Source organism: Salvia miltiorrhiza, chromosome 6, assembly GCF_028751815.1.
Source record: "Salvia miltiorrhiza cultivar Shanhuang (shh) chromosome 6, IMPLAD_Smil_shh, whole genome shotgun sequence".
In the NCBI taxonomy this organism is placed as follows: Eukaryota; Viridiplantae; Streptophyta; class Magnoliopsida; order Lamiales; family Lamiaceae; genus Salvia; species Salvia miltiorrhiza.
In genome coordinates, this window is record NC_080392.1 from 27,222,350 (window position 1) to 27,294,438 (window position 72,089).

The window sequence follows — 72,089 nt, forward strand, 5'->3', positions numbered from 1 at the left end:
GGTAAGTTGACCCAGTGTCATCTCTCAAGGAAGATCTTAAAGGGCAATTAATTATGTCACACGAAAACTGTAAACTAAGGATTATTAAACTAGAACTTATAAGGTAAACTTAACTTGAATTTAAACTTAACTAGAACGTAAACTTAAACTTGAAAATTTAACTAGGCATAAACTATTAAACCCTAGGCAAGATTTAAACGTATAAAAGTAAAGAAACTAGGAATTTAAATACTTGTAATTTAAAAGCTTCTAATCTAACTAGGCAGGAACGAAATTGCATAATTTAAAGGAAAGCATCATAAAAACGCATAAACTAAATTGCATAATTTAAAGTGCATAATTTAAATTGCAGAATTTAAAGAAACGGAAGTAAAAGCAAATAAATAAACATGATTAAAGAAATACCGTAAAACCGTCTCGAGAAGTAATCTGTCACGTAATTACAACTCTAAACGAAGAACTAATCTAAAACATGAATCGCAAGAACTATAATAAACTAACTAAGAACATAATTCGAAACTAAGACTAAGAAATCATGTAAACCTAACTTTGGCTGCCTAGCGGAAACTAAAGATTAGGGCAAGGGAAATGTGTCTTTTACAATGAAAAGTATGGCCCTATTTAAAGACTTCAATCTAATCTTGATCACCATCAACTTGCCATGCAAAACTGGACTCTAAAAGGAATAGAATCGTGTAAACATAGGTAAGTCCAACAAAATCGTGCTTTTCAAGTCATCTTTAACTCTGGCGAGAAATTGGCTACTCTGTACGTTCAGCTCTGGAAATGGAAGTGCAGAGCTGAAAGTCAGCTCTGAAAAAGTGCAGAGCTGAAAAGTCAGCTCTGCATAAGTTGACTTGTCGATCCTTAGCTCTGCTCTGTCAAATTTACTTTGGCGATCATGGCAGAGCTGGAAGTAAGTTCTGGTGGTCATGGCAGAGCTGGAAGTCAGCTCTGGAGGTCATGGCAGAGTTGGAAGTCAGCTCTGGTGGTCATGGCAGAGCTGGGCTGGACAGCGCTGACGGTCATGGCAGAGCTGGAAGTCAGCTCTGGCGGTCATAGTAGAGCTGGAAGTTAGCTCTGGAAATTTTGGCTCTGACTCTGCAAGTCAGCTCTGCTCTGGCGACAGAGCTATCCTCACAGCTCAGGTCTGGCGAGAGAGCTATCCTCGTAGCTCAGCTATGGCGACAGAGCTATCCTCGCAGCTCAGCCCTGGCGACAAAGCTATCCTCACAGCTCAGCCCTAGCGACAGAGCTATCCTCGAAGCTCAGCCCTGGCGACAGAGCTATCCTAAAAACGTCATTCTTAACCCAAAATCTCCAAAATTGCACTCTTCCATCTATAAAACCTAAATCTCTTGCAAAGCATAAAACAAACCATAAAACGCACCAATTTCTAGAAGATTTAACTTAAAATATGCATATGCAAACCCGTAAAATTAGAACAATTAAGCATAAATCAACCCCCCCACACTTAGCCTTTTGCTTGTCCTCAAGGAAAATCAATATAAATCCTAGGAAGAAAGTGTTTCAACGATGATTATTTCCATTCAAACATTCACAAGTCAATTCAAAATTTTACAATCAACACATATCTCTTGATCATGTAAGTAACTCAAAGTTTACGAAGCAACAAAACAGTAATGCAAGTAATTCGATCAGACCTAATTCTCTGCTAGAAGTGAATTCCCTAATGTGATCGCCTTTATAATCAATATCACCATTTTTCACACTTTGTGTGCTTAAGATTTCGACAGTTGAGCCATAATTAATGAAATAAAAACCATTTGGATGTAATCCAAAGTCTTGTCATGTGGTTTCCCATGCTCATAGTTAAACTAGAGGAGCAGAGACTCAGTGCTATCACAATTCAGGGCTGGCCAGATGTTTCAGAGCTGGCATTTTCAAAACTGGCAATTCATCCAGCATTTTCACAAATAAGGATACGATCGTAGGCAATCACAATGACAACACTCCTTCTAGCATCTACCGGACAAATCACGTTTTACTTACTTACAATCGTGTTGCAACAAAACTCATAAATCTTTGCACAAACAAGAAACATATATCAAAAGTAAAACAAGAATAACCACCATTCATTCACAAACCCGAAATTCACATCGAAAACTATCTTCTCTTCCACAAATTCATAAAAATTAGCAAGAATCAAAGAAAAAAACTAAGCATAGAAAGACTAATCTCGCCCAATTGAAAGCATAAGCACAACAAAACACCCCCCACACTTAAAGCATGCCATGTCCTCAGGGCACAAAAGAAAAAGAGTTTAGAAAACATCCCTGATTATCGGCATTGAAAAGCTGAAGCATCGTGAGAGGCGGCGAAAAATGAGGTTGGCGGCCTTTTGCAGAGTAGAAACAACAGCGCTGGACAAGGCTTGTCCAGCGCTGGCATTCTTCAGCGCTGACGGCAAGGTCATAGTAGAATTGCAGCGCTGGCATTCTTCAGCGCTGGCAGCAATGTCAAAGGGGAATTGCAGCGCTGGAAACAAAAAAATTAACACCAAGAGTCATAGCAACCGAACAAGCAACCAATGACTTGGAAATGAAACAAAAACGGAAAACAAAAAATAAGAAAAACAAAAACAAGAACTAAACCAATGGTGGGTTGCCTCCCACCAAGCGCTAGTTTTAAAGTCGCCAGCCCGACTTAGCAAGTGTTATCTGAAATCAGACTCAAGCTTGACCCATTCCATTATTCGGACCATTTCATCTACATCATCCACCACATCTACTGCTCCAAAAGATAGAATTGATGGAATAATGCTTGCCCCTTTTAGACATGTGGAGTTCACCACTTTTGCATCATAGATAAATGAAGGAATATTAAACTGAATTAATACTCGATTTGCCCGAAGATCGTTTCTTGGATTATTATTAATTTATCAGACAACGATTAATTCCTAACATGCTTCTATGAATTTAAGTGCTGCACGTTGGAGTTCAGAAATACCTGAAGAATTCAGAAGAATTCGTCAAGCTCGCAGCTGAACAGACCAGTCAGTTTCAAGCCTTCGTTTGAAGCCTCAAACGTCCTCAAATCATATTTTTCCTAGAAATACGGCTTCTTCGTCTTCGAGAGAGCTTTCTGTGGCCGCCTGTTTCGCTTGAATCGGAGGTCTGTGGAGGACGTTATGGCCGTTCTCCCGAAACTGCCATAACTTGATTTCCTGCGAAAATCTGACTCCAGCTCAGATCTTCTGAACTGTATCCCGCTCAGCTTTCACTGTTGGATGGACAACGATCTATGAAAGTCCCAAGAGAGAACTCAGCTTCACACGTTCTGGCGCCTTTCTACTATCTCAAAACCCTAATTTTTATGTGTGTGTTTCCGGAGAGCAGACAACTGTAATTAAATAAATAAAATACGAGGAGGCGCCAGTTTCTTAGTGATAGGCGTGTTCTCTCTTTGCTAGGGAAAGGAGACTTTGGGCCAGTCCAGGGACCAGATACAAGGAATAAAGATGGGCCTCAAATAAATTAATTCTCCATGGTCAGCCCAGACCATAATTAATTTATAAATATTAGTTCATTGCACTAGAGAACCAATACTGACTTACCCCTTTATTGCCGGTGATGAGTCGGGGCTTGTATTTAGACTTATTAAATCTCCGTATTTAAAATATCCGACATCCATTAATTAATTACAGCTCTGACAGCTTAAATTAATTAATTTCTTTGTAATCCTTAAGCAGTACCACTCAAACCTTATTATTGCGCCTGAACTTAATCAACCTGCAGGGTTTGACGCAATAAACCTTATTGAGCTCCTTAAGGGGATGTCATTATCCTATACTGGATATGGGTACTAATACAGATAACCAAATATCATATATTAACCGCTATCACCCAAGATACAGAGTACTCAAGTTACTATATAACTCTCACCCATAGTAAGTCAAAGTGATATACGAGCCAACATATATATTTGAAATCTTATTAGTATTAAGATTATATTAAGTCACCGTGATCTTTGATTCTTCACTTAAGTCAAATAGAAGAATACATCTCACTGTGGTCCTATCAATACGTTATGACGTACCAGTATAGACAAGTAGTCAAGACAAACTACTTCCATCTATACCGCAGCCTAAACCAATGACTCGTCCTGAAGTCATCTCGGCTGTGATCATTTTTATATCTCTTAAGGTTATTCCAATTATATGATCTTCTGTGATCTACAACACACCATATAATCTACTTATAAAGAGATAAAGGGATATACATGTGCAATCATGAACACAATCTGATAGGAGATTAGATAGTGGTAAAAGGAAACATTGTATACAAGCATAAAACGTTCTTGCTTTACAGTATACAAATCCAACAATCTGCCACTTATACTAAAGCAAACTTTTAGTATACAATGCGTCTATTTACCAATCACCTAACACTTCTACCACTTATACTTAAAGTTTCCTAAGTGGGTGGCATCAATCGCATTCCCATCTTTCAATGACCATTTGCGATAAGCCTTTTGTGAAAAGATTAGTAGGTTTCTCCAATATGTGAGAATTTATTCTATGAGCACAAAACCTCGATTTACGAATAATCGTATAACTTGGTACTTACTCTCCATGTGTTTGACCCCTTGTGGTTCTTGGATTCCTTAGAGTTTGCAACTGCACTTGAGGAATCACGAAGGTGATGCTCTCACGCAAACTAGGAATCACCCTTAGATCCTGGAGGTAGTGGTCAAACCAAAAGGTTTTACCTCCCAAGGAAAACACATAGCTCGAGGTAATTATTCTTTGTTCCGGTCAGCCTGGAAATCCGAAATCGTATAATCCAAAAAGGAACTAAATTGTCTAACTGGTAAACTATCCTTATTCTTTAGTCATGGACTTGAGAATATAATTTACCACAGTTCAGTGTCCTTAACTAGGACTATACTGATATCTTACAACCATGCTAACTGCATAGCAAATATAAGATCTCGTACATAGCAATCCATACATGAAGCTATCTACTGCGGAAACGTAGAATACTGCCTTCAATTCCTCAACCTTAATAGGCATCTTAAGACATATGTCTTTAGATAAAGGAACGCCATAGCTCAAAGGTTGCGATCCTTTCTTGGCGGTATGCATACTAAAACGAGTATTCTCAGTATCAATGTAAGACATTCGAGATAAGCTCAACATCCTTTTCTAGTGATCCCTTATAACCTTGATCACAAATATGTATACTGTACCTCCTCAGTCTTTCATCTGAGACTGTTCGGATAACCATTACTTTATGTCTAGACAATAGCTCCATATTATCGCCAATTAGGAGGATATTATCTACATAAAATGCAAGATAAACCACATCACCGATGACACGAGAGCGATTGACACGAGATGCTTCTCTCCCCCCCTCACGTAACCTTCAGGTTGTTGCACATGGATGTCCTTACCTTTTCCAAGGTAATATATATGACATCCATTTGCCAGACCTCGATGGTTGTAAGTGAGCTGCTATGGGTAAAATGATCCGAATGTTCTGAGCATGGCACTGGCGAAAATATCATCATAACCTATACCCTTACACTGGGCATAACCTTTCGCCACCAGTCTAGCTTCGAAAGCTACGACCTTGCTCATTCGGGCCTGTCATTATCTTGTATACTCACTTACAACCTAAGGCTTTACTGCCTCCTGGTAGCAAGATTTTCTAGTATACCCCCATATTCTTAATGGATTGCTCCATTGAGGCGTGCCAGAAATCTACATTCTCGTCTCCCACTAATTCCAAGTAGATATCTGGGTTGATTCTCTTATATTCACTATCCCAAGAACATAAATCGATCGGGTTGTCCCACAACCCTCCCACTACAATGGATCTGTGGTGGCACATGTGTGTCAACAGTGCGTGTAGTGTCTTGTGGTACAAAACTCTTGCACACTTGGCTTGGGTGATGGAATCGCCTGTCTAATGTCTTCAATTTCTTGAAGCACACTATCTGACTTGGATTAGTGATTACTCCCATAGTCCACTTCTAAGAATCGTGTGTCATTGCTAATAACCACCTTCTGATTCTTTAGGACTAATTATAAAGATACATAACTCATCATTGAACATATTTTTCCAAGAGTGACCTATTTCTTCTCTCCACCACACCATCTTATATAGGGATTACACGGTGTAGTAAACTGGGTTGGAATCCCAAACACTGACGATGAATCAGAAAAGATCATTCCTAACACATTATTGGCCCTTTATCCCCTTTGCCATGAATGACCTGGTCTCCATCTTTTCCTCTATACAGGATTCGCAGGTTCCAAATAGTACAACCTGGATTGAATCCAATGTACTTATTTAGACACGAGCCTTTGGATCCTGTTAAGATAGATGTGACCTAATCTAGGGTATCAATATATGTGTAAGATCCTCATGAGAGATTAGCCTTAACTTTTCTCTTTCTTTAATTTGTTCGATGATGTAAATGCAATATAAAGGTATTTTGTAGACAAGTTATAGTATGAAGAGAGATGTTCAAAAATACCAGAATAGACAACTTTGTCATTTCTTATGATAGAAACACCACTATCAAAAAGACATAAGATCCATCTATTCAAAATTTTGGAACATGATAAGGAACTCTCAAAAACTAAACTATGTCTTTAGGACTTAAAGACAAGTCTTCAATTGCAACAACTGCGACTCTAGTCACGTTGCCTACAAAGACAATCATCTCATCACTTCTCAGCTTCCTTGTCAGCTTATAAAAAGCCATGCAAGGTGTAACAATCATTGTCAGTTTCTCTCGTTATCCACTACTCACAACTGAGTAGAAAATGAGCTGATATGTCTCAGTTACTATAGCAAGTGAAGTACCTTAACCCTTTGCCTTGAGTATTAAAAAAAAAATTCTCCAATACTCAATCTTATCACACCACTACTCCCACTATTTCCCTTGTCTTTCTTGCCCCTTAGACCCTTCTTCTTCTCGTCATTCGACGAAGAAGATGACTCTACTTTGGCAATAACAAGTGCTTGCACATCTCTTTCCCATAACTTCCTTAGCCGTAACTAGAGCATTCAACAACTCAAAAGGAGTATTATCTTTCTTGCTCATAACAGCGTTGAGGCGAAAAGTTCTTTATTAAAAGACTTGGGAAGAGAGTTCAGGATAATATCGACTTTTGCCTCACCGTCGATACTCCCACTGAGCAAGTCAAGTCCGTCAAAATTTGCATGACATGCTCGTGCACTGAGCTGTGCTCACTCATAAAAATAACAAGATTACTCTCATCAAACTTAAATGAGCAGCTCAGTCCGACTCTCCGAACACTTTCTTGAGATTCAGCATGATGCTAATAGCATTGTCCATGCCCTGATGTTGGAGCTACAAGGTTTGTGACATTATACTCATAATATAGCATATAGCCACACACTACTAGAAAAACGCTCATAGATAACGGATTTTATCCGTTATCTATGAGCAAAAAAACTGTTGTGTATAGTGGTGTTATCTATGATACGTATCATAGACAACCGTTTAAAAACCGTTATGTATGTGAGAATAGATAACGGTACGAGACGCTCATACATAACGGTATGAAACCGTTATCTATAATGATTATACATAACGGTTTATACCGTTATGTATGAGGATTTTTCCGTTATGTTTTGTATTTTTTTTGTTTTTTTTCCTATCATAGTTAACAGTTTTTTTTCTATACATAACGGTATGAAACCGTTATCTATAATGATTATACATAACGGTTTATACCGTTATGTATGAGGATTTTTCCGTTATGTTTTGTATTTTTTTTATTTTTTTTCCTATCATAGTTAACAGTTTTTTTTCTATACATAACGGTATGAAACCGTTATCTATAATGCTTATACATAACGGTTTATTACCGTTATATATGAGAATTTGTCCGTTATTTTGTATTTTTTTTTTGTTTTTTTCCATCATAGTTAACAATTTTTTTAACTTCTTATAACGGTTTTTGCACCTTTTACAACAGTTTTTTTGCACTTTATATAATTGTAGTATATTTTTAAATCTTGCAATTTTTATAAAACGACAAAATGATAAAATCAACAATAACAATATTATATATCATCCAAAATATTCATACATTATCATCCAAATATAATGAAAACTTCACATATATTCTATTTAGCTAGATGTTTAATTAAAAAATATTACAAATGCGCGCAACTTGCTAGACATTTGAAACGACGTTCTCTGCTTCAGCCTTCTCGTTTGTAGTAGTCCTCATAGCTCATCGACTCCCATCTACTTGATCCGCCAAGATGATAAACTCAATCACAATAATGAACTGGAGAATTAAAAAAATCCGACAACATGTGAGTTACATAAGTAATATTCAAGATCTCAATGTTCTATCTATATTGTTAAAATGAGAAGAAGATTACCCTGCACCAACACGAGCGAGTTCACCTGCAAAACATAGCCAACCCGAGCTTCTTAAATAAAAGAAATATGAAAGAGATATTTCAACTCTGCTCTCTCTCACAACGTTACATATATATTGTATAGTTGAATATAGTCCGAGGGAATGAAGAAGGGAATAACTGAAACATCAATTACTTAGCATAATTCTATTCATAACTTTCTCAAGTAAGAAACATGAATCTCAACTTTGAAAAATCATTATCTCAACTTTGAAAAATCATTAAAAATCAACCTCTTCAAAGAAAAATGCAAGCTTTACCTTTTAAGAAAGCTATTAAAGTCTATCTTTATTAGAAAGTTACAAAAATACAATATCTTCTCAAGTGTATAAGAAATTATCTCACAAAGTGCAGAATCTGCCACAGAACCTTGCTGCTTCGCGCAGTACTTTTAAGAAAATTGTTTGACATATCTAACGGTGTCCAATTTAGCTGAAATTTTGCAGAAACCTCCTACTCATGCTGAAGTTATTACAGTAAAACTTTCAAGTTATTTGGACAATAGGAACACTCTCGAAAATCCCTCACAAAACATTGGTTCGTCCAGCCAAACTTGACAACAATACAGTTTCTGTTGAAACTCAACATATAACTCATATTTTGGCCAAATAAAAGCTATAAGATCTCAAATACATCATCTTACTACACATTAGCATGCTTTAGCTTGAAATTTAAATCATATTTAACTCATCAACACCAAGAAAGCAAGTTATAACACAACCAATCACCACAAGTTCTCCACTCAATACTAAAAGTCGTTCTTCCCTTATTCATAAATCAAAATTGGCTCAACACATAGTAACATGCTCAATATCCCCCAATTTCTATCATATAATCACATTCCACGCTCCCAAGAGTTCAATTACATAAGCATCAAACATTTAGCTATCTTACCTCAAGAATGCCCAAATTCACTTATTCAAAACTATTAGGAAATCATGATTTCCTGTCCAGTCCAGCCATCCGGTTTAGCACCTATACCATCCAGTGAAATGAAAATTACACCCCAAGAAAACAAAATACAAAAAGTGTAGGCTTTCCACATAGATGAAGCAAGCAGCTGGACTTTAAACATATTGAGTAGCAAGTAACAGGCACAGCTCCACTTAGTATAAACCTCAATTCTAAACATATTGAGTAGCAAGTAACAGGCTGTCAGATAACAACTTGAGAAATTCAGAATTCGAAACCATATGCAGCGAAATCCTTGCCACTCAATCAAACATACATCCACAAACAGTACAGATACATATTGTCCTTATGTAGCAGATTCTAATAACAAAAAATAAAAAAGGAAGGAAAAGGAAATTAGAGCATACTTCATCTTCATGTCCTTGACGCCTGCGCTTCTTTTGCTTGTGCAGCTGTCTTGATCGTTCTGCTTCTCCAAGCAACTGTAAATCTGCATCTGCATTAGGTAAAAATTTCAACAATGATAGCAAGAGAAAATAAGAATACGGTGATACATACCCATCAGATAATGCTATCTGACAATTTACATGGCCCTTGATTGGAAAAAGAAAAGTATACACCAAGCATAAATAATCATACCTAGGAGGAGATGCTGCATGCTTCTGAGAAGCCTTACGCTCCGCCGATGCAAAAAGACAAGTTCAAGTATTAAGGATTCAAGTCCAGTCAAGTAAACAAAGAATAAACAGAAACATATTTGTAAAGCAGGTAATAGATTCACTGCTACAAGAAACAATTTTCTAAAGGATTTCAAGTGGAAAGTTTGACAAGTTAAATCAGCAGCAAAGGACAAAAGGTGTACTACCACCAATGAAAAATAGCATAACTGATATTTGCAGTCTACCGAGAACTTACCCCAGGCCATTCAAGAACTTGAATGAAGCATCTGTGATCAATTATGCCAAACCATGAAATAATCAAATACTATCAAAAAATATGCTCACCATTGCGCAAGTCTTTTTTAGTTGGCTTGTCTCCTAGCTCCTGCCTTCTTCTTAGTATTTGCTGACGCATTCGTGTATCAAAGCTGGACTCATCTTCATCACTATGATCAGGAGAGTCGGAAGTTCCGGCACCTAATTCTTCTTTAGGCTCTTTCTTTGAGAGAGCTTCCCTCACAATTAACTGTGACTCCCTTGATTTCTGCTCTTCAGCTGAGTTCTGCAAAAGATAAGTTGCACCAGGTTTGCATGGATTAAATAATAATTGAACAATGCATGTGCACTTGAATCTCCATTTCAAAAATATGAAACATCCAACTTACGTATACACATTTGTGTGAACTTAAAGGCATGAAATAAAATTTTCGAACCAGAAGATTGAGAAGCTCTCTGTTGAACCTCAACAGAACCAGAGGTCTGTGCAATTGGCAGTGGAGCAGCAGGAGTGTCAGCAGGATTGGCTTTTCCTTTGGATGCCTTTGATTTATCTCTTGGGCCTTGGCCACTAGCAACACTCAAATTCCGCCACTTATCCAAACGAAAACATTGCTATTTAGTCCCAAAACCAACCAAATAAACTATCATGACAGTAACAGGCTTCGATAATTTTCTCTATCAATATAAATACAAAATCATAATAAAATTGCAATATCCATAGTCAACTAGATAGAGATAGCTAGCAAATACCTTGAGATCAATATTGGAGTGAGCAAAGAGGAGGTGGTTGAACTCGGGGTCTCTCTGGATGTTTTTCCACTTCTTTCAAAATCCTTTCATCTTCCTCATATCCATTAGAAACAGATAAATTCTTCCCTAAATATCACAAGTCATATTAGAACAAGCACGACAAGACATATAGGCAATGAAAAAGCCAACTAAGGAGATATTAGAATGGAAGTCAAAAAAACCAAAACAATTATAGAAGAAACACAGTGCAAGTAGAAAATGTAAGGACAAATAAGAAAATAGCAACAATGATTGCTATATGATGGTGTCAGTACTATTTCCTGACTCTATTTTACAATCATGCTCTGTATCTACATAGTACTAATGTTAAAATAGCAAGCACAACAAGCTTCCAAGATCAAATATATTTGTTGTTCAATAGCTAAACTACAACGAGCATTCTGACCAGAAATCTAGGAAACAATTTGGACAAGCATTAGCTAAACTACACCTGCATGAAAATTCTATCCCTATTCATTTGAATTCAAAAATAGATTATCTATCAGCAGGTAAACGTTCTACAATTCGCTAAACAAATGAAAATCAGACAAAAAGTATTCCAGAAATTCGAAAACAAACAAAAATGTTAAGTATTCAGAAATTTCACCTCTCTATCATCAGTGAATTTGAGAACTATAATTAGAAAACTATGCTCAAAATAGAAAAATCAATAAGTTCATATGTACTTGCATATATCAAAGCTCAGCTCTCGGTAGAAAAGCTCTGGAAACTCCTCTCGGATAGTCCGAATGGCGTAACCCGTATTCACATAATAATCCTGCTTCATAAAAATTAAAGAGTGTGTCGCCGGTGACCCTTAGCCTCCGTCTGACTCGGGATCAAGGAAGTCCAGGCACGGCGGCGAGGAGCTGCTATTGATGCCAGAGGCCGGAGAGGGTGGAGTCTAGATCTGGGGCCCTAGGGTTTCAGACGGAGAAATTAGGGATCTAGGGTTTAGAGGAGAGAGCGGCACCGCCTCTTGAGATACAGGCGGTGGTGGCGGCTGGAACCTTTTCAGATTGAGGCGGTGGTTAAGTGAGATTTTGAAGGAGAGTGGCGGCGGCCTCACTGCCGTTCGCCGGAGATTGAGAAATTGGGCGGTGGTGTGAGTTTGTGAATGCCCGAATTGAGTCAAAAGATTGAGAGATAAGGTGGGCGAGGCCGGCGCTCCTCGCCGGAACTTCGGCGGCCGCGGCGGCGGAGCCCTAGCTGGTCCGCTCAGCTTGAAAGATAAGGGGGAGAGAATGTTCTTTGTGTAAATTTTTAGGAGAGCTCGATCTTGGAGGGATTTGAGAGAAAGTTTCAAATGATATAATATAATATAAGTTTTAAAAAAATTTTAAAAAAAAATTAAAAAAATTTAAAAAAATTATACATAACAGTTTTTAGATACGCTCAAACATAACGGTTCCAAAACCGTTGTAAATGATTCTTATACATAACGGTTCTTTAACGTTATGAATAAACCGTTATAAAAGATGCTCATAGATAACAGTGGCTTAACGGTTTTGTAATACCGTTATGTATGCAACTAATAGATAACGCAAAAACATAACGGTTTTTCAAAAACTGTTATCTATGCATATAGACAACACTACATAGATAACGGATTTTTCTAAAACCGTTATCTATTCCTAAAAGTGCGCTCATACATAACGGTTTTTGAAAAAAAACCGTTATCTATGCACTGTTATGTATGTAAACTTTTGTAGTAGTGACATTATTCGTCTTATGCCACCTTTTATGTAATTCCTTTTTCTCATCAGTTGACTATTGTTCGGACCATAAGAACGTGGAGTAGTAAGCAACACAAAAATTGTGTTAATTTGTGATAAAGATAAAATTAAATCCAAAACTGCATTTCCATTTTATATATGTGGACCGGTTAAAAGACTTTGTGCAAGAATAAATAAACAGTAGGAGACATAGACATATCTGAAAGTAAACAATTAAACATGTAAGAACATGAAGCACATAATTCGTAACAATAATATTGTAACCTTTTGATAAAAACAATATTAATGAAACCTCCAATTGCCCAAGGAATCTCACGAGTAAGCCACGATCGTGTGGACGTTTACACATGAACACCTCAACCAGACTATTTACCTAGTCATTTAATTTCCATCCATGTCAACTTAACCTTTTGACAAAGGAAATTAATAGTTGGACCTTAACTAGACCATATCATATTCAAGAAGGGACTCCGATGGGGAGTTGTACATTGTACTTGAAATGATATCTAAGCAGCGACCACAATTTAACCTCGATAGTTAAATTCTCGAAATTAGCATACTCACGAGGACCATACCGCTTTCAATTTAACCTCTTGGTTATCTTATTTAAAATCCATCCTCTAAAGTACTTATGAAAATCATGCGAGTAAGCCACGATCGTGTGGACGTTTACCGCATAACTCCCACTACTTAAATGGATTTAAATATTTTTAATAGAAACTTCAACTTAACAAACTTGTGAAATCGAACATGAAGTAAGCCACGATCGTGTGGACGTTTAGTCACATCCTCAATCACTTTGTCTTGAGACCGCATGTGGAGGTCTATATAATTTTAAGAATAAAAATTATTAAACAATAACCACAATCTAACCTTGAAATTAAATTCTCGAATTTGGCATACACACTAGGACCATGCCGCATTCAATTTAATTTCTTAGTTATCTTATTTAATTCCATCTTCTAAAGTACTTGTGAAAAATTATACGAGTAAGCCACGATCGTGTGGACGTTTACCGCATAACTCCCACTACTTAAATGAATTTAAATATTTTTAATAGAAATCTCAACTCAACAAACTTGTGAAATCGAACATGAAGTAAGCCACGATCGTGTGGACGTTTACTCACATCCTCAATCACTTTGTCATGACACCGTTTGTGGTAATTTAAATAATTTTTAATCGTCTATAAAATTATCAATAGCTTAGTCTTTTTCTTTCAAAAGATTTGATCATGCTCAACACATAATCCTAAACATGCTCTTCTAGAACGCAACATGTAAAACATGCTCGCAGAATTCTAAAACATGCTTAAGAAAACGATAAACCTAGCATGCTTGTCTAAGCGCGGTTAATAAACACATATTAACAAGAAAAGACAAAAACAACATGCAAAGAGCATAAAGGATTAACACCACGACATGCAAAGAACAGAATAAAAAAGATAAAGTTCTTCGTGACCCATTCGTAGAATCCCAAATCTAATCTATTACATTTAAAATAGAAAAGAAAAGCTCAAAAACGTAAAACTTGGCTCGAACATCTTCATCAGGCCCGTCTTTGAATATAGGGTTTGGGCCCCCTAGGGTTTGAGAATCGGCCACCTAGGGTTTGAAACCCTAGGTGCCGCCGCCATCCCCTCGACAGCAGCTGGATCAGCGCCGCCGCAGCAGCTCCCGGCGTGCGCAGCAACAGCCTCCCGGCGCGCAGCCCCGGTGCGCAGCAGCAGCCTCCCGGCGTGCAGCCCAGCGCGCAGCAGTAGCAGCCTCTCGGCGTGCAGCCCGGCGCGCAGCAGCAGCAGCCTCCCGGCGTGTAGCCCGGCGCGCAGCAGCAGCAGCCCGGCGTGCAGCCCACCATCCCGGTAGTGTGTGCGCGCGCCGTGGCGCACGGGGCTCGTGCAGTGCGCAGCCCTTCGTGCCCTCTGCGCCCGCCTCCTCCCGGCTTTTTCCAACCTCCGTTCATTTGATGTTGATTCGTCGTCGTCTTCATCTCGATTTTCCATTTTTACAGATTACAACGGAAAAACAAATAAAATTTGAAATCCTAATCTAACCACATATTTTCTCGTGGTGAAAAACGATTACAACGTCAAAACAACGTACCCCACGAATCAACAGACCACGAAGAACAACAGCAGATAAAAACAACGCATATTATTAATCGTACATAAATTAATAATAGAGCCAAGAACTTAATCCTGGGCTCTGATACCAATTGAAGGAATATTAAACTGAATTAATACTCGATTTGTCCGAAGATCGTTTCTTAGATTATTATTAATTTATCATACAACGATCAATTCCTAACATGCTCCGATGAATTTAAGTGCTGCACGTTGGAGTTCAGAAATACCTGAAGAATTCAGAAGAATTCGTCAAGCTCGCAACTGAACAGACCAGTCAGCTTCAAGCCTTCGTTTGAAGCCTCAAACGTCCTCAAATCATATTTTACCCAGAAATATGACTTCTTCGTCTTCGAGAGTGCTTTTTGTGGCCGCCTGTTTCGCTTGAATCGCAGGTCTGTGGAGGATGTTATGGTCGTTCTCCCGAAACTGCCAGAACTTGATTTCCTGCGAAAATCTGACTCCAGCTCAGATCTTCTGAACTGTATCCCGCTCAGCTTTCACCGTTGGATGGACAACGATCTATGAAAATCCCAATAGAGAACTCAGCTTCACACGTTCTGGCGCCTCTCTGCTTTCTCAAAACCCTAATTTTTATGTGTGTGTTTCCTGAGAGCAGACAACTGTAATTAAATAAATAAAATACGAGGAGGCGCCAGTTTCTTAGTGATAGGCGTGTTCTCTCTTTGCTAGGGCAAGGAGACTTTGGGCCAGTCCAGGGACCAGATACAAGGAATAAAGATGGGCCTCAAATAAATTAATTCTCCATGGTCAGCCCAGACCATAATTAATTTATAAATATTAGTTCATTCCACTAGAGAACCAATACTGACTTACCCCTTTATTGCCGGTGATGAGTCAGGACTTGTATTTAGACTTATTAAATCTCCGTATTTAAAATATCCGACATCCATTAATTAATTACAGCTCTGACAGCTTAAATTAATTAATTTCTTTGTAATCCTTAAGCAGTACCACTCAAACCTTATTATTGCGCCCGAACTTAATCAACCTGCAGGGTTTGACGCAATAAACCTTATTGAGCTCCTTAAGGGGATGTCATTATCCTATACCGAATACGGGTACTAATACAGATAACCAAATATCATATATTGACCGCTATCACCCAAGATACAGAGTACTCAAGTTACTATATAACTCTCACCCATAGTAAGTCAAAGTGATATACGAGTCAACATATATATTTGAAATCTTATTAGTATTAAGATTATATTAAGTCACCGAGATCTTTGATTCTTCACTTAAGTCAGATAGAAGAATACATCTCACTGTGGTCATATCAATATGTTATTACGTACCAGTATAGACAAGTAGTCAACACAAACTACTTCCATCTATACCGCAGCCTAAACCGATGACTCGTCCTGAAGTCATCTCGGCTGTGATCATTTTTATATCTCTTAAGGTTATTCCAATTATATGATCTTCTGTGATCTACAACACACCATATAATCTACTTATAAAGAGATAAGGGACATACATGTGCAATCATGAACACAATCAGATAGGAGATTAGATAGTGGTAAAAGGAAACATTGTATACAAGCATAAAACGTTCTTGCTTTACAGTATACAAATCCAACAATAAATCCCTGTGTAAAATTATTGGAAAAGAACTTGTTAGAGGCAACGATATAATAGAATTGAACAACCTTAGAAATAGAGGGTGTAGAGATTTTGTTTTGCTTGGCGTCGCTTAGTTTCTTGGCAAAGGCCAAGTCAGGCTCTTCCAACATCTCGGTGGAATCTTCCTCTAAATTTGCCAAACATTCGAACTCTATCACATCCTCATCCAACAAATCGGTTAGTTCATCGCCATCCAACAAAGACACATGAACCTCCTCTTTCTCTATCTCCTTTTATTTCAACTACGCTGCCTTTTTTCCTAGCAGGGGCTCGTCACAGCTGAGCTCAGCAGAGCTGGGCTCGGCAGCGCTGGACCTTTCAGAACTGGATTTTTCAAGACTGGATTCTGCAGAGCTGGTTCCTGCAGAGCTGGCTGGTTCCTGCAGAGCTGGATTATGCAGGGCTGGAAACTGCATAGCTGGATTCTGCAAGACTGCACTTGGCATGGCTGGATTCTGCATATCTGGGCTCTGCAGGACTGGATTTGACATAGTTGGATTCTATAGAGCTGAACTTGGCAGCGCTGGACTGGGTAGAGGTGGACCTTGCAGGGTTGGACTGGGCAGCGCTGGACTGGGTAGTGCTGGACTTGGCAGGGCTGGCTCGTGGTTGGCAGTGTTGGGAGCTTGACTCATCAGAGCTGGGCTCATCATAGCTGGACTCATTAGAGCTGGGCTCGTCAGAGCTAAACTTTGCAGAAGTCCCTCCTCGGTCATGATCTCAGCAATTGGCTTTTCAGCAGTGAACTCATTATCATTGTTGTCATAATCCTCCATGTCTAGATTTTCTCCCTTGCACTTGAGTATCATATCTCTCACCCAACTAACGACTTGAAGGGCGCGAGTCTCAAAGCATTTTACTGTTGCGTCCACAAACTCAATATCCTGTTGTGCCGATTGAATGACTGACAAGATCGCGTGTATGAAGGCTTGAATGGTGCTCTCAGGATCAGAATCACGCAAATGTATTTGGGAGTTATGCCCAACCTTAAAAAGTTTGGGCACTTTCGCCAACGTTCGTATGACTTCATGGTATTGGATCTGCGTAACTCCATACTTGGGAATTGCTTCCTCCAAAAGGCTCATGTACTCACAAATATCATAATAATCTACCATAGAATTCCAATCTTAAGCTCGAAGCATGATGGCGGATGGCTGGTTCTTTGTAGTGCTGGACTTGCAGCGCTGGCGTGCTTGCAGGGCTGGCAGCGCTCTTCTTCTTCCTTGTCACCGGGCTGCTCTGTAAACATAGCACTTAACACACGAATTAAATGAACCGGAGGGAGATAGTAACCAAAAATAAGAAAAAGAAACATAAAGCAAGTAAAAGCGGAAAGAAAAGTGACACAACTAAAAAGCCTAAAACCTTTCCCGGCAACGGCGCCAAAATTTTGACTCAACTAGAAACACCTCTAAGTTGACTTGCAATAGAACAAGGACATCCTAGTGATAATAAGTTGACCCAGTGTCATCTCTCAAGGAAGATCTTAAAGGATAATTAATTATGTCACACGAAAACTGTAAACTAAGGATTATTAAACTAGAACTTATAAGGTAAACTTAACTTGAATTTAAACTTAACTAGAACGTAAACTTAAACTTGTAAATTTAACTAGGCATGAAACTATTAAACCCTAGGCAAGATTTAAACGCATAAAAGTAAAGCAACTAGGAATTTAAATACTTGTAATTTAAAAGCTTATAATCTAATCTAACTAGGCAGGAATGAAATTGCATAATTTAAAGGAAAACATCATAAAAACACATAAACTAAATTGTATAATTTAAAGTGCATAATTTAAATTGCAGAATTTAAAGAAACGCAAGTAAAAGCAAATAAATAAACTTGATTAAAGAAATACCGTAAAACCGTCTCGAGAAGTAATCTGTCACATAATTACAACTCTAAACGAAGAACTAATCTAAAACATGAATCGAAAGAACTATAATAAACTAACTAAGAACATAATTCGAAACTAAGACTAAGAAAGCATGTAAACCTAACTTTGGCTGCCTAGCGGAAACTAAAGATTAGGGCAAGGGGAATGTGTCTTTTACAATGAAAAGTATGGCCCTATTTATAGACTTCAATCTAATCTTGATCACCATCAACTTGCCTAGCAAAACTGGACTCTAAAAGGAATAGAATCGTGTAAACATAGGTAAGTCCAACAAAATCGTGCTTTGCAAGTTATCTTCAACTCTGGCGAGAAATTGGCTACTCTGCACGTTCAGCTCTGGAAAGGAAAGTGCAGAGTTGAAAGTCAGCTCTGTATTAGCGAGCTCTGAAAAAGTGCAGAGCTGCAAAGTCAGCTCTGCATAAGTTGACTCTGTCGATCCTTAGCTCTGCTCTGTCAAATTTACTTTGGCGATCATGGCAGAGCTGGAAGTCAGCTCTGGAGGTCATGGCAGAGCTGGAAGTCAGCTCTGGTGGTCATGGCAAAGCTGGGCTGGACAGTGCTGACGGTCATGGCAGAGCTGGAAGTCAGCTGTGGCGGTCATGACAGAGCTGGAACTCAGCTCTGGCGGTCATAGCAAAGCTGGAAGTCAGCTCTGGAAATTTCGGCTCTGACTCTGCAAGTCAGCTCTACTCTGGCGACAGAGCTATCCTCACAGGTCAGCTCTGGCGACAGAGCTATCCTCGCAGCTCAACTATGGCGACAGAGCTATCCTCAGAGCTCAGCTCTGGCGACAGAGCTATCCTCACAGCTCAACCCTGGCGACAGAGCTATCCTCGAAGCTCAGCCCTGGCGACAGAGCTATCCTAAAAACGCCATTCTTAACCCAAAATCTCCAAAATTGTACTCTTCCATCTATAAAACCTAAATCTCCTGCAAAGCATAAAACAAACCATAAAACGCACCAATTTCCAGAAGATTTAACTTAAAATATGCATATGCAAACCCCTAAAATTAGAACAATTAAGCATAAATCAGTAGGTGCAAATGATTTATGAGTTTTTTTGTTGCAACGCGTTTGTAAGCAAGAGATACGTGATTTGTCCGGTAGATGCTAGAAGGAGTGTTGTCATTGTGATTGCCTACGATCATATCCTTATCTGTGATTTGCGGGACGAATTGCCAGCTTTGAAAAGGCCAGCTCTGAAACATCTGGCCAGCTCTGAAAATGACAGCTCTGAGTCTTTGCTCCTCTAGTTTAACTATGAGCATGGGAAACCACGTGAAAAGACTTTGGATTACATCCAAATGGTTTTTTATTTCATGAATTATGGCTCAACTGTCGAAAAACTTAAGCACACAAAGTGTGAGATACTGATTATAAAGGCGATCACATTAGGGAATTCGTTTCTAGCGGAGAATTGGGTCTGACCGAATCTTTAGTCTTACAGTCGTGTTGCATCTTTAACTCTAAGTATTTGCATTGTCTGGAGACATATGTTTTTTGAAAAATCTAGAATTGGCTTGTTGAATGTTTGGATGGAAATAATCATCGTGAAACGCTCTCTTCCTAGGATTCATACTGATTTTGCTTGAGGACAAGCAAAAGGCTAAGTGTGGGGGGTTGATTTATGCTTAATTGTTCATATTTTGGGGGTTTGCATGTGCGTATCTTAAGTTAAATATTCTGGAAATTGGTGCATTTATGGGTTTATTTTATGCTTTGCAGGAGATTCTGATTTTATAGATGGAAGAGTGTATTTTGGAGATTTTGGGTCAAAATTGCGTACTTATAAGGCGCAAAATGGTGTTCAGAGCTAAAAGTCCGCGCCAGAGCAGAGCCGAGCATAGCAGAGCTGCGCGGGTAGGTCTGCATCAGAGCAGAGCCGACTTACATAGTCAGAGCTGAACTTCACTATCAGAGCTGAATTTTCCAGAGCAGAACAAACTTGACAGAGCAGAGTTAGAGATCGACAGAGCTAAAGTCCAGATCTGAACATTCCAGAGCTGATCTTATCCAGAGCGTACAATTTTCAGAGCTGACTTTATGCGTCAGAGTCAACATGTTCTCCAGAGCAGAGCTGACTTCCAGCTCTGTCATGATCGTCAGAGTTAGCATATTTCCAGAGCTGAATTATAGAGCTGAACTATCCAGAGCTGACTTCCAGCTCTGTCATACCTTTCTAGAGTTCGCTTACGTCGCCAGAGCTACGATTTCTCGCCAGAAATGAGATTACCTGCAGAGCACGATCCAGCTGGACTTACCTTTGAGTTCACGATTCTATTTCCTTAAGAGTTCAATTTTGCAAGGCGAGTTTGATGCTAATTAGGGTTGAAAGCAATCTATAAAAGGGGCTTGAATGTGAATCAAGAAAGGGAATCCTGCTGCCTCTGACATTTATGTAGATAATTCCTTTTGCCCTAATCTTTAGTTTCCGCTAGGTAGCCAAAGTTTAGGTTTTTATTGCTTTCATAGTTCTTAGTTTCGAATTCTGTTCTTAGTTAGTTTATTATAGTTCTTTTAATTCACGTTTTAGTTAGTTCTTCGTTCGAGTTGTAATAACGTGATACGTTTGCTTCTCGCGAAGATTTCGGTATTTCTTAATCAAGTTTATTTATTTGCTTTTACTTGCTTTGTTTAAATTATTCATTTCTTTAAATTATGCAATTTCAATTTTGCAATTTTAATTATGCAATTTCAATTATGCGTTTTCATGCTTTCCTTTAAATTATGCAATTTAGTTTTATGCTCATTAGATTAGAAGCTTTTAATTTACAAGTATTTAAATTCTGAGTAGCGTTTAATTTTTAGTTGCTTTACTTTAAGTTCGTTTAAGTTCTTGCCTAGGTTTTTATAGTTTCTTTATGCTTACGTTTTTAGCTTTGTTCTTTGCATGCCTAGTTAATTCTCTAGTTTAAATTCAAGTTAAGTTTAAATTCACGTTAAGTTTACTTTACAAGTTTTAGCTTTTAAATCCAAGTTTACTGCTTTCTCGTGACATAATTAAAAGCCCTTTAAGATCTTCCTTGAGAGACGACATTGGGTTAACTTACCACTGATAGAGTGTCCTTATTCTATTGCAAGTCAATCTAGAGGTGTTTCAAGTTGAGAGACGACATTGGGTTAACTTATCACTTTGATTTACCCTGGGTGAGAGTTATATAATAACTTGAGTGCTCTGTATCTTGGGTGATAGCGGTCAATATATGATATTTGGTTATCTGTATTAGTACCCGTATCCGGTATAGGATAATGACATCCCTTAAGGAGGTCAATAAGGTTTATTGCGTTAGGTTGATTAAGTTCAGGCGCAATAATAAGGTTTGAGTGGTACTGCTTAAGGATTACAAAGAGATTAATTAATTTAAGCTGTCAGAGCTCTAATTAATTAATGGATGTCGGATATTTTAAATACAGAGATTTAATAAGTCTAAATACAAGCCCTGACTCATCATCGGTAATAAAGGGGTAAGTCAGTATTGATTATCTAGTGGAATGAATTAATACTTATGAATTAATTGTGATCTGGCCTGATCATAAGAACTAATTCATTAGAGGCCCATCTTTATTCCTTGTATCTGATCCCTGGACTGGCCCAAAGTCTCCTGAGCCCAGTAGGAGTAAAATTCGCCCACTACAGTTATTAGTGCCCTAAGACTGTGTTTTATCTATAAATACAACTATCTGCTCTCAGGATAAGACAAACAAATAATCAGAGTTTTAGAGAGCAGTAGAGGGCGCCGTTTGTAAGTGGCCGAATTCTCCTTGGGAATTCTCATAGCTCGTTGTCCATCTAACGTTGGGAGTTGAGCAGGATATAGTTCAGAAGGTCAGAACTGGAGTCTTTCAATTCAGCCATCGACAGCCTCTGCATACAATTCACAAGCAAGTGATTCTAATTCCAATGTGCACTTAAATTCATAGGAGCATGTTAGGAATTAATCGTTGTATGGTGAATTAAGATATCCGAGAAACGATCCTTTTGGGGCTATAATCCTTCAGCTTATATTACCCGTAGAGATATTTGACATATGGGGCATGGATTTCATAGGGCCCTTTCCCTCATCAAAAGAAAATCAGTACATCATGTTGGTGGTGGATTATGTGTCCAAATGGGTGGAAGCAAAAGAATCAACAATCATTGATTCGAAAGTGGTGGCTTCTTTCTTGAAGTCCAATATCTTCACTAGGTTTAGCGTGCCCAAGGCAATCATCAGTGATCAAGGGACGCACTTTTGCAATGCAACCATCGACAAACTATTCAAGAAGTATGAGGTTACTCATAAAGTAACCACTACATACATGTTTACCTCATTTTTGGTTGATAATTGCGGTGTTGGGACGCACTATTGAGCATGCTCTGTGCATATTTGTATTATTTTATACTTGCTCAATGGCTTTGTGTGCGTTCTTATTGTTTTGTAGGGCGTCATGGAGTTTTTGGTGTTTCGCGAAGTTTTTGTTGATGTGTCTTGGATCTCCCGCTTCACAGGTTTTGGACGCATTTTAGAAGATAGCAGCAATCACAGCCGCCTCTACGACCACCGCTGCCTCACGGCGGCCGCCGCCCCGGCGCCGCTCGCCGTCTTCTTTTGGTTGAAATCCGCAAAGAGGGTAGGCGATGACACTGAGAAGCAGCGGCTGCCGCCACCCGCGTATTTCCAGCAATTAGGTTTTTTCGGGTTTTAAACCCTTTTTCTAGGGTTTCACTACCATTCTCGACCCAGCCAGCCTCCACCTGCACTTTTGCTGTATTTTCTTAGAGTTTTGATAGGGAGAAACACATTACGAACTATAGGATTACGCTATATCGTCGTTTACTTGAATCGGTTGTAAGTACTCTTTATTGATTAACTAGTTTTACAAGCTTTGTTGGTTGTTTATTTGCATAGATGAATGAGCATATTTAGATAATGATTATTGATATTGATTGATTGAATTATTTATCTCATCGCCTAGTTAACATAGTTAACTCGTTGTTTTATTCGTTTATTGAGTTCTCCGTTAATTCGTGTTGTGGATTTCATTTACACGTTTTTTAGGATTAATGGTGATGAGTTCATTTTCGGTAGGTTATTTGAATAGATTAAGAAAGTTCATCTGTTACGTATGAAGCGAGAATTTAGAGAGTAATCAATGAGAAAAGGAATGCTGTTGTATTCAAAATCACGTCCCTTTACAAGGTAGGATAATGCACCCTATTTATAGAGGGATACAAAAGGGTATAGAGGTAAATTTTGGGGGTCGCGGCCCTGACTTAGACTAAGTTAGAAGAATTCCTAAGTATACTAGGAGGCAGCCTCGCCCTTGCGCTCTTCATTCCCGATAGCGCTGACCTAGTCACTGTTGTCTTTCAGCCTTGCCACTTTGGTCTCAGCTCAGCCCTTATCGCAGCGTTGTACCCATACTACCGCGGGATTATTATAGTCACGTTCCCACGAGTCCCTCTTTATGGTTTTCTCGCAGAGTCCTTAGGTCAACCTTTCCTCATTACTCGAAGGTCAGCGCTAGAATCTTCAAGGCTGGGATAAAGCGCATTTTACTCCTCATCAACTACTCTCCCCCTAGTCAGGTTAAACTGGGTCTTCTTTGAGTTTAACCGACGTCATCTTTTATCCGGGTAATTTATGAACCAGAGCTGCCCTTGCTGTGGCGTAGATCCATTAGTGCTGCCCGTTTGAATTCATTAAATGCGTGTCAGTTCCCGGGTCCCACTTTTGTCCCATCACTACCTTTTCGCCCAAAAGCGCGCCTCTTCAGTTTCGCCTGTCATTTTGAGTGCGCCACGTGTCGGCTTCTGATTGGGCCCCTCGTTCTCCGGTGTTCATGCCACCTCAAGTATAAAAGTCATCACCTGCCTTATTTCGTCTCCTTTCACTTCTTTTCCTTCCCTCCTCTCGTGTTTTCCGATGATTTTATGCTCCCTGTCCCGCTCCGGCGACCTGCATTCACCTTTCTCCGGCATCTGTTCTACTACTTCCGACTCCCGCGCACTGACTTAGGTATTGCCCTCAACCCTATTGATTAAGGCCTAATTGTTCGTATGTTGGGGGTTTGCATGTGCTTATTTTGAGTTAAATATTATGGAAATTGGTGCATTTATGGGTTTGTTTTATGCTTTGCAGGAGATTCTGATTTTATAGATGGAAGAGTGTTATTTTGGAGATTTTGGGTCAAAATTGCGTACTTAGGTGCAAAATGGTGTTCAGAGCTAAAAGTCCGCGCCAGAGCAGAGCTAAGTCCGTGCTAGAGCAGAGTTGAAAAGCCGCGCCAGAGCAGAGTTGCGCGGATAGGTCTGTGCCAGAGCAGAGCTGACTTCCGTAGTCAGAGCTGACCATCTCTAGAGCTGAACTTCACTATCAGAGCTGAATTCTCCAGAGCAGAACAAACTTGTCAGAGCAGAGCTAAACTCGACATAGTAGAGCTCAATCACCAGAGCTGACTTTACGCGCCAGAGTAAACTTTACTCGCCAGAGCTGAACTATCCAGAGCTGACTTCCAGCTCTGTCATGACCGCCAGAGTTAACACTATTCCAGAGCTGACTTCCAGCTCTGTCATACCTTTCCAGAGCCGCTTTCGATTCCAGAGCTGGCGATTTCTCGTCAGAGCTACCGCGTTACTTGTAGAGCACGCTGCCAGCTAGACTTGCCTTTGAGTTCACGATGCTTATCTTAAAAAGTCCAGTTTTGCAAGGCCGATTTAGATAGTAATTAGGGTTGGAATGAAGTCTATAAATAGGGTCTTAATTTTCATGTAACAATAATTCTTTTCCCTAATCTTTCGTTCCACCTTGGAGAATCATCCTTCCGCAAGGCAACCAAGACTTAGGCTTTTCCAGTTTTCATTATTTTTATAGTTTTCGAGTTCTTTGTTTTATTTCGATTTCAAGTTTAGTTTGTTTAGTTTTCCTTTCGAATTTGTGATCAAGTGACAGTGGTTGCACTTTCGAGACGTTTTAAGGTATTCTGTATTTATTTTAATTTACTTGCTTCATTGTGTTTATGCTTTGCTTTCATGTTTATGCTTTACTTTCAATTATGCAATTTCAATTCTGCACTTTCAATTATGCATTTTCATTATGTTTATGCTTTCCTTTAAATTATGCAATTTAGTTTATGTCAAGTAGATTAGAAGCTTAATTTACAAGTATTTCAATTCTTAAGTTGCTTTTACTTTAATTGTTTAATCTTGCCTAGGGTTTAATAGTTTATTTTGCCTAGTTAATTCTACGTTCAGTTTTAATTAAGTTTTTAATTACAAGTTCAATTCACGTTAAAGTTTACTTTACAAGTTTTTAAATCAACCATTACCGCTTTCTCGTGACATAATTAAAAGCCCTTTAAGATCTTCCTTGAGAGACGACATTAGGTTAACTTACCACTGCTAGGATGTCCTTGTTCTATTGCAAGTCAATCTAGAGGTGTTTCTAGTTGAGTCAATTTTGGCGCCGTTGCCAGGAAAGGTTTTAGGCGTTTAGTTGTGTCACTTTCTTTTCAATTTTTAATTACTTTATTTACTTACGTTTTGTTTTTACTTTCCTTTCCACCCGGTGCATTTAATCAGCTTGTTTAGTGTTGTGCATGCAGAGACGCCGTAGTCTTAAAGGAAAACTTGTGTCTCCATTGCACAGTACGAGCGAAGGGATTTTTAGGAAGAACACCTGCAAAGGAGTTTTTGCAGAAGACAGAGCAGACGGTTCTAAGTCTAGCTCTGACGGAGAAGCACGTGACAGAGCTGACGGTTTCTACTCTGGCTCTGGATCTGACTCTGTCTTTCCAGAGCAGAGCGTAGAGGCGGAAGAAGAAAAGCATATAGAGCTGCCAGCGAGCTCTATCTCTGACCATACAGAGCAGCCTGCAGAAGAGGAAGAAGCCGAGTCCAGTGCTGACGAGTCCAGCGCTGACGACAAGAAAGAAGAAGAGCCAGCCCAGCACAACAAGGAAGAGATGGCACTTAACAACATGGAGTACATGGGAGATATCACCAGGCCTGTTATAGGGGACACTAACACCTCGGCTATTATGCTCCCTACCGCCGTCAGAAACTACAATTTGGTGCCGAATGATTCGAGCTTGTTACCTCTGTTCCACGGGATGCCGAGTGAAGACGCACTGTAATTCATTCTTAATTTTTGCACGCAAGTTCAAATCATTCCACTGCTGAATCTCACGGAGGATCAACTAAAGCTCAAGTGTTTCCCGTATGCTCTTAAGGATAGGGCGAGGACGTGGATGCTAACTCTGCCGCCCAACTCCATCACCACTTGGGGAGAAGCTTGTGAGAAGTTTATGCTAAAGTATTATCCGAGCCACAAGACACAGGAGCTCAGAACGCAAATCATGGACTTCACCCAAGGATCGGACGAGCCTTTACATGAAGCTTGGGAAAGATTTCAAGAACTCCTCCGCCAGTGCCCGCAACATCAATTTACCAATGTGATGTTGATGCAATTTTTCTACGATGGGTTAGTACAAACGGCCCAATTCATGGTGGACAGCACTGCAGGAGGGAACATAGCTCGGAAGACTGCAACAAAGTTAAAGGAGATATTCAAGACCTTAGCCGAGAGCTCCCAGCAGAAATCAGTCTGTGGAAAGAGAGTTGAGGCCAGCGCTGTGATGCACCAGTATGAGCTGCAGAAGCAAGTAGTCGATATTATGAGATATGTGCAGTAGATGAAGATGGGAAGAATGGAGCCTTATGTCGAGAGTTGTGGGATATGCGGCGAGTTCGGACATGGAGTAAATGAATGCAACCGGATAGGTGAGTTCACACCCAAGGGACAGGCCGAGGCGTACGCTGCACAGGGGTACCAGGGAAGACTGCCTTACGAGCAACGCCATCTATACAATCAAGGGCAGCAGAGCTCGGGTTGGAAGAACTCAGCTCCTGGCCAAAGGGCAGGATTAAATCAAAATAGCCAATTCCGCCAACCCACGCAGCAGATGGGCTATCAAAGTAAACAACTGTTTTACCCACTACAACCGCAATATCCTCCTCAGCAGTACCGACAGCAATACTCGCAGCAGTACTCCATGCCGCAAGGGAACTTTCAGCCGCAACACTTCCAGAATGCGCAGCAGATGCCACCGCCGAAACTGTCGCTGGAGGAGACTTTGCAGTCTTTCATGGAGGTCAGCAAGCAAAACATGGAGGTGACCAAGCAGGATATGGAATCTCAGTCCGCAACCATAAAAAGACTTGAGACCATCGTGGGGCAACTGTCGGGCACTCTAAACTTGTTGCAGCAGCAGCAGCAGCCCAGAAAACTTCATGGCCAGCCCTTGCAGACTCACTAAGCTCAAGCTATCACTGTTCTCCGCAGTGGTAAGATGGTGGATAATAAAGTGAATGTACCAGAGCAGACTACGGTACCTAAGTAGACATGGATGCCAGAGCTGATAAAGGCACCAGAGAAGACGGTACCAAAGCAGATGTGGATGCCAGAGACTATGGTACCAGAGCAGACTAGAGTACCAAAGTAGACATGGATACCAGAGCAGAAGAGGGTGCCAGAGCAGATGAAGGTACCAGAGCAGACCAGAGTACCAGAGCAGACCAGGGTACTAGAGCAGATGAAGGTACAAGAGCAGACCAGGGTACTAGAGCAGACAAGAACGCCAGAGTTGATCAGACCGCCAACTCTGACAATGCCATCAGCGCTGCTAAGATCGCCAGCTCTGCCAAGATCACCAGCTCTGTCAAGATCGCCAGCTCTGACGAGTTTAGCCCTGCCAAATTCAGCTCTGCAGAATCCAGCTCTGTAGAATCCAGCTATGCAAAATTTAGCTATGCAGAATCCAGCCCTGCCAAATCCAGCTCTGCACAATCCAGTTCCGCAAAATCTAGTGATGTCGAGCTCAGATCTGCCGAGCCCCTGCGAAGAAGAGAAGACAGAGCAGAGGCAACAGCAGAAATAAGGAGACAAGGAGAAGGAGAAGGAGGCGAAACTTCACAAGTCTACTACACCTTATCGACCACCGATCCCTTTTCCGAGCAGATTGAGGATTGAAAAGCTGGATAAATAGTTTGCCGACTTCTACAACATGCTTGCTAAGGTCAATGTGAACTTGCCTCTTCTTGACGTGATCAGAAATGTCCCTACTTATGTGAAGTTCTTCAAGGATTTGGCATCCAACAAAAGAAAGTTCGGCGACAATGAGAAGGTTCTGGTCTCGAAAATTGCAAACTCTATCATACAGCAGCCTTTGCCACCAAAGCAGCGCGATCCAGGTAGTTTTGTTATTTATATTGCTTTGGGAAATGGTAAGGAAGCTACGGGTATGCTAGATCTTGGTGCGGGAATTAACTTGATGCCTTACTTTATTTTTCAACAATTAGAGTTAGGTAATTTGAAATCTACCCGAATGTGTTTGCAACTTGCCGATAGGTCTGTTAGATATCCACGTGGGATAGTAGAGGATGTGTTGGTGAGTGTTGGGGGATTGATTGTTCCCGTTGATTTTGTAGTGTTGGAGATTGGGGAGGTTCACGAGAATGGCAGAGATCACATTCTGTTGTTAGGAAGACCCTTTATGGCAACCACTAACACATTGATTGATGTTAAGGAATAAAATATTAAGATGACTATGTTAGGGGAGTCTGTGTCTTTCTCTGTACATGGTAGTCGTGCAATGCCTTCTGCAAATTTTATTAACGAATGCTCATTTATAGATCCTATTGATGGCTTGGTCGAGACGGTATTTATGCAGAAGCAGGAGTGTGTGGAAATTTTTGCAGGATCAGCCTATATAGCGGAGTTAGCTCGAGAAGCCGACGTGATGAAATGGGGTACGCTGCCTCTAGATGAACCTGTGGGGTCCAAGAGATCCAAGTTAGAGCTGAAGGAACCCCCTGAAAATCTCAAGCACGTGTTCTTAGAAGAGAAAAGGAGAAGCCGATGTTCAGATCGGCAGAGCTGTCTCGGGAGCAAGAAGGTGTGTTGCTAAAGGATGTGTTTGACCCTGGTGCAGTCGAGCTATACATTGAGAATGCTAAGGAGAATTTCAGAGTAGACGGTCATAGCATGAAATCCTACTATGGGCACTTGAGTACTCCGATGGTGGTGGAGTCTCAAGCTCTGCACGATCCTGACTGATGATCAGAGCTGAAGTCGGGCTGGCGACCTTAAAACTAGCGCTTGGTGGGAGGCAACCCACTGTTGGTTTGGTTTAGTTTATGTTTTTCTTGTTCTTTGCTTTCCGTTTTTTGTGTTTTCCTTGTCTTTGGTAGCTTGTTCGGTTGCTTTGATTCTGGGTGTTAATGTTTTTATTTTCAGCGCTACAATTCTACTCTGACTTTGCTGCCAGCGCTGCAATTCTACTCTGACTTTGCCGCCAGTGCTGAAGAATGCTAGCGCTGAAAAGTCCAGAACCAGACCTGAAATTCCACTTTGAAAATTACCAGTGCTGACATTTCCACTCTGCCGCAAACCCTATTTTTCACCGCCTCTCACAAGCTTATGCTTTTCATCACCTATGATCAGGGACGTCTTCTAACTCTCTTTATTTTGTGCCTTGAGGACATGGCATGCTTTAAGTGTGTGGGGGGGGTTGACTTGTTTTTCTTATGCTTTCGATTGGGCGATTGGTCCCTTTATTCTTAGCTTGATCTTGGATACTTGCGTTTTTTTGTGAATTTGTGGAAGAGAAGATGGTTTTCGATGTGATTTTCGGGTTAGTGCATTGAATGGTGGTTATTCTTGTTCTACTTTCGATATATGTTTCTTGTTTGTGCAAAGAATTATGAGTTTTGTGGCAACACGATTGTAAGTAAGTAAAACGTGATTTGTCCGGTAGATGCTAGAAGGAGTGTTGTCATTGTGATTACCTACAATCGTATCCTTATCTGTGAAATGTTGAAAAGGCTAGCTCTGAAACATCTGACCAGGTCTGAAAACGACATCTCTGAGTCTCTGCTCCTCTAGTTTAACTATGAGCATGGGAAACCACGTGAAAAGACTTTAGATTACATCCAAATGGTTTTTATTTCATGAATTATGGCTCAACTTTTGAAATCTAAATGATTAAGCACACAAAGTGTGAAAAACGGAGATATTGATTATAAAGGCGATCACATTAGGGAATTCATTTCTAGCGGAGAATTGGGTCTGATCGAATTACTTGCATTACTGTTTTGTTGCTTCGTAAACTTTAAGTTAGTTGCATGATCGAGAAATGTGTGTTGATTGAAAAATTTTGAATTGACTTTATTGAATGTTTGGATGGAAATAAGCATCTTTGAAACACTCTCTTCCTAGGATTCATACTGATTTTGCTTGAGGACAAGCAAAAGCTTAAGTGTGGTGGGGTTGATTAAGGCCTAATTATTCGTATTTTGGGGGTTTGCATGTGCTTATTCTGAGTTAAATATTCTGGAAATTGGTGCGTTTATGGGTTTGTTTTATGCTTTGCAGGAGATTCTGATTTTATAGATGGAAGAGTGTTATTTTGGAGATTTTGGGTCAAAATTACGTACTTAGGCGCAAAATGGTGTTCAGAGCTAAAAGTCCGCGCCAAAGCAGAGCTGAAAAGCTGCGCTAGAGCATAGCTGCGCGGATAGGTCTGTACCAGAGCAGAGTTGACTTCCGTAGTCAGAGCTGACCATCTCCAGAGCTGAACTTCACTATCAGAGCTAAATTCTCCAGAGCAAAACAAACTTGTCAGAGCAGAGCTAAACTCGACAGAGCAGAGCTCAATCACCAGACCTGACTTTACTCGCCAGAGTAAACTTTACTCGCTAGAGCTGAACTATCCAGAGCTGACTTCCAGCTCTGTCATGATCGCCAGAGTTAACACTATTCCAGAGCTGACTTCCAGCTCTGTCATACCTTTCCAGAGCCGCTTTCGATTCCAGAGCTGGCAATTTATCGTCAGAGCTACCGCGTTACTTGTAGAGCACGCTGCCTGCTAGACTTGCCTAGGGTTTAATAGTTTATTTTGCCTAGTTAATTGTAAGTTCAGTTTTAATTAAGTTTTTAATTACAAGTTCAATTCACGTTAAAGTTTGCTTCACAAGTTTTTAAATCAACCTTTACCGCTTTCTCGTGACATAATTAAAAGCCCTTTAAGATCTTCCTTGAGAGACGACATTGGGTTAACTTACCACTGCTAGGATGTTCTTGTTCTATTGCAAGTCAATCTAGAGGTGTTTCTAGTTGAGTCACCTATCCCGTCTTCTTCTCCGGAGGGTTCGCTAGAACTGTCGCGTTAGTGATATCTCATTTCTGTGTGTCTTCTGTAAATATAATTTTTAAGAAAATATGTCTTCTTCGCACACCGTACCCCTCTCAATAATCGGTGTCAAGGAGGTAAACCGTATAGAGAAAAAACTTAAAAGCCCTATTCCTGGCCTGACTTTCATTGTTCCAATAAATCCCACATGACCCCTGCCAATCTTAGGGAGAATTCTATAGCCCTGTGGGAGCATCAAGTGGTCGCAGGGCTGCGTCTCCCTCCTCTGCCCTTCCTGATGGAGGTCTGTAATTATTTTTGCGTCCCCTTCTACCAGTTAGCCCCGTCAGCGCTGCGATGGGCTTTCTTATTTCACATAGTGGTTAGGTACCATGGCTGCGCTGACACAATGCAACTCTTCTACCAAACCCAGACCCTAAAAAAGACCAACACCCATTATAGCTTTTCCACCCATAAAAAGTTCAAAACCACTTTTCTCAACAAACTACCCACCGATAAATTTTTTATCAATAAGTATTATTTTGTCAGCATTGACAAATGAACCCGACTTTTCTTTGTCAGGGTGCGTGATTTATGCTTAATTGTGCTAAATTTTGGGGTTTATATGAGCTTTATTTTAAGAGAATCTTCTGGAAATTGGTGCGTTTTATGGCTTGTTTGATGCTTCGCAGGAGATTTAGGTTTTTAGATGGAATAATACAATTTTGGAGATTTCGGGGCTAAAGAGGGTGTTTTTAGCATAACTCTGTAGCCAAAGCTGAGCAGCATAGCTCTGTCGCCAAAGCCCGCGCTCCAGACCAGACCAGAGAAGTCAACCAGACCAGAGAAGTCAGCCGAAGCCCCGCGTCAGAGAAACCAATCTCCAGAGCAGCGAAGTCAATCTCCAGAGCAGCGAAGTGAATCGCCAGAGGAACCGAAAGGTGCCAGAGCAGAGGAAGCCCCGAATTGCAGAGAAATCAAATCCAGAGAAATCAACATATCAGAGCAGAGGAATCACTAGTCAGAGAAATCCCCAGTCATCGCAGCGAAGTCATCGCAGCGAAGTCACAGCAGAGAAATCACCATTTCTCTGGCGCGACCCGTTCCCCTAGCGATAGCCATTTCTCTGGCGAGGTCCGTTTATCTGACGACAGACGTTCCTCTGGCGAGAGCCGCGATTTCTGCCAGAGTGGAGATTACTTGCTGAGTACGCCAGCTAGAAGTTGTCTTATCTTGCACGATTTTATTGCCTTTCGAGTTCTACTTTGCATGGCAACTTCCATAGTGATCAAGAAGGATATGAAATCTACAAATAGGGCTTAGTTTTCGTCTTTCAGGGATATAATTCCGTGCCCTAATTTTTGTTTTTCCTGGAGATCATCTTTCCCTTGGCAACCGCAAACTTTAGACTTAGACTTATTAGTTTACTTTGATTACGTTCATCCTTTTGCTTTAGTTTTTAGTGCAGACGATTTCTCTTTTCATTCCAGAGTGGTTATTTTATTTTCTTTGCAATTTAATTTATTCTCTTGTTCTATGTTTACTTTTATTTCTTTGCTTGTTCTTAATTTAAGCATGAGTAGCTAAACTTTTAATTCGGCGAGAATAATAAAACTCTAATTTAATGATCTGTGAGACCTAATTGGTTTAAAATTGATTCCTATTGATTCCGATTAATTCCTAGGTTTAATGATAATTCTGATTTTATTTAAGCCTGATCAACTTAGGTTTAATTGGATTATAGTCAATTAGCACCTCCAATCCGTAATTGTTGGAATAGGGCTGATTAGTGACAAAACTACCATGATCGTAGTAGGAATTAATTGGTATGTTAATTATTACTAGCGTATCTAGGATAATTGATATAAATGGGATTCCTTCACCTTAATGCTATTAGAATATTAAATCTAAGACTGGCGTATCCAGTTAGGTTATATTTTAATAAGGGAAATAGATAAGACTAGCGTATCTAGCTGTCTATCGACATAGTAAGTAGGAATTGGGGTATGTCAGTGCGTATCACGGTATCCTATAACTCGTTGGTTAATAGGGATTAATTGATTATTGCGTCAAGGATCAGAGATTAAATTAGTGTGGATTTATTTGAGCCGAATTACCTTTCTATTGATTTATTTCAAGAGTTATTTCTATTTGATTTGTTGCATTCTTAGTTTTAATTAATTCTTCTCAAAATTAAGGTGTGGTGGCATCACCGTTTTTTATAGATTGAGGGATTTGAATGATTTTTAACTGCTCTTTGTGGGATCGACCCTGCTTACCATTATACTAATTTATTTTGGTAATTTCGCAAGAATTATTTGGTGGTTGACGACGTCCACCAAATTGGCGCCGTTGCCGGGGAGCGGTGTTAATCTAATTCTTTTCCCTTTGTCTATTTTTCTTTTTTTTATTTTCTTTGTTTATGAGCAGATCGTCCAAGCCGAACCTCCTCTACGATAGTGAAATTGATAAAATTGCGAAGAAGTTAAGGAAAGAGGCTAAGGCAAGGAAGCTACTGGATCAGCTGGATTCGCGGTCTGACCTTCCCGTTCGACCAGAACAGTTCGTCTAGGAGACGCCCAGTACTGTCGCTGCTGACGAGGTTCTGTTTGCCCAAACAGACCACGATTTAGAGACAGACGTAGACTGTGAGGAGAAAACCGATTCGATTTATGTCGCAAGCACTGAGAACGACATGGCTGACAACCCTAGACTGTGTGATATCTCCATCCATGAAGCTGATGATCCCCCAACTCCGATCCGGATGCCGGCGGCTGCTACTGCTATAGAAATTAAGCTTGGATTGCTTAACGTTCTTCCTAAGTACTACGGGAAGAAAGGAGAAGATCCATATAATTTCTTAAGCATAATTCATGAAATAAAACCATTTGGATGTAATCCAAAGTCTTTCTATGCTTAGTTTCCAAGTGGGCGAGATCAGTCTTTCTATGCTTAGTTTTGGTCTTTATCTCGTGCGAATTTTTATGAATCGGTGGAAGAAGAGATGGTTTTCGATGTGACTTTCGGGTATGTGAATGAATGGTAGCAATTGGAGGTTTTACCTTCGATATATGTTTCTTGATTGTGCAAAGAATTATGAGTTTTGTTGCAACACTTTTGTAAGTAAGTCAAACGTGATTTGTCCGATAGATGCTAGAAGGAGTGTTGTCATTGTGATTGCCTACGATCGTATCTTATCTGTGTGAAAAATGTTGGACGAATTGCCAACTCTAAAAATGCCAGCTCTGAAACATATGGCCGGCTCTGAAAACGTGACAGCTCTGAGTCTCTGCTCCTCTAGTCTAACTATGAGCATGGGAAACCACGTGAAAAGACTTTGGATTACATCCAAATGGTTTTATTTCATGAATTATGGCTTAACTGTCGACTGTAAAAAATCTTAAGCACAAAAAGTGTAAAAAAATGGTGATATTGATTATAAAGGCGATCACATTAGGGAATTCACTTCTAGCGGAGAATTGGGTCTGATCGAATTACTTGCATTACTCTTTTGTTGCTTCTTAAACTTTGAGTTACTTGTATGATCGAGAAGATGTGTGTTGATTGTAAAATCATGAATTGACTTGTGAATGTTTGGATTGGAAATTAGCATTGTTGAAATCAATCTCTTCCTAGGATTCATATGGATTTTGCTTGAGGACAAGCAAAAGGCTAAGTGTGGGGGGTTGATTTATGCTTAATTGTGCTAAATTTTGGGGTTTATATGAGCTTTATTTTAAGAGAATCTTCTGGAAATTGGTGCGTTTTATGGCTTGTTTGATGCTTCGCAGGAGATTTAGGTTTTTAGATGGAAGAATACAATTTTGGAGATTTCGGGGCTAAAGAGGGTGTTTTTAGCATAACTCTGTAGCCAGAGCAGAGCAGCATAGCTCTGTCGCCAAAGCCCGCGCTCCAGACCAGACTAGAGAAGTCAGCCGAAGCCCCGCGTCAAAGAAACCAATCTCTAGAGCAGCGAAATGGATAGCCAGAGCAGCGAAGTGAATCGCCAGAGGAACCGAAAGGTGCCAGAGCAGAGGAAGCCCCGAACTGCAGAGAAATCAAATCCAGAGAAATCAACATATCAGAGCAGAGGAATCACTAGTCAGAGAAATCACCAGTCATCGCAGCGAAGTCATCGTAGCGAAGTCAGAGCAGAGAAATAAGGCAGAGCAGAGAAATCACCAGTTCTCTGGCGATAGCCATTTCTCTGGCGCGACCCGTTCCCTGAAGGAATATTAAACTGAATTAATGCTCCGTTTGCCCGATGATCGTTTCTTGGATTATTATTAATTTATCATACAACGATTAATCCTAACATGCTCCTATGAATTTAACAACTGCACGTTGGAGTTAGAGAATACCTGAAGAATTCCTAAGAATTCGTCAATCTGTCGCTGAACAGGTCAGCCAACTTCAATGCTCCGTTTGACCCCCCAAACGACCTCCAATCGTATTTTGTGCAGAAATACGACTTCTTCGTCTTCAAAAGAGCTTTCCGTGGCCGCCTGTGTCACCTCAATCGGACTTCTGTAGAGGAAGTTATTGCTGTTTTACGGAGACTGCCAGAACTTGGTTTCCTGCGAAAATCTGACTCCAGTTCTGATCTTCTCGACTGTATCCCGCTCAATTCCCAACGTTGGATGGACAACGAGCTATGGAAATTCCCAAGACAGAATGGCCACACACGTTTCCTGCGCCTCCCTCTGCTCTCAAAACCCTAATTTTTATCAGTGTGTTTTCCTGAGAGCTGACAGCTGTATTTAATAATACAGAAAAGGAGGAGGGGGCGCCAGTTTCTAGTGAGGGCCGAAAATCTGCCCTACTTGGGCTAGGAGACATTGGGCCAGCCCAGAGACTAGATACAAGGAATAAAGATGGGCCTCAAATAAATTAATTTATCTATGGTCAGCCCAGACCATAATTAATTTATAAATATCAGTTCATTCCACTAGAGAACCGATACTGACTTACCCCTTTATTGCCGGTGATGAGTCGGGGCTTGTATTTAGACTTATTAAATCTCCGTATTTAAAATATCCGACATCCATTAATTAATTAGAGCTCTGACAGCTTAAATTAATTAATCTCTTAATAATTCCTTAAGCAGTACCACTCAAACTTTATTATTACGCCTGAACTTAATCAACCTGCAAGGTTTAGAGTAATAAACCTTATTGAGCTCCTTAAGGGGATGTCATTATCCTATACCGGATACGGGTACTAATACAGATAATCAAATATCATATATTAACCGCTATCACCCAAGATACAGAGTACTCGAGTTAGTATATAACCTTCACCCATAGTAAGTCAAAGTGATATACGAGTTAACATATATATCTGAATACTTATTAGTATTAAGATTTATAAGTCACCGAGATCTTGATTCTTCACTTAAGTCAGATAGAAGAGTACATCTCAAACTGTGGTCCTATCAATACGTAATGACGTACCAGTATAGACAAGTAGCCAAGACAAACTACTTCCATCTATACTGCAGCCTAAACCAATAACTTGTCCTAGAGTTATTTCGGCTGTGATCATATTATATCTCTTAAGGTTATTCTAATTATATGGTCTTCTGTGATCTACAACACACCATATAATCTACTTATATAGAGATAAAGAACATACATATACAATCATGAACACAATCAGATAGGAGATTAGATAGTGAACTTAGGAAACATTGTATACAAGCATAAAACGTTCTTGCTTTCAGCATACAAATCCAACAATCTCCCACTTATACTAAAGCAAACTTTTAGTATACAATGCGTCTATATACCAATCACCTAACACTTCTCCCACTTATACTTAAAGTTTCCTAAGTGGGTGGCATCAATCTGGCATCAATCGCATTCCCATCTTTCAATGACCATTTGCGATAAGCCTTTTGTGAAAAGATCAGTAGGTTTCTCTAATATGTGAGAATTTATTCTTTGAGCACATAACCTCGATTTACGAATAATCGTATAACTTGGTACTTACTCTCCAAGTGTTTGACCCCTTGTGGTTCTTGGATTCCTTAGAGTTCGCAACTGCACTTGAGGTATCACGAAAGTGATGCTCTCACGCAAACTAGGAATTACCCTTAGATCCTGGAGGTAGTGGTCAAACCAAAAGGTTTTACCTCCCAAGAAAAACACATAGCTCGAGGTAATTATTCTTTGTTCCGGTCAGCCTGAAAATCCGAAATCATATGATCCAAAAAGGAACTAAACTGTCTAACTGGTAAACTATTCTTATTCTCTAGTCAGGGACTTGAAAATATAATTTACCACAGTTCAGTGTCCTTAGCTAGGACTATACTGATATTTTACAACTATGCTAACTCCATAGCAAATATAAGATCTCGTACATAGTAATCCATACATGAAGATATCTACTGCGGAAACGTAGAATACTGCCTTCATTTCCTCAACATTAATAGGCATCTTAAGACATAGTCTTTAGATAAAGGAACGCCATATCTTAAAAGGTAGCAATCCTTTCTTGGCGGTATTCATACTACAACGAGTATTCTCAGTATCAATGTAAGACACTCGAGATAAGCCCAACATCCTTTTCTAGTGATCCCTTATTACTTTGATCACAAAGATGTATACTGTACCTCCTTAGTCTTTCATATGAGACTGTTCGGATAACCATTACTTTATGTCTTGACAATAACTCCATATTGTCGCCAATTAGGAGGATATTGTCTACATAAAATGCAAGATTAACCACATCACTGATGACACGAGAGCGATTGACACGAGATGTTTCTCTCCCTCCCTCACGTAACCTTCAGGTTGTTGCACATGGATGTCCTTACCTTTTTCAAGGTAATATATATGACATCCATTTGCCAGACCTCGATGGTTTAAGTGAGCTGCTATGGGAAAAATGGTCTGAATGTTCTTAGCATGGCACTGGCGAAAATATCATCATAACCTATACCCTTACACTGGGCATAACTTTTCGCCACCAGTCTAGCTTTGAAAGCTACGACCTTGCTCATTCGGGCCTGTCATTATCTTGTATACTCACTTACAACCTAAGACTTTACTGCCTCCTGGTAGCAAGATTTTCTAGTATACACCCATATTCTTAATGGATTGCTCCATTGAGGCGTGCCAGGAATCTACATTCTCGTCTTCCACTAATTCCAAGTAGATATCTGGGTCGATTCTCTTATATTCACTACCAGGGACTGAATCCAAAGATCTTCCCAAGAACATAAATCGATTGGGTTGTCCCACAACCCTCCCACTACAATGGATCTGTGGTGGCACATGTGTGTCAACAGTGCGTGCAGTGTCTTGTGGTACAAAAACTCTTGCATACTTAGCTTGGGTCATGGAATCGCCTGTCTAATGTCTTCAATTTCTTGAAACACACTATCTGACTTGGATTAGTAATTATTCCCATAGTCCACTTCTAAGAATCGTGTGTCATTGCTAATAACCACCTTCTGATTCTTTAGGACTAATTGCAAAGATGCATAACTCATCATCGGACATATTTCTTTTTCAAGAGTGACCTATTTCTTCTCTCCACCACACCATTTTATATAAGGATTACATGGTGTAGTAAACTGGGTTGGAATCCCAAACACTGACAATGAATCAGAAAAGATCATTCCTAACACATTATTGGCCCTTTATCCCCTTTGTCATGAATGACATGATCTCCATCTTTTCCTCTATACAGGATTCGCAGGTTCGAAATAGTACAACCTGGATTGAATCCAATGTACTTATTTAGACACGAGCCTTTGGATCCTGTTAAGATAGATGTGACCTAATCTAGGGTATCAATGTATGTGTAAGATCCTCATGAGAGATTAGCCTTAACTTTTCTCTTTCTTTTGTTCGATGATGTAAATGCAATATAAAGGTATTTTGAAGACAAGTTGTAGTGTGAAGAGAGATGTTCAAAAATACCAGAATAGACAACTTTGTCATTTCTAATGATAGAAACACCACTATCAAAAATGACATAAGATCCATCTACTCAAAATTTTGGAACATGATAAGGAACTCTCAAAAACTAAACTATGTCTTTAGAACTTAAAGACAAGGCTTCAATTGCAACAACTGCGACTCTAGTCACATTGCCTATGAAGACAATCATCTCATCACTTCTCAGCTTCCTTGTCAGCTTAAAAGGCCATGCAAGGTGTAACAATCATTATCAGTTTCTCTCGTTATCCACTACTCACAACTGAGTAGAAAATGAGCTGATATGTCTCAGTTACTATAGCAAGTGAAGTACCTTAACCCTTTGCCTTGAGTATTGAAAGAAAAAATCTTCAATACTCAATCTTATCACACCACTACTCCCACTATTTCCCTTGTCTTTCTTGCCCCTTGGACCCTTCTTCTTTCCGTCATTCGACGAAGAAGATGGCTCTCCTTTGGCAATAACAAGTGCTTGCACATCTCTTTCCCACAACTTCCTTAGCCGTAACTAGAGCATTCAACAACTCAAAAAGAGTATAATCTTTCTTTCTCATAACAGCATTGAGGCGGAAGTTCTTAATTAAAAGACTTGGGAAGAGAGTTCAGGATAATATCGACTTCTGCCTCACCGTCGATACTTCCACAGAGCAAGTCAAATCCGTCAAAATTTGCATGACATGCTCGTGCACTGAGCTGTGCTCACTCATAAAAATAACGAGATTACTCTCATCAAATTTAAATGAGCAGCTCAGTCCAACTCTCCGAACACTTTCTTGAGATTCAGCATGATGCTAATAGCATCGTCCATGCCCTGATGTTGAAGCTACAAGGTTTGTGTCATTATACTCATAATATAGCATATAGCCACATTATTCGTCTTATGCCACCTTTTATGTAATTCATTTTTCTCATCAGTTGACTCATTGTTCGGACCATAAGAACGTGGAGTAGTAAGCAACACAAAGAAAACTTGTGTTAGTTTGTGATAAAGATAAAACTGCGTTTCCATTTTATATATGTGGACCGGTAAAAAGACTTTGTGCAAGAATAAATAAACAATAAGAGACATAGACATATCTGAAAGTAACGAACATAAAGCACATAATTCGTAACAATAATATTGTAACCTTTTGATAAAACAATATTAGTGAAACCTCCAACGGCTCAAAGAATTCCATATGTAAGCCACGTGGGGTGGACAGTTACACACAAATTCCTCAACCAGACTATTCACCTAGTCATTTAATTTCCATGTCAACTTAACCTTTTGACAAAAGAAATTAATAGTTGGCACCTTGACTAGACCATATCATCATCAAGAAGGGACTCCGTGGGGGAGTTGTACATTGTACTTGATATGATATCTAAGCAATGACCACATTTTAACCTTGAAAATTAAATTCTCGAAATTGACATACTCACTCGGACCATGCCGCTTTCAATTTAATTTTCTTGGTTATCTTATTTAATTCCATTCTCCAAAGTACTTGTGAAAATTACACAAGTAAGCCACGTGGGGTGGACCGTTACTGCATAACTCCCACTACTTTAATGGTTTAAATATTTTTTATAGAAACCTCTTCTGACAAACTTATGAGAAACAAATACGAAGTAAGCCACGTGGGGTGGACCGTTACTCATATTGCTAAACACTTTGTCTAGAGACCGCATGTGGAGGTCTACATAATTTTAAGAATAAAATTAATTAGAAATAACCACAATTTAACTTTGAAATTAAATTCTCGAATTTTGACATACTCACTCGGACCATGCCGCATTCAATTTAATTTCTTAGTTATCTTATTTAAATCCATCATCTAAAGTACTCGTGAAAAATTATACGAGTAAGCCACGTGGGGTGGACCGTTACTGCATAACTCCCACTACTTTAATGGATTTAAATATTTTTATAGAAACCTCATCTGACAAACTTATGAAAGAACAAACACGAAGTAAGCCACGTGGGGTGGACCGTTACTCATATTGCTAAACACTTTGTCTAGAGACCGCTTGTGGAAATCTAAATAATTTTTAATCATCCATAAAATTATTAAGCTTAGTCTTTTTTCTTTCAAAAGGTTTGATCATGCTCAACACATAATCCTAAACATGCTCATCTAGAACGCAACATGTAAAACATGCTAACAGAATTCTAAAACATGCTTAAGAAAACGATAAACCTAGCATGCTTGTCTAAGCGCAGTTAATAGACACATATTAACAAGCAGAGACAATAACAGCATGCAACGAGCATAAAGGATTAACACCACGACATGCAAAGAACAAAATTAAAACAATAAAGTTCTTCGTGACCCATTCGTGGAACCCCAAAATTCTAATCTATTACAAAGAACAGAAAAGAAAAAGAAATAAAACTCAAAAAACGTAAACTCGGCCTGAAACGCTTCAAACAGGCCCGTCTTTGAAAATTAGGGTTTGGGCCCCCTAGGGTTTGACGAAACTCGCGCCACCTAGGGTTTGGAATCCCCTAGGCGCCGCTGCCGCCCGCACCTCGACAGTAGCCGAACGGGCGCAGCAGCAGCAGTCCCGGCGCCGCAGCCCTCGACGCGACAGCAACAGACCGGCGCGGCTTCCCTCGGCACGGCAGCACAGCAGCAGCAGCGGCACGGCAACCTCGGCTACTGGTCGCGGCAACCTTGGCAGATCCGGTGCGAGGACAACAGCAACGGCAGCAGCGGCCGCGGCGCTCCTGCTGGGCGCGCAGCGCGCAAAATGCGCACGCGCAGCCCTCGGCGCGCACAGCCCCTGCTCGCCGCCTATCCTCCCTAGCCCTACCTTACCTGACCAGCCTTGGTAGCCCACGGCGTGCAGCAGACAAAGGGCAGCAGCGGTGGCACGACAACGCTCGATCGGGCGCGTAGCGATCAGCGCGCAAGAGCGTGCGCGCGCGCAGCCATCGGCGTGCGCAGCCACCACCACTCCTTAGTCCAACCGCAGCCATCCAGCCCGGGAGTTTGTGCGCGCACCGTGGCGCACGGGGCTCGCGGAGTGCGCAGCCCTCCGTGCCCTCGGCGCCCGCCACCTCCCGGCTCTCCAACCTCCGTTCATTCGATGTTGATTCGTCGTCATCTTCGTCTCGATTTTCAATTTTACAGATTCCAACGGAAAAACAAATACAAATTGAAATCCTAATCTAACCACGGATTTTCTCGTGGTGAAAAACGATTACAACGTCAAAAAGACGTATCCCACGAATCAACAGACCACGAAGAACAACGGCAGAAAAAACAACGCACATTATTAATCGTACATAAATTAATAATAGAGCCAAGAAATTAATCCTGGGCTCTGATACCAATTGAAGGAATATTAAACTGAATTAATGCTCCGTTTGCCCGATGATCGTTTCTTGGATTATTATTAATTTATCATACAAGGATTAATCCTAACATGCTCCTATGAATTTAACAACTGCACGTTGGAGTTAGAGAATACCTGAAGAATTCCTAAGAATTCGTCAATCTGTCGCTGAACAGGTCAGCCAACTTCAACGCTCCGTTTGACCCCTTAAACGACCTCCAATCGTATTTTGTGCAGAAATACGACTTCTTCGTCTTCAAAAGAGCTTTCCGTGGCCGCCTGTTTCACCTCAATCGGACGTCTGTAGAGGAAGTTCGGGCCGTTTTACGGAGACTGCCAGAACTTGGTTTCCTGCGAAAATCTGACTCCAGCTCTGATCTTCTCGACTGTATCCCGCTCAATTCCCAACGTTGGATGGACAACGAGCTATGGAAATTCCCAAGACAGAATGGCCACACACGTTTCCTGCGCCTCCCTCTGCTCTCAAAACCCTAATTTTTATCAGTATGTTTTCCTGAGAGCTGACAGCTGTATTTAATAATACAGAAAAGGAGGAGGGGGCGCCAGTTTCTAGTGAGGGCCGAAAATCTGCCCTACTTGGGCTAGGAGACATTGGGCCAGCCCAGAGACCAGATACAAGGAATAAAGATGGGCCTCAAATAAATTAATTTATCTATGGTCAGCCCAGACCATAATTAATTTATAAATATCAGTTCATTCCACTAGAGAACCGATACTGACTTACCCCTTTATTGCCGGTGATGAGTCGGGGCTTGTATTTAGACTTATTAAATCTCTGTATTTAAAATATCCGACATCCATTAATTAATTAGAGCTCTGACAGCTTAAATTAATTAATCTCTTAATAATTCCTTAAGCAGTACCACTCAAACTTTATTATTACGCCTGAACTTAATCAACCTGCAGGGTTTAGAGTAATAAACCTTATTGAGCTTCTTAAGGGGATGTCATTATCCTATACCGGATACGGGTACTAATACAGATAATCAAATATCATATATTAACCGCTATCACCCAAGATACAGAGTACTCGAGTTAGTATATAACCTTCACCCATAGTAAGTCAAAGTGATATACGAGTTAACATATATATCTGAATACTTATTAGTATTAAGATTTATAAGTCACCGAGATCTTGATTCTTCACTTAAGTCAGATAGAAGAATACATCTCAAACTGTGGTCCTATCAATACGTAATGACGTACCAGTATAGACAAGTAGCCAAGACAAACTACTTCCATCTATACTGCAGCCTAAACCAATAACTTGTCCTAGAGTTATTTCGGCTGTGATCATATTATATCTCTTAAGGTTATTCCAATTATATGGTCTTCTGTGATCTACAACACACCATATAATCTACTTATATAGAGATAAAGAACATACATATACAATCATGAACACAATCAGATAGAAGATTAGATAGTGAACTTAGGAAACATTGTATACAAGCATAAAACGTTCTTGCTTTCAGTATACAAATCCAACATTCCCCTGGCGATAGCCATTTCTCTGGCGAGGTCCGTTTCTCTGACGACAGCCGTTCCTCTGGCGAGAGCCGCGATTTCTGCCAGAGTGGAGATTACTTGCTGAGTACGCCAGCTGGAAGTTGCCTTATCTTGCACGATTTTATTGCCTTTAGAGCTCTACTTTGCATGGCAACTTCCATAGTGATCAAGATGGATATGAAATCTATAAATAGGGCTTAGTTTTCGTCTTTCAGGGATATAATTCCTTGCCCTAATTTTTGTTTTTCCTGGAGATCATCTTTCCCTTGGCAGCCGCAAACTTTAGACTTAGACTTATTAGTTTACTTTGATTACGTTCATCCTTTTGCTTTAGTTTTTAGTGCAGACGATTTCCCTTTTCATTCCAGAGTGGTTATTTTATTTTCTTTGCAATTTAATTTATTCTCTTGTTCTATGTTTACTTTTATTTCTTTGCTTGTTCTTAATTTAAGCATGAGTAGCTAAACTTTTAATTCGGCGAGAATAATGAAACTCTAATTTAATGATCTGTGAGACCTAATTGGTTTAAAATTGATTCCTATTGATTCCGATTAATTCCTAGGTTCAATGATAATTCTGATTTTATTTAAGCCTGATCAACTTAGGTTTAATTGGATTATAGTCAATTAGCACCTCCAATCCGTAATTATTGGAATAGGACTGATTAGTGACAAAACTACCATGATCGTAGTAGGAATTAATTGGTATGTGAATTATTACTAGCGTATCTAGGATAATTGATATAAATGGGGTTCCTTCACCTTAATGCTATTAGAATATTAAATCTAAGACTGGCGTATCCAGTTAGGTTATATTTTAATAAGGGAAATAGACAAGACTAGCGTATCTAGCTGTCTATCGACATAGTAAGTAGGAATTGGGGTATGTCAGTGCGTATCACGGTATCCTATAACTCGTTGGTTAATAGGGATTAATTGATTATTGCATCGAGGATCAGAGATTAAATTAATGTGGATTTATTTGAGCCGAATTACCTTTCTATTGATTTATTTCAAGAGTTATTTCTATTTGATTTGTTGCATTCTTAGTTTTAATTAATTCTTCTCAAAATTAAGGCGTGGTGGCATCACCGTTTTTTATAGATTGAGGGATTTGAATGATTTTTAACTGCTCTCTGTGGGATCGACCCTGCTTACCATTATACTAATTTATTTTGGTAATTCCGCAGGAATTATTTGGTGGTTGACGACGTCCACCAAATTGGCGCCGTTGCCGGGGAGCGGTGTTAATCTAATTCTTTTCCCTTTGTCTATTTTTCTTTTTTTTTATTATTTTCTTTGTTTATGAGCAGATCGTCCAAGCCGAACCTCCTCTACGATAGTGAAATTGATAAAACCGCGAAGAAGTTAAGGAAAGAGGCTAAGGCAAGGAAGCTACTGGATCAGCTGGATTCGCAGTCTGACCTTCCCGTTCGACCAGAACAGTTCGTCGAGGAGACGCCCAGTACTGTCGCTGCTGACGAGGTTCTGTTTGCCCAAACAGACCACGATTCAGAGACAGACGTAGACTGTGAAGAGGAAACCGATTTGATTTCTGTCGCAAGCACTGAGAGCGACATGGCTGACGACCCTAGACTGTGTGATCTCTCCAGCCATGAAGCTGATGATCCCCCAACTCCGATCCGGATGCCGGCGGCTGCTACTGCTATAGAAATTAAGCTTGGATTGCTTAATGTTCTTCCTAAGTACTACGGGAAGAAAGGAGAAGATCCATATAATTTCTTAAGCGAATTCATCAAGATCTGCAAGGTACAGAAGCGCCCTACTGATGTAACGGAGGAACACTTCAGATTAGCTGTTTTTCCCTTCACCATGACAGCAGAGGCGAACTCTTGGTTCGCGAGTCTTCCACCTTATTCTATCACTACATGGGCGGAGATGAAAAGGCTATTCTTGGAGCACTTTTTCCCTCCTACCAAGACTAATGCGCTTAAGAAGGAAATCAGTGGTGCAAAGCAGGAGTATGATGAGTCCTTAAGCACTTATTGGACCAGGTTCAGGAGATTGGTGGACAGCTGTTCGAACCACAAATTCTCTGAAGGAGATCTGCTGTAGTACTTCTATCAGGGGATGACCGTGGATACTAAAAACCTTGTGAATTCATCGAGTGGAGGAGGGTTTTCCCAGAATACTGTGAGTGAAGCCAAACGATTAATTCAACACTTGGTGGATGCAACGAGGGAGTATGATGAGCCACGCATTCAAATGCTCAAGAAAGCTGCTCAAGCTAGTTCATCGGATTTTGAGCAAGCATGGGGAAATTGGAGAGAATGTTGAGCACTGTGGTGGAGAAGGTCGCAACGGTTGGACAACCATCAGAGAAGCCATGTGGAGCATGTGGTAATCCAAGCCACACCAGCCTGCAATGCACATGAGATGAGGAAGAGTATCAAGCCCATGCGAACTCTTCCCACAATTTTTACAGCTGCGACGCGCCACTGCCCCCTTTGCCCAAACGGGACCCGTACACGAACAATCACAATGCACCATGGAGAAACCATCCCAATTTTCATTGGAGAGATCCGGAGCAGAGGCAACAACAGCAGCCACCAGCGATGCAACCGCCGCAATAGCAAAACTACTGTCCTCCACATCAAAGGACGGGGTATCAAGCTCCCCAAGCTCAGCAACATCCTCCCGAGAAGCAAGGCAAATCACTTGAGGAGATGATGGCGGATTTGATAGGCAACCAACAATTTTTGCAAGGTAATGTTCAACAGCTTCAACAATCTCAAGCCGAGCAGAAGGTGCAAATCGAGGGACTATCTCATCAGATGTCTCAACTCGCCACATCCATGAATCAACTTAAAGGACATAATGGAGCCTTACCATCTCAAGTTCATGTGAATCCCAAGGAGAATGTCAACAAGATCACATTGAGGAGCGGTACAGAGTTGAACGGACTAATACCCAAGAACTCTCAAGATGGACCGCAGGCAGATTCTGGAGTCGAATTTCGTGTGGAGGAATTCGAGAGTTCTGTTGGCACAAAGGATTCAGTCATTCAGCAGGTCGAACAGCCCGGTTTGGCCAAACAGAACAAGTGCACCATAGCAGAGACGCGATGCAGAGAAATGGATTCCCGCCAGAGAAATCAACAGTCAGAGGAATCGCCAGAGGAATCAACAGTCAGAGCAGAGACGCGCTGCAGAGAAATGGATTCCCGCTCTAGCGACCTTCTCTTCTCTGCAGCGAACAGAGGTTCGACAGTTGAGCAGAAGGGCAAGGGAGCAGCACTTGAGTCCACCGAGGAGGAGCAAACCAAGGTCTCTAAACCTTCGAGCCTACCTGATCCTAAGGTTGCAATATCAGTTCCCTTCCCAGGACGATTGGCGAATAAGAAGCCGGATGAGGAGCTCATCGATATTGTGAAGATCTTCGGCAAACTTGAAGTGAATCTTTCCTTCCTTCAAGCATTGAAAATTCCTCCATTTGGGAAATTTGTGAAGGACTTCATAGCTGGAAAGTCCAAGGCAACTGGAAAGATTGTGATGGGAGAGAATGTTTCAGCAGCAATCAAGAAGGAATTACCGGCTAAGTGCAACGATCCAGGTATATTTTCTCTTCCTATTTACATTGGTGATACTAGGATCGAGCATGCTATGTGTGACTTAGGAGCGTCTATCAATGTTATACCTTTTACTGTTTATAATAGTTTGTCGGGAGTAGAGTTGGTGGACACCAGAGTGGTCATTCAGTTAGCCGATAGGTCATGTGTGCATCCCGAGGGTTTACTTGAGAACGTTCTTGTGAGTGTAAATAACTTTGTTTATCCTGCTGATTTCTATGTGGTGAGGATTAGTGGAGTGCAATCCAAGGGATCATCGGGAGTCCTTTTAGGTCGCCCATTCCTAAGGACTGCAAAATCAATCATAGATGTTAGCAATGGCACGATTTGTCTAGACTATCATGGGGAAAAATATACGTTTAGTATTGATGAAGCCATGAAAACTCCTAATGATGCTGAGAATACTTATTCTATTGATATGATTAACCCTCTCGTCCAAGAATTTCTTGAGACTGAATTCATGCAGGATAAGTTGGAGTTAGCTATGATGAAGAGCTGGATAGATATTGATGCCCAAGGGATGGACGAGGCAGCGATTAAGGAGGCTATCATGTCACTTCATGCTCAACCGGAATTGGTCAGTTCGGAAAGGCAGTTAAGTTTGCCCAAACAGACGCCATCAGACAGACCGCTAAGATCCGATGAGAAGCCACCGGAGTTAGAGCTCAAGCCTCTTCCTGCAACCTTGAAGTATGTCTACCTCGGGGAGTCTGAAACTCTCCCAGTGATCATCAGCAGCGAGCTCACCGCTACTCAGGAGGAGCAGTTGATTGCCGTGCTCAGAAGGCACAAGAAAGCCATAGGGTGGACTTTGGCAGACATCACCGGTATAAGTCCCAATGTGTGCCAGCATTACATTCTCTTAGAGGCAAATGCTAAGCCTATTCGAGATCCGCAGAGGAAGTTGAACCCGAATATGAGGGAGATTGTGCTTAAGGAAGTTCTAAAGCTTCTCGCTTTAGGAATTATTTATCCTATCTCTGACAGCAAGTGGGTGAGCCTGATTCACATGGTTCTGAAGAAGTCTGGATTGCGAGTGGTTGAGAATGAGAAGAATGAGTTGGTGCCGATGCGTCTTGTTACGGGATGGCGCATGTGTATCGATTACCGGAAGCTGAACGCTGCTACTCGCAAGGATCATTTCCCGCTTCCATTTATTGATCAGATGTTGGAGCGCTTAGCTGGACAAGCATTTTTCTGTTTCTTGGATGGTTATAGTGGGTATTTTCAGATTTATGTCAACCAAGAGGATCAAGAGAAGACTACTTTCATGTGCCCGTTTGGAACCTTCGCATGCAAAAGAATGCCGTTTGGATTGTGCAATGCGCCCGGCACTTTTCAACGATGCATGATGAGCATCTTCTCTGACTTGATCGAAAAGTGCATAGAAATCTTGATGGATGATTTCACAGTTTATGGGACATCATTTGAGGGCTGCCTCCACAATTTGGACAAGGTTTTGACTCGTTATGTGGAGAAAAATTTAATCTTAAACTTTGAAAAGTGTCACTTTATGGTGAACGAGGGTATGTTCTAGGCCATGTTGTCTCAGAAAAGGGGATTCAAGTCGACAAGGCCAAGGTGGAGTTGTGTAACACCCCGTACTTTTCCTTATATTGTGAGATAGTGTCTTAGCACTATTGAGAGTACTGAGATGTCGAGATGCGAGACTACTTTTTTTTTTTTGTGACCAGATAAGACAATTTGTCTTTTAAATAGTGATACGAGTGAATAAACCGATGATGGAGTTAGAGTGATGAGATTCGAGAAATGAGCTGAGATAGAGATGCTGATTGAATTGAGTTAAGATTTTATTTTATTTCCGACTACCGGGAATAGAATTACCGGATACCGAGTTATCAGAGATTGACTGGCCTATTAAGAAATAGGAATAATGAGTTTGACATAGAGTCGAGGAAGAAAGAGTGAGAACCTTGATGAAAAGAGTCGGTCAGAGAGACGCCTAGTTTGTTTGTGTTTGCCAACTGCTTTGATGTGACGTTATATGGATTTACGTGACTGTTTGATTATGTGATTTTTGTGACGTGTGTCATTATGACCAAGTTATTATGATTTATATTTGAGACTTTTGCTTTTGGAATTTTAATTAAGTTTCCAAAGCAAGTGCAGTTTATTTTTACCGAGAAATCGAATGATGCCGGTTTATGGAAATTTTTTCCAAAGCATAATATTTTATTTTAAATTATTTTTCCTACGAAGAGGAATATTATAATTGAGTGAGTGCACTAATATTAGTGCTATAATTATTTTATTTTGGTCACATGAATAATTATGTTATGGTATTTTATTATTGAGTAACATTCCCATAATTATTGTGATTTATATTTAATCACCCTTCTCACACTATTACTTTAATTTCCCTACCATGTGACTAAATACCACAAATTGCCAAGTGTAGAGATTAGAGAGAGTGTAGAGAATAGAGAGAGAGAGATCAAGGCATTAAATGCCCAATATTTCATAAGATCTCAAAATCTTCTTTAAAGATCACAAGATCATTTTCAATCTTGCAAAATCCTCTCTCACTCCTCACTCACCATTTTCGACCAACATCTCTCTCCCTCATTCTCTCACTTTCCTCCATTTTCCTCCATTGAAGAGACCTTCGGAGCTTCCAAAAATTCTTACCAAACACCTCAATCCACTCTCAAATCTTCCATATACACATCCTAGCTACTTGAATTCAAGAGAATCATTGAAGAAGGGCTTCAAAGCTAGAGTGAGAAAGTGTGAGTCTTGGTAAGAATTTGGGTAAGTGACCATGTATTCCATAAATCTTGCTTGAATGATGTTGTATGTGAGTATTCTTGAAAGATTGAAGCAAGAAAATCACCCTCTCCCTTTTTCCAAAATTTTCGAAAAAAATGGGTCTTCAACCCTTAAAAAAATTTCCTTTTTCTTTTCTTGATTTGGGGTGAAAAATGAGATTTATATGATGTTTGTTGATGATTGATGTGTGTTGTGAAGTATGTGCCTTGAGATGTGAAAGTTCGATGGAGTTTAGTTTACCCAAAATTGGGAACTTTTGAGTCAATGATTAAAATGATGAATTGATGATGAAGATGAGTCTATGAGATGTATATGATGATGATTGATGGAGTAAATTGAGTATATGATGTCAATTGATGATTTTGATGTGAGTTAGTTTAATAAAATTAGGGATATGTGTATCCATGTTCTAATTTGTAAATTGATGGTTTATATGTGAGATAAATTGGTTAAGATTGATAGATCTATGATTAGATTAAGGTTTCATATGTGTTTATAAAATTTCAAAGAGTTTAGTTTAGTAAAAATTAGGACTTTTTGGTCTATGTGTTATTTAAGTGATTTGGCTTAAGATATATGTTTTTAAGCATGATAGTAGTGTCTTTTTATCTTTGATTAAGTCTATTGTAGGCTAAGTAAAATTTTGACTTAGTTTAGTTTATATGAGTTTTTGAGTTCTTGTATGATGTGAGGTTGATGCTTGGTAAAATGAGGTCTAATTGCTCTATGATCATTATGTGAACATTTGTCATGTTTTGTTAAGAGTTTTATGTTGATACATGGATTTTCATTAAAATCTAGTTTACATGATAAAAAGAGAATAAATATGTGTATAATGAGTTATGTGATGTGAAAGATCATGTTTGAGTATTTGAGTAATTTCGAGCATGAAAATGAAAAGAGAATTTGATTGATGCGTTCGTTGAAACGTTTTCCATGAGATTTGAGTTTATGATGAAAGAAAAGAGTCGAGATTGAGTATTATGAGTATTATGTTGTACTTGAATGTTTTTGAGTGCTATAAGTCCTTAAAATGAGCTTTGATGAGTTTGCTTTGAAGAAATGTTGAGTTGAGCATGTGTGCTTGTGTGTATGAATTCGGAGTCATTTTTCATGACGTACTGACCTACTGTTTTAGAGGGGTTTTTAATACTCAAACACCATGAAAATTTTATGGTAAGTATATTTGAGAGTTTTGAGCACACCGGTAAAATTCCAAGTCATTTGGACTTCGTTTACTATTTTTTATAAAATGTAAAACCAAAACTGCTACGTTCTGCCGAATTGTTCGGTGAGTAGCCAATAAAGTCACCTATTCCAGTATCTTCCCATAACATTATGGAATCCATATTTTTATTGTTAATACAATATTGTCTTATATATCTACTCACTAAATTTCAGACCTTTTTGACAACGTTTACTATTTTTCAAAAATCAAACTTTTCGGTTGCTAAAAACTGCCGAATATGGTAGACTGTAGTAAAACAGTAATATCTCCTAAACTACTTGGAGTTTTTGATCCTACTTTTTTTTTAAATGAAACTAGACTCCAAGAAGTTTCTTTTGGTGTAAGTTACGACTCCAGGAGAGTTCTGTACAGAGTCTGGTGAGGTTTTGAAGTTGAGTCAGTGCAGAGTGAAGTTTGTTTTTGACTTGTCTATGTGTGTTTTTCATATGCTTAAGTGTTTATACTTGTTTATGTGCTTGATTGCTATGAGTTTGAGCCGAGTTGAGAGTTAAGTTGATAATAGGATGTAACACCCCGTACTTTTCCTCATGTTGTGAGATAGTGTCTTAACACTAATAAGAGTACCGAGATGTCGAATTACGAGACTATTTTTTTTTATGAGCAGATAAGACGGATTGTCTTTTAAATAGAGATACGAGTGAATAAACCGATGATGGAATTAGAGTGATGAGATTTGAGAAATGAGTTGAGATAGAGATGCTGATTGATTTTAAGCTGAGATTTTATTTTATTTCCAACTACCGGGAATAGAGTTACCGGATACTGATTTATTAGAGATTGACTGTCCTATTAAGAAAAATAGGAATACTGAGTTGAAAATAGAGTCGAGGAAGAAAGAGTGAGAATCTTCGATAAATAGAGTCGGTCAGAGAGACGTCTAGCTTATTTGAGCCTGCCGACTATTTTGATGTGATGTTATGTGAATTTACATGACTGAATGATTATGTGATTTTCGTGATGTGTGTCACTGTGATCGAGTTATTATGATTTTTATTCGAGACCTTAGCATTTGCAATTTTGATTGAGTTTCCAAAGCAAGTATGGGTTATTTTTATCGAGAAATCGAATGATGCCGGTTTATGAAAATTTTTCCGAGCATAATATTTTTTTTTAAATTATTTTTCTTCCTACGAAGAGGAATAATATATATATGTGAGTGCACTAATATGAGTGCTATAATTATTATTTTGGTCACATGAATAATTATGATGTGGTATTTTATTAATGAGTGACTTTACCATAGTTTTGTGATTTTATTTGATCACCTTTCACACACTTTATTTAATTACCCATACCATATGTTATATGCCTAAATTTTGCTAAGTAAAGAATTGAGAGAGTAGAGATTTAGAGAGTAGAGATTAAGAGAGTGTAGAGATTTAGAGAGAGAGAGATCAAGGCATTAATGCCAAATATTCTCTTAGATTCACAAATCTTTCCAAAGATTAGCCAAATCCTTCTATATCTTGCAAAGGATTTTCCTCTCTCTTCTCCACCCCATTTTCGATCTCTCTCCCTCTCCCTCATCTCTCACTTCACTTTCCTCCATTGTTAGCCATTGATGAAACCTTCGAAGCTTCACCCAAGTATGCCAAACACATAAATCACTACTTAAATCCTCCATAAACACATCCTATTAACTTGAATTCAAGAGAATCCTTGAAGGAAGGCTTCAAGACTAGAGAGAGAAAGTTTGAGTTTTGGTGAAGAACTTGAGTAAGTAATCTCTATATTTATAGATTAGACTTGTATGATGATATATATGAGTATACTTGAAGGATTGGAGCAAGAAATCACCCCCTCCCTTTTTCTTCATAATTTTCGAAAATTTGGGTGTTCTACCCTTCAAAAATTTTTCTTTTTCTTTCCTTGAATTGAGGTGAGAAAAATGATCTATGTGATGTTTGGTAATGATTTGTGTGTGTTTTGAAAAGCTATGCTTTGTGATGTAAAAAAATTTGGTTGAGTAAGTTTACCCCAATTTGGGAATTTTTGAGTTGATGATCAAGGTGATGAATTGATGATGAATATGAGTCCATGAGATGTATATGATGATGATTGATGGAGTAAATTGAGTATATGTTGTCAAATGATGATTTTGATATGAGTTAGTTTACTAAAATTAGGGCTATGTGCATCTATGCTCAAATTTGTAAATTGATGGAGTATATGTGAGTTTAAATGGTTAAGATTGATAGATATATGATGAGATTAAAGATCCATGTGAGTTTATAAAATTTCTTAGAGTTTAGTTTAATAAAAATTGGGACTTTCTTGTATATATGTCTATTAAGTGTTTTGGCTTAAAATATATGTTTTTGAGCATGATATTAGTGTTTTATTATGTATGATTAAGTCTATTGTTAACTAAGTAAAAATTTGACTTGAGATGGTTTATGAGAATTTTTGAGTTTTCATATTTTTAAGAAGTCGATGATTGATAGAATGTGGTCTATTTTGATCTATGACCATTATGTGAAAGATGTCATGCTTTTGTTGAGAATTTTATGTTGATATATGAGTTTTTCACTAGAGTTAGTTTACATGATAAAAAGGGAAATATATGTGTAAAATGAGTTACATGATGTATGGAGTCAATAATGAATGATTGAGTGTTTTTGAGCATGAGATTGAAAAGAGAATTTGATTGATACGTTGTTGAAACGTTTCCCTTGAGATTTGAGTTAAGATGTAAAAGAGGAGAGTTAATTTGAGTATGATGAGTATTTTAATGTTTTTGAATGTTTTTGAGTGTTATATGTGTTTAAATTGAGTTTTGATTGGTTTTCCTTGAAGGAATGTTGAATTGAGCATTTAAGAGTTTGAGATGAGTTTTTGATGATTTTTCGTAGGCTACTGACCTACTGTGATCGACGGTTTGTCGATGTCAAAAAGCTTTGAAAATTTTACAGAATGTCCCTAAATGAGTCTTGAGCACCTCAGTAAAATTTCAAGTCATTTGGACTTGATTTACTATTTTTATAAAATGCAAAACCAAATCTGCACATTTCTGCCGAGAATTTCAGAGAACAGGGGACAAAGTCATTCATTTCAGTGACTTCCTGTGTGATCTAGCTTTCCAAATTTTTATGGTATCAACCTTACTGTATGGGCTAGATATCCACCAAATTTGAGCGCAGTTTGACAACGTTTACTATTTTTGAAAAATCAAACTTTTCGATTGCTCAAAACTGCCGAATATGGTAGACCGTGGTAAAAACGCCATATCTCCCAAACCACTTGGAGTTTCTGACTCTACTTTTTTTTAAATGAAACTAGACTCAAATACCTTTCTTTTGGTATGAGTCTGGAGTCCAGGGGATGTCGGAGTCAGAACGTGTTAAAGTTTGAAGTCGAGTCTGTGTAAAAACAGAACATGCCTTGATGATGTTTGATGGTATTTTCTTATGTGCCTTATGTGATTGTGTTGCCTAAGTGTTTGAATGAGATTAGACGAGTCTTATATGAGAGATGAATCAAGACCTAGAACCATGATTTTCTTGAACCCTATCCTTGGACTTAAGGATTTGAAATGAGTAAAGAGTTTATGTAGAGTTGATTAAGAGATAGAATATAATATAGAGCATGAGTTGAGGCATGAGTTTTTGTCGTTGAGTTTCTAATCGGGATTCATTTTATGACATGAACCTTCGATGATGACGATGATCCCTGAAGACACGAGCAGAGCAAGGAAGTAAGTAACTCCACTTTGACGGGAGTTTTTGAGTAAGGTCTTCAGGTGGGCAATATTTTGAGTATATGTTTATCATATGAGCTTTCTAAAATGATTTGATGATGTTATGAGATTAACAAATGTTTTGAGATAAATGATATTTGAGAATTGTTTGACTTGCCAATTTTTTTTGATGTTGAGCTTGTGTGTTACCCTCTACTGATGAGACGAATTCGGTCCTGCCACAAGCGGGATTTTGTGCACAGAGGTGACTGTGAGCCGTCTTCGGGTCGGCCGGTCACGGTACTTGAGAGGGAGGCCTACTTCTCAGTACCTTTGATGATGAGTAGTGGATGTGGTACATACATGATGAATGTTTAAACTGCGCAGTTACTTATTTATGATGTTGATTATGAAAACTGCATGCACAGATTCATTGATACTAACTTATTTCTGTGTATTGCTGAGACGTGGCAAGTTTCAAACTTATAGCTCTAAGAGCGCCTTTCTTGTTTTTCGGCATTTGCCCACTGAGTATTATATACTCACGCCCTGCATGTATTTCTAAATGTGCAGGCTAAGCGAGGAGTGAGATTGGTCTGGTGCTGGTGGGGGATCGTTGGATGACGTATTTACTTTATCGTATTTCCTTTTTATCGATAAAGTCTTGATGTGAAGTTACTTTAAATATGAAGCAAGTAATATACTCACGGTTATGTGTCTCCATACATGTAACTGGTTCGCCTTTTGCTGCGATACTCTGCATATTATGTTTCCTTATGAAAAATAAGCTATACCTGTTTTGTTTTTGTTCGTGAATTTCCTGATAATTAAAAAGTTATAACGACGTTGACGATTTTACCCTTGGGTTCAATTGATAATATTTTCCTTAGCATGCTTTGATGTGAGCTTCCGCTTGATGTTCGACCTACTCTTCTATTCCTTTATTCTTTAAAAATAGTCGTATCGATACTCGTACCCCACTATCACTAGTGTCGGGATTTCGGGCTGCGACATAGGACGTGTGAATCCTTAGAAGCCGAGTATACCTAGGGATTGAGTTTTAATGGGTAAATAGACGTTGAGTGAGAAGTTATAGTTTGAGATGAGATTGGATTTAGAAATTGAGTTTCTGACTAAGGTTTGTTTTATCACATGAACCTTCAATGACGATGACGATGTGATGATGATATATGAAGGCCGAGCGAGACGAAGAAGTAAGTCGCCTGTTTTCTTTCCGAAATTAGCGAAGGACTTCAGGTGGACAATATTTTGAGTATACATATATCATACGAGCTTTCTAAACTGTTTTGATGATGTTATGAATTTATCAAATGTTTTGAGATAAATAATGTTTGAGAACTGTTTGACTTGCCGATTTTTGTTGATAATGACTTGTGTGTTACCCTCTACTGAGACGAATTCGGTCCTGCCACAAGCGGGATTTTGTGCACAGAGGTGACTGTGAGCCGTCTTCGGGTCGGCCGCTCACGGTACTTGAGAGGGAGGCCTACTTCTCAGTACCTTTGGTAATAACGAGTTGTAGATGTGGTGCATACATGTTGAGATCTTTGACTGCAGTCGTTTCTTTATGATATCATGATTATTGAAACTGCTTACACAGGTTCATTTACGTTAAATTTATTCCTGTGTATTGCTGAGATGGGGCAAGTTTCAAACATATAGCTCTAAGAGCACCTTTCTTGTTTTTTTTCGGCGTTTGCCCACTGATTATTATGTACTCACGCCCTGCATGTATTTCTAAATGTGCAGGCTAAGCGAGGAGCGAGAATGGTCTGGTGCTGGTGGGGATTTGTTTAGCTGATGTATTTACTTTATCGCTTTTCCTTTTTGTCGATAAAGTCTTGATGAATGAGATACTTTGTTTTCTTTTGAATCAAGCAATGTACTCGTGGTTATATGTCTTCATACATGTAATCGATTCGCCTTTTGCTGCGATACTCTGAATATTATGATTCCTTATGAAAAATGAACTATACCCGCTTTGTTTTTGTTCTTGAAATTCCTGATAATTACGAAGTTATGACGATGTTGACGTTTATACCATTGGAGTTGATTTATGGAGTTTTCCTTAGCACTTTTTCATGCGAGCTTCCGCTTGATGTTCAATCTATTCTTCTTGTCTGTTATTCTTTTAAAATAGTCGTATCGATACTCGGTCCACACTATCACTAGCGACGAGGATCGGGCTGCGACAGGGTGGTATCAGAGCAGGTCGTCTGCTCTGAGTCTATTGCCTGATTGAGTTGAACCTTTGATTGATATTAACTTTTTAAATTGAGTACTAGTCTAATTTAAATTCTTAGGCTAGTTTGAGAGTTAGTTTGAAACAAAACCCCATCACCCCATCTCCTCCGGCTTAACGAGGTAAGAGGTTGATGTTGTTTCTTGTTGCTTTCCTGTTGAGAGTTGAGTTTGGTTTACTAACGAGTTATGTATTGTTTTGATGGCGGAAACGTTTGAGGTGATGGATCCTGATATGAGCTAGTTGTTGTGCCCCACTTCCCGAGGAGCCGTTTCCGATTGCACCTCCACCCCCAGTCGATCCGATTCCAGTTTCATCTGAGCCTCAGATTGAGCGAGTGCCCTATGATCCTTATTCGAGGGTCGTTCCCTTACCGGAGCCGGGAACGCTGGAGTTTCAGTTATTTATGAATCTGATTCTCTACCCACCGTCCCGAGATGCCCAAGAGGGAGGATCTCGGCCAGCCCAGCTCGACAGCGATGAGGAGGACCCCGATGAGGAGACTCCGGAGATGGCGGTCGGCTATGGACGGACCCAGCCACTGCAGCGTCATACTACTATCGACGGAGTCGAGACATGGGTACCTGTTCCCGAGGTGCCAATTTTTGGTCCGATGGTGGACACCGATGTTGAGGATGAGTCGAGCGACGATAGCGTCTACCGACAGATCGACGAGTACAAGAGTCAGGAGACAGAGCCGAGCAAAGAGACGGAGCCGAGCGAGGATATGGAAGTCGACGATGTGACGAGCAGGACTTCGGGAGACGATAGCTAGTTCATGTTTATCCGCTAGGCGCGTGTATATATGTATAGATGCATAGTTGATATATATATATATATAGGTAGAGAAGCATAGTATAGTGTGTATGTGTACATAGCATAGATCTATAGATGCTTAGTACTTATGATGCTTGTATAGCTAGAGCATCATTTTAGTGTTAGGGCCTTTGTACATAAGACCCTGCTTTTGTAAAGGACCTCGAGAGAGAGACAGTTTTCCTTATATATATATACAAGGGATGTTGATGATTAATGAACTTCACTTTCCTTATCAGAGCTTTGAGAATGATAGATGAGAAATAGAGTTCATGAGAATTACGAACGATGATAGACGAGAAATAGAGTAGACGAGAATTTTGAGAATTTTGAGATCACACATGAGATATAGAACTGAAGTGAGAAAAAGAGAATTTGTATTTTGTAATGACGAACGGCTAGTGTCGAGGCTAATAGTTATATAATTCTTTTTCCTTTATAGTATACCCCCGAGAAGAAGAGGGAACAGAAAGAACATAAATCGAGAAGAAGATAAAGAAGAGGAGCAGAGAGACCAACAGTTGAGATAATACGACGAGAGTTAGAGATTTCATCGCGATTTATAGACACGACCCTAATAGGACGAACGTATTATGGAGACTTCATGGGATGCATAGATGCTATTGACCAATTGTACTTTGAAATAGAGGTACTTTCACCGGGACCGCATTTATCATCGCTAGAGTAGTCATGAGAGTAGACTTATTAAGTCCCTATCCCGCTTGGTCGTATTTAAATTTTTCTGCATCCATTTGAACTCCAACAGGAGATGAACTAATTGCTATTGAGAAATTTTTCCAGATCCACTGTGTTCGAGCCTAAGCCGTTTGTGTTGGAAATCCTTACCCCTTGCTTTAGCAGTGGACAATTTATTCATTTTCCACTTAGTGGATTGCTTCTACTCCCAGTATTGATTTACTTCCATCATATCATATCTCAGTTTTATTCTAGTTCTGTTCTAGCTTTTGATCTTCCTTTGATTGTAACTTCTTCATTATCCTTGAGATAGCACTGGCTATTATGGAATCATTCCATAACTTGAGCTCATCTTGTTCAAGATCAGACATTTTTATTCATCACATCCTATTTCCCTACCGCATCCGACAAGAGTTAGGAATGTCTAGGTAACTAGGATGGCATAACAAGAAGAGTGATTGGGAGAACCACGATTTATGAGAGCAGTCGTAGGATATAATTATTACGGGACGAGCACAACTTTTTGACCATGAATTTTCTTTTATTAGCCAGTTATGAAGAAAGCTAACCATTTCGAGGATGAGAAGAAGTGATGCTAAGCCAGAGTAGGCAATAGCAGATTCAAGGAGATCGAGATGACAGGTTAGAGCAGATAATGTATTCCACGATAGCAGACTGAGATGACGACTAGTATAGATGTAGCATTGTCGTAGTATTAGGGGATGTTTTATTTTCGTTATGCCCCGCAATTAGTAAGAGTTCTCGAAAGAGAAAATTTCCTTATATATCTATATGACGATGACCAGAGTCTCTATACTTGAGTAGAGTTTTGATCTGATGTTGCGATGATAGACATGAAATATGTCTTTGACGTTGAGTTATGAGAATTTAGAAAATAGTATGTTGTTGAGTAAAAGTTTTATGATTTGTGAGTTATGAGAATTAGTTCTAAGGTTGATATATGTTCCCTTAGACTTTTGTCGAGGAAGAGAAACCGATTGAAGAAAGAAATAGAGATGATAATATGAGATAAGGCAATAAAACCGTAGCTGAATACGATCGTCAGTTTTGTGACTTGGTTCGGTGTGCCACATATCAAGTAGAGGTGAACGAGAAGATGTCAGAATTGTTTCGATCAGGATTAAGACAAGAGATTCGAGTCGATTTAACGAGTCAGAGTGCGTTTATGTGTATTGAAGCATTTTAATAGAGCGCTAGATATGGAACTAACAATGCAGCCAGAGAAAGCGATTCAAGCTTCAGCACCCCAATCGAATTAGAGCACTCAAACGTGAAATCCATCTTTTTCTGGACGAGGGCAAGAAGGAGAGAGAAAATGAGACGACCGAAGTCAAGACCCTAAGAAGCCGTGGCAGAGTCAGAATGCACCACCACAATATCATAACTGAGACAAACAGCCTTATGTTGGCCCAACTGCCCCAGCAGCAGTAAACCCTCAAGGACCGCAAGGGATACCGCCTTGCCCGAAGAGCAATAAATTACATCTGAGAGAATGCAAGATGAGACAGAATAGCTGTTACACCTGCGGAGGGGTCGGGCACTACTTGAACCAGTGTCTGAAACGTCAGCAAAGTGGAAGCGGAGAACGACCGAGTCAGTTTCGGCCGCAACTCAAAGCGATGGAGGGAATCCTACCGCCAACTCTACCACAGCGACAACGGCCAGCCTATCGACCACATCAGTCAAGAAGGCAACCACCAGCCCCGCAGGCAAATCAACTGCATCACCAGAGACTGTTCGCGCTTGAGCAGAAAGCACCAGACCAGAATAGAGGAAAGTTGTCAGATATAGGCAAATTTAAAGGTGTACCTATAGTAATCTTGTTCGACACTGGAGCATCGTATCCTTTTATCTCTCATAATTGTGTCGATACCTTAGAATTGAATATAGAGCCTGCTCCACAACGTCTAAGAGTAACCACACCCATAGGCAGAACTACTACGGTTTCGCACGTGTGCCCCAACTTAGAATTTAAGTTAGAATCGATTAAGCTCGAGGCTGGAAACCTGAGATTGATGCCTATGTGGCACTTGGATATAATTTTGGAAATGGATTGGTTAAAGGAAAACCATGCGAAGATACAATGCAAGGAGAGACGGATATCTTTCCAGCCACCTGGCCAAGAACCTACTTCATTCATTGGCATTGTGGGAAAATAGAAGAAGACGCCCATCATCTCAGTGCTGCGAGCCAGGAAGCTTTTACAAAGAAAAGATACAACCGCGTACATTGTATATCTGAACCAGAGAGAGGAATCCAAGGCAAACGTAGATGACACCAGTCGTGCGAGAGTACAAAGATGTTTTTCCTGAAACTTTACCGGGATTACCACCAGATCGACAGCTTGAGTTTATGATTGACCTTGAACCCGGTACCGCACCGACGTCGAAAGTGCCGTATAGAATGGCCCCTGTAGAGTTGCAAGAGTTAAAGCTGCAACTCCAAGAACTTCTAGAGATGGGTAGATTCTTTTGACGTTGGAGACAACATTTTCTGTAAGTTCTCCCTATCTTGGGGAGTGTATCGTTTTTGAATAAAGGAAAGTTCAAACCGAGATATATAGGACCTTATGATATATTAGAGAAGGTAGGCCCTGTAGCCTATAAACTAGCGTTGCCTCCGAGCTTCGCGAACGTCCATGACGTTTTCCATGTTTCTCAATTGAGAAAGTACGTGTTTGATCCAAAACACGTCATCCATCAAGAAGAAGTATCCCTAGAATCAGATTTGAGCTATGAAGAGAGACCTGATGCTATGCTGGACTGGAAGATCCAACAATTGAGGAACAAGTCGATTCCTTTGGCGAAAATCCAATGGAGACATCACGGTCAAGAAGAATCAACATGGGAACTTGAAGAGAAGATGAAAGAGAAGTATCCAGAGCTTTTTCCCGAAGATGAATAACTCAAATTTCGGGACGAATTTTTTTTTAGGGGGGTAGGATGTAACACCCCGTACTTTTCCTTATATTGTGAGATAGTGTCTTAGCACTATTGAGAGTACTGAGATGTCGAGATGCGAGACTACTTTTTTTTGTGACCAGATAAGACAATTTGTCTTTTAAATAGTGATACGAGTGAATAAACCGATGATGGAGTTAGAGTGATGAGATTCGAGAAATGAGCTGAGATAGAGATGCTGATTGAATTGAGTTAAGATTTTATTTTATTTCCGACTACCGGGAATAGAATTACCGGATACCGGGTTATCAGAGATTGACTGGCCTATTAAGAAATAGGAATAATGAGTTTGACATAGAGTCGAGGAAGAAAGAGTGAGAACCTTGATGAAAAGAGTCAGTCAGAGAGACGCCTAGTTTGTTTGTGTTTGCCAACTGCTTTGATGTGACGTTATGTGAATTTACGTGACTGTTTGATTATGTGATTTTTGTGGCGTGTGTCATTGTGACCAAGTTATTATGATTTATATTTGAGACTTTTGCTTTTGTAATTTTAATTAAGTTTCCAAAGCAAGTGCAGTTTATTTTTACCGAGAAATCGAATGATGCCGGTTTATGGAAATTTTTTCCAAAGCATAATATTTTATTTTAAATTATTTTTCCTACGAAGAGGAATATTATAATTGAGTGAGTGCACTAATATTAGTGCTATAATTATTTTATTTTGGTCACATGAATAATTATGCTATGGTATTTTATTATTGAGTAACATTCCCATAATTATTGTGATTTATATTTAATCACCCTTCTCACACTATTACTTTAATTTCCCTACCATGTGACTAAATACCACAAATTGCCAAGTGTAGAGATTAGAGAGAGAGTGTAGAGATTAGAGAGAGAGAGATCAAGGCATTAAATGCCCAATATTTCATAAGATCTCAAAATCTTCTTTAAAGATCACAAGATCATTTTCAATCTTGCAAAATCCTCTCTCACTCCTCACTCACCATTTTCGACCAACATCTCTCTCCCTCATTCTCTCACTTTCCTCCATTTTCCTCCATTGAAGAGACCTTCGGAGCTTCCAAAAATTCTTACCAAACACCTCAATCCACTCTCAAATCTTCCATATACACATCCTAGCTACTTGAATTCAAGAGAATCATTGAAGAAGGGCTTCAAAGCTAGAGTGAGAAAGTGTGAGTCTTGGTAAGAATTTGGGTAAGTGACCATGTATTCCATAAATCTTGCTTGAATGATGTTGTATGTGAGTATTCTTGAAAGATTGAAGCAAGAAAATCACCCTCTCCCTTTTTCCAAAATTTTCGAAAAAAATGGGTCTTCAACCCTTAAAAAAATTTCCTTTTTCTTTTCTTGATTTGGGATGAAAAATGAGATTTATATGATGTTTGTTGATGATTGATGTGTGTTGTGAAGTATGTGCCTTGAGATGTGAAAGTTCGATGGAGTTTAGTTTACCCAAAATTGGGAACTTTTGAGTCAATGATTAAAATGATGAATTGATGATGAAGATGAGTCTATGAGATGTATATGATGATGATTGATGGAGTAAATTGAGTATATGATGTCAATTGATGATTTTGATGTGAGTTAGTTTAATAAAATTAGGGATATGTGTATCCATGTTCTAATTTGTAAATTGATGGTTTATATGTGAGATAAATTGGTTAAGATTGATAGATCTATGATTAGATTAAGGTTTCATATGTGTTTATAAAATTTCAAAGAGTTTAGTTTAGTAAAAATTAGGACTTTTTGGTCTATGTGTTATTTAAGTGATTTGGCTTAAGATATATGTTTTTAAGCATGATAGTAGTGTCTTTTTATCTTTGATTAAGTCTATTGTAGGCTAAGTAAAATTTTGACTTAGTTTAGTTTATATGAGTTTTTGAGTTCTTGTATGATGTGAGGTTGATGCTTGGTAAAATGAGGTCTAATTGCTCTATGATCATTATGTGAACATTTGTCATGTTTTGTTAAGAGTTTTATGTTGATACATGGATTTTCCTTAAAATCTAGTTTACATGATAAAAAGAGAATAAATATGTGTATAATGAGTTATGTGATGTGAAAGATCATGTTTGAGTATTTGAGTAATTTCGAGCATGAAAATGAAAAGAGAATTTGATTGATGCGTTCGTTGAAACATTTTCCATGAGATTTGAGTTTATGATGAAAAAAAAGAGTCGAGATTGAGTATTATGAGTATTATGTTGTACTTGAATGTTTTTGAGTGCTATAAGTCCTTAAAATGAGCTTTGATGAGTTTGCTTTGAAGAAATGTTGAGTTGAGCATGTGTGCTTGTGTGTATGAATTCGGAGTCATTTTTCATGACGCACTGACCTACTGTTTTAGAGGGGTTTTTAATACTCAAACACCATGAAAATTTTATGGTAAGTATGTTTGAGAGTTTTGAGCACACCGGTAAAATTGCAAGTCATTTGGACTTCGTTTACTATTTTTTATAAAATGTAAAACCAAAACTGCTACGTTCTGCCGAATTGTTCGGTGAGTAGCCAATAAAGTCACCTATTCCAGTATCTTCCCATAACATTATGGAATCCATATTTTTATTTTTAATACAATATTGTCTTATATATCTAATCACCAAATTTCAGACCTTTTTGACAACGTTTACTAGTTTTCAAAAATCAAACTTTTCGGTTGCTAAAAACTGTCGAATATGGTAGACTGTAGTAAAACAGTCATATCTCCTAAACTACTTGGAGTTTTTGATCCTACTTTTTTTTTAAATGAAACTAGACTCCAAGAGGTTTCTTTTGGTGTAAGTTACGACTCCAGGAGAGTTCTGTACAGAGTCTGGTGAGGTTTTGAAGTTGAGTCAGTGCAGAGTGAAGTTTGTTTTTGACTTGTCTATGTGTGTTTTTCATATGCTTAAGTGTTTATACTTGTTTATGTGCTTGATTGCTATGAGTTTGAGCCGAGTTGAGAGTTAAGTTGATAATAGGACGTGTGAATCCTTAGAAGCCGAGTATACCTAGGGATTGAGTTTTAATGGGTAAATAGACGTTGAGTGAGAAGTTATAGTTTGAGATGAGATTGGATTTAGAAATTGAGTTTCTGGCTAAGGTTTGTTTTATCACATGAACCTTCAATGACGATGACGATGTGATGATGATATATGAAGGCCGAGCGAGACGAAGAAGTAAGTCGCCTGTTTTCTTTCCGAAATTAGCGAAGGACTTCAGGTGGACAATATTTTGAGTATACATATATCATACGAGCTTTCTAAAATGTTTTGATGATGTTATGAATTTATCAAATGTTTTGAGATAAATAATGTTTGAGAACTGTTTGACTTGCCGATTTTTGTTGATAATGACTTGTGTGTTACCCTCTACTGAGACGAATTCGGTCCTGCCACAAGCGGGATTTTGTGCACAGAGGTGACTGTGAGCCGTCTTCGGGTCGGCCGCTCACGGTACTTGAGAGGGAGGCCTACTTCTCAGTACCTTTGGTAATAACGAGTTGTAGATGTGGTGCATACATGTTGAGATCTTTGACTGCAGTCGTTTCTTTATGATATCATGATTATTGAAACTGCTTACACAGGTTCATTTACGCTAAATTTATTCCTGTGTATTGCTGAGATGGGGCAAGTTTCAAACTTATATCTCTAAGAGCACCTTTCTTGTTTTTTTCGGCGTTTGCCCACTGAGTATTATGTACTCACGCCCTGCATGTATTTCTAAATGTGCAGGCTAAGCGAGGAGCGAGAATGGTCTGGTGCTGGTGGGGATTTGTTTAGTTGATGTATTTACTTTATCGCTTTTTCTTTTTGTCGATAAAGTCTTGATGAATGAGATACTTTGTTTTCTTTTGAATCAAGCAATGTACTCATGGTTATATGTCTTCATACATGTAATCGATTCGCCTTTTGCTGCGATACTCTGAATATTATGATTCCTTATGAAAAATGAACTATACCCGCTTTGTTTTTGTTCTTGAAATTCCTGATAATTACGAAGTTATGACGATGTTGACGTTTATACCCTTGGAGTTGATTTATGGAGTTTTCCTTAGCACTTTTTCATGCGAGCTTCCGCTTGATGTTCAATCTATTCTTCTTGTCTGTTATTCTTTTAAAATAGTCGTATCGATACTCGGTCCACGCTATCACTAGCGACGAGGATCGGGCTGCGACAAGTTGATAGCCAAGCTGCCATACCCGAGGTACGTTAAGGAGATCAGAGGTTTTCTCGGACACGCTGGATTTTACAGGAGGTTCGTCAAAGATTTTGCAAAGATCGCGCAACTGTTGACCCATCTGCTGCAGAACGATGTTCCGTTTGCCCTAACAGATGAGTGCAAGAAGGTGTTTGACTTGTTGAAAACCAAGTTGACGACGGCCCCGATCATGCAACCGCCTGACTAAAAGCTCCCCTTTGAGCTTATGTGTGATGTTAGTGACCATGCCGTAGGCGCGGTTCTGGGACAGAAACTGGGGAAGGAGAGCCACGTGATATATTATGCCTCAAAGACGTTGAATCCAGCCCAATGCAATTATGCAACAACCGAGAAGGAGATGTTAGCAATTATTTTTGCTTTTGAAAAATTCCGCTCATATATTTTGGGAGCAAAAATAATTGTTTACACGGACCATGCCGCATTAAAGTTTCTGCTATCAAAGAAGGAGTCAAAACCGCGCTTGATAAGGTGGATTCTTTTGTTGCAAGAGTTCGATTGGGAGATTCGAGACAAGAAGGGAGCTGAAAATCATGTTGCTGATCATTTGAGTCGGTTTGGTCCAGATAGATGAGGATGTTACTCCTATCAACGAAGCCTTCCCAGAAGAACATCTTTATGATATCCAGACATGTTCAGCCGTTTGTTTGCCCAGACAGGACCTTTCCTCCGAGTCAGAGCAGCGGAAGCAAGCCAGACCAGAGAAATGGACTCCCGCCAGAGAAATGGATTCCCGCCAGAGAAATGGCCATCCGCTCTGGCGCACTTGTTCTACTCTGGAAATGTCAGCAGCATATTCCGTCGAGGAAAAAGGTGGGTCCGAGCCATGGTTCGCCGACATCGTCAATTATTTGACTTTTGGAATATTCCCACCTTTGTTCAAAAAGGCACAGCGGATGAAACTTCGAAGTGAGTGCAAATATTATCTATGGGATGAACCTTATTTGTGGAAGGTTGGAGCCGATCAGATCATCCGACGTTGCGTTCCTGAAGCAGAGCAACGAGCAGTTCTTGTACACTGCCATTCTCTAGCTTGTTGCGGTCATTTTGGTCCGAAACGTACAGCAAGGAAGGTACTTGATTCCGATTTCTTTTGGACCACATTGCATAGAGATGCTTATCTATTTTGCAAAAGCTGTGATTGTTGTCAACTGACCGGAAATATCTCCAAGCGAGATGAGATGTGATTTATGCTTAATTGTGCTAAATTTTGGGGATTATATGAGCTTTATTTTAAGAGAATCTTCTGGAAAATGGTGCATTTTAGGGCTTGTTTGATGCTTTGCAGGAGATTTAGGTTTTTAGATGGAATAATACAATTTTGGAGATTTCGGGGCTAAAGAGGTGTTTTTAGCATAACTCTGTAGTCAGAGCAGAGCAGCATAGCTCTATCGCCAAAGCCCGCGCTCCAGACCAGACCAGAGAAGTCAGCCGAAGCCCCGAGTCAGAGAAACCAATCTCCAGAGCAGCGAAGCCCGCGCTGAAAGAGCCAGAGGAATCGAAGCGCCAGAGGAATCAAAGTCCCAGCGAAAATCAAAGTCCAGTGCAGCGGAATCGCAAAGTCCGTTACAGCGGAATCGAAAAGCCAGAGAAATCACCGTTCCTCTGGCGATAGCCAGAGAAATCACCGTCCCTCTGGCGATAGCCAGAGAAATCACCGTCCCTCTGGCGATAGCAGAGAAATCACCATTCCGCTGGCGAGAGCCAGAGCGGAAGCCATTCCGCTGGCTGATGCGTCTTCGACTTTTGGGCCATTTGGCCCTCTTTTTCTCTTTATTTGTGTCAGTTCAGGTCTGTCCAGGGGGAAAACAAAGTTGTGGAGGAAGGAAGATCAGTAGAGCGGAAACGGAAGAAATGCGGTCAGAATGGGCATTACCTAGCCCAGATTGCCAAATCATGTTTGCCAGCATGGAGCTTCGGCCAACAAGTACCTCTCCAATTCAACTTGGGGCATGGGAACCTGGAGCCACCACCTGGTATGAGCCACACCGATAAGAGCAGTCGGTCTGATCGTTACCAGAAGAAGCAGACAGCCAGAGCCATAAAAGGAAGGTCAATCTCGGAGATCTCATGGAACAAGCGGAAGGTTGAAGAAGAGACTAGAAGGACCGAAGGGATGGGAAAGGTTGACTAAGGTTGCAGCTGGACGCCATCTTCAATCAGGATCAATCAAAGATCGAGCTAATTAAGGAAAGAAGATCCCGGCGAAGATTTGGAACCGGCGCAGCTAGGGTTAGGCCTCTACCGTTCGGCAGTATAAAAGGCTAATGTTGTGCAGCGTGAAGAAGCTCTTGGCACCCAGAAAACTCTTGCTTTTACTTTCAAGTATTCAATTAAGTTCGCCGTGTGTGGCATCAAAAACACTTTACATTTCCGTATTTTAATTCCGTCGCGTTGTCACTTTTGGACAAGGTTCGAAGGCTTGAAGCCTAGGTATTATTTTATCTATTTCAGTATTTCATTTCGTTCAAGCATGAGTTTAATTCTTTTCGCATCTATGAATTTTATTATGTGTGATTAGTCCTTTAGGTGAGGTTTTAGGGGTGGAAATAATTGTTGTTAACATGTAAACATTCGTGAGGCACTTGCTCTCTCGGTTGAGTCTCGTGGTTCCGGAAGGATCTGTTCGATATCATGGGCAGTAGAGGCCTAACGGGAGACCCTCGTTCGGTAAAATGCTGTCCGTGTCAAGCAAAGGCCAGGGTATACTAGGACGTGACAACCGGTATACCCAAGACCGAGTAGCTGAGCAGCGTCAACAAAAGGCGTTGTAGATCCGGAAGGTGGGGAAAGGATTGATGGGATACACTGTCCTTCCTCAGTCTTGGGCTTCTCTAGAGAATATCCATCAACTGTGACGAGGCATAAAGCCATGGTTATCAAACGAGGAAAGCAATCTCGGCGCCGTAGCATGTCTATGACTGGTCGGTCGACAAGGCCGGAAATAGTTGAGTCCAGGAGGCATGTGTCACCCTAGTGCGGAGTTGGGGACCTCAGGAGAGAAAGTTGATGAGGGTCATACTTGGTGAGTAACGGGTATGACTACTATCTAAGGAGGAGTGAAGCACTGCCTTGTGACCGGGGATTTTGTGACCTTCGGACCAAGTGACCACAATGAGATCAACCATCCTAAATGTGAAGTACAATTCCTTGAAACGCCCCAATGTCTTTGGGCCACGCCCTGGAATTGCATGGATCATAGACGGATCCTCAGTGTGCCTATGACCGAAACGAATGTTAACAACAGTTATGACCTAACCGAATGACCTCACCCCTTTGTTATTATTGATTGTGTTTATTTCTTGTGCAGCATATACAGATTGAGAATTGTGACACCTCAGTTTGTCAACGGAGAACAAAGTGGTTCCTCACTCCCTGTGGGATTCGACCCTACGCTTACCGCTAAGACTAAGTCCTTGTCGTGAGAAGTAGGAGCGTGTATTGTCCGTACTGGGCTTACACAGGTATTTTGTCCGCACCGCACGACGGGTGTGTGCCAAAATTGGCGCCGTTGCCGGGGAGTGACGCGCAGCAATTTTGTTCTCTCCTCATTCCATCTTCCGCTACTGGTGTATGCGTGGAACTCGTAGAGCTGTAAGAGCATTGGTGTTTGACCCTGATATTGATCGCACCGAAAGACGACTACGCGCAGGAGCACGGATAGCGAGACGCGAAGCTATGGCAGAAGATGCACCGCATGCAGAAGCCGTACCGGAGCAGACCCTCAGACAGTTGGCGTACCCAACTAACCTCAACTTGAGGCCGAACGGAATCACCTTACCCGCAAATCTGTTCGCACCTCGTCGGTATGAAATGAAGCCCTCATTGCTTCAAATCTTACCAAAGTTCAATGGATATCAAGGGGATGACCCTCATACTCATCTTCAAGATTTTGAGATGACAATCATGCACCAATCAAACGATGAGCAGCAAGAGTATGTCAAGTTGATACTCTTCCCTTTTACCTTGGTGGACAACGCAAGAAGATGGCTGTATGATCTACCCGAGGGTAGTGTTACTACATGGGCACAACTGCAACAGGCTTTCTTGGAGGAATTCTTCCCAGCAGCACGAGTAGAGCGGATGCGGTGGGACATCCGAAGCATCAGGCAAGATGGGCTAGAATCCTTCTACGAATACTGGACGAGATTTAAGAGAATGTTAAGCAATTGCCCCCATCACCAAATCTCTCCAAAAGATCAGGTGGAGGGTTTTGTAAAGGGCATGCGGAGGAACGATCGCAGTCTGGTCCTAGCAGCTTGTAATGGATCATTGATGAGCAAAACCCCGTTGGAGATCTTCCAACTATTGGGCACCATGGCAGAAGAATCACGTGATGAAGGACATGAGAGGAATCTGGAGAAACCAAGGAAGGCTGAGGAAAAAGAGGAGATGTCTAAATTAGAAAAGACAATGGAGAAGAGCATGAATGAACTCAAGGAACTTCTCTCGGGCTTGACTATACCGAAGAAGATTCGCCAGTGTGGCTTATGCGATGCCACTGGACACCAATTTGAAAATTGTCCAAATTTTGGTGAGGATATTGTTGATGTCAACGCCATTGGAGGACATGATGGGAATCCACGGAAGTACGATCCTTATGCAAATACTTACAATCCTGGGTGGAGAGATCACCCCAACTTCCGGTGGAAGCAAGATGGCCAGCCCCAACAGCAGAACAATATGGGCGCACCAGTGCAACGTCCTCAGTATAATCAGAACCAACATCAACAACAATACCAGTTAGGACCGCCTCAACACCACAACCCGAATCAGCAACAACCTCCTTACCAACCTCCGCATCGGAGGGCACCTTGGGAAGAAGCAATTGAAAACATGGCTAAGGAGAGCGAGAAGTTTCGCAATGAAATTCGTGCTAGCATGAATCAAACTAACCAGCAAATTAGTCATTTGACTAAGGCAGTGGCCAAACTGGAGGAAAACGCTGGTAAACTCCCAGCCATGGGAATCAACCCCAGAGAGCATGCCCAAGTGGTGTTAACCGAGTTTCCTGAGGGGGGAGAAAAGGAGGAAGAATTGTTAGCGGAGGCTGAATTGCTCCGAGGAGGTTGGAATAAGAACGGGAAGGGTCCAACTGATGAACAAGTTGAAGGTAGCAACCCAACCGAAGCACCTTACCCAGAACGCCTGAAACAGAAAGCTAGAGAGAAAGAAGCAAGTGAAATGATGAAGATGTTTCAAAAGGTTGAGTTGAGCGTACCTCTACTCGATGCCATCAGGCAAATTCCTAAATATGCTAAATTCTTGAAAGACCTTTGTTCAAGAAAAGTCAAAATGGAGGAAAAAGTCCGCTACGTGATGGGAGAAAGTGTTTCAGCAGTGATCCAGCGGAAGCTACCCACTAAGCGAAAAGATCCGGGGATGTTCACCATTCCATGCAACATAGGGGGGACGA

General features: G+C 40.0%; 2 protein-coding genes and 1 long non-coding RNA gene across 4 annotated transcripts; 2 read left to right on the forward strand and 1 right to left on the reverse strand.

Moving 5' to 3' along the window:
• Nucleotides 1-8,046: 8,046 nt before the first annotated feature.
• Nucleotides 8,047-11,174, reverse strand: LOC130988965 (uncharacterized). Of its 2 annotated transcripts, XM_057912954.1 has the most exons (5): nt 11,033-11,174; nt 9,984-10,873; nt 9,752-9,840; nt 8,394-8,418; nt 8,047-8,296 (listed from the first exon to the last, which is right to left on the reverse strand). In XM_057912954.1, exons 2-5 carry the CDS (start codon nt 10,267-10,269, stop codon nt 8,280-8,282), a joined length of 417 nt encoding a protein of 138 aa, XP_057768937.1. In that variant the 5' UTR covers nt 10,270-10,873; nt 11,033-11,174; the 3' UTR covers nt 8,047-8,279. The 2 variants fall into 2 exon arrangements, with proteins under 2 accessions (XP_057768937.1, XP_057768939.1); XM_057912956.1 differs by lacking the exons at nt 8,047-8,296; nt 8,394-8,418 and adding an exon at nt 9,005-9,407.
• A 15,982-nt stretch (nt 11,175-27,156) lies between these two features.
• Nucleotides 27,157-27,774, forward strand: LOC130990705 (uncharacterized). Its single transcript, XM_057914933.1, has one exon. It carries the CDS (start codon nt 27,157-27,159, stop codon nt 27,772-27,774), a length of 618 nt encoding a protein of 205 aa, XP_057770916.1.
• A 25,451-nt stretch (nt 27,775-53,225) lies between these two features.
• Nucleotides 53,226-56,639, forward strand: LOC130988967 (uncharacterized). Its single transcript, XR_009090345.1, has 3 exons — nt 53,226-53,787; nt 55,747-55,810; nt 56,321-56,639. It is a non-coding gene; the product is annotated as an uncharacterized LOC130988967 (long non-coding RNA).
• The last annotated feature ends 15,450 nt before the right edge of the window (nt 56,640-72,089 follow it).

What these genes read in the sequence shown, in the direction of transcription:
- LOC130990705 (XM_057914933.1), top strand. Translation starts at nt 27,157, where the DNA reads ATGGGAAGAATGGAGCCTTATGTCGAGAGTTGTGGGATATGCGGCGAG.
- LOC130988965 (XM_057912954.1), bottom strand. Translation starts at nt 10,269, where the DNA reads ATGGCCTGGGGTAAGTTCTCGGTAGACTGCAAATATCAGTTATGCTAT. An exon ending in CATGCAGCATCTCCTCCTAG is followed by an intron (nt 9,841 to 9,983) that starts GTATGATTATTT and finishes TACCTAATGCAG; the next exon opens with ATGCAGATTTACAGTTGCTT. An exon ending in GTCAAGGACATGAAGATGAA is followed by an intron (nt 8,419 to 9,751) that starts GTATGCTCTAAT and finishes TATGTTTTGCAG; the next exon opens with GTGAACTCGCTCGTGTTGGT.